The sequence below is a fragment of the Papaver somniferum genome, chromosome 6 (assembly GCF_003573695.1).
Source record: "Papaver somniferum cultivar HN1 chromosome 6, ASM357369v1, whole genome shotgun sequence".
In the NCBI taxonomy this organism is placed as follows: domain Eukaryota; kingdom Viridiplantae; phylum Streptophyta; class Magnoliopsida; order Ranunculales; family Papaveraceae; genus Papaver; species Papaver somniferum.
The window spans coordinates 177763316-177835404 of record NC_039363.1 but is presented as its reverse complement, the minus strand read 5'-3'; the positions used below and the strand labels follow the sequence as shown (position 1 = coordinate 177835404).

Sequence of the window (72089 nt, the reverse complement as noted above, 5' to 3'; positions counted from 1 at the left end):
AGCCATCTAGAAAACAGTAGTGACTGTGTCCAGACACACGTTCTAGCATTTGGTCAATGAAAGGGAGCGGGAAGTGATCCTTCCTTGTTACTGTGTTCAACTTCCTGTAGTCGATGCATACTCGCCATCCTGTGGTTGTACGAGTAGGGACTAATTCATTCTTGTCGTTCTGAACTACAGTAATGCCTGACTTCTTAGGCACAACTTGAATGGGACTAACCCATTTGCTATCAGGTATTGGGTATATGATACCCGCATCAAGTAGTTTCAGGATCTCTCCTTTGACTACATCTCTCATGTTAGGATTAAGTCTCCTTTGCATTTCCCTCGATGGTTTGGCATTCTCTTCAAGGTTAATGTGGTGCATGCAAATGGTGGGACTAATTCCTTTGAGATCTGAGATGGTCCATCCTAAGGCCTCTTTGTGTTCCTTAAGTACTTCTAAAAGCTTACTTTCCTGTTCCGTGTCTAAACATGATGAAATAATGACGGGTAAAGTATCAGAAGAACCTAGGAATGCGTACTTCAACGTACTAGGCAATGTTTTCAATTCAAGCTTGGGTGGCTCAACAATGGATGGAATAAGCTTGGAATCAGAGAGTAAGGGTGGTTCCACTTCATATTTCCTTTCAGTGATGTCCATTTGAGGTACAGATTCGAGCAGAGATAGGACGTCACTACAGTATGCATCATCATAGAATCTGGGTTAAAGTTCTCCATACATGCTTGAAAGGGGTCGACGGAAGAATAGAATGTTAGTCAACGAATCATTCATTAATCCTTCAATCATATTAACTTCATGCACATCATCATCATCAAGATTCACAGGTTGTTGACTAATATCGAACACATTCAATTCTACCGTCATGTTGCCAAAAGACAGTTTCAACACTCCATTACGACAATTAATGATCGCGTTGGACGTAGCCAAGAAAGGACGTCCTAAGATGACAGGAATGTGACAGTCTGGGTTTTGTACAGGTTGAGTGTCTAAGACAATGAAGTCTACGGGAAAATAGAATTTGTCAACCTTGATCAAAACGTCTTCGACCACTCCACGAGGAATCTTGACAGATCGGTCTGCCAGTTGTAGAGTGATAGATGTTGGTTTCAACTCCCCAAGACCTAACTATCATAAACAGAATATGGCAGTAGGTTAACACTTGCACCTAGGTCTAATAACGCTTTATTGACCGTGTGTTCTCCTATAGTGCAAGAAATTGTTGGACATCCTGGATCCCTAAACTTGGGTGGAGTTTTGTTCAGAATGATGGAACTCACCTGCTCAGCTAAGAAAGCACGTTTGCACATTGAGCTTGCGCTTTTGAGTACACAAGTCTTTGAGGAATTTGGCATAAGCAGGGATTTGCTTGATTGCTTCAAGAAAAGGAATGTTGATGTTGACTCTCTTGAACAGATCTAACATCTCATTATAATGGGTACTTTTCTGTTGATAGATCAATCTTTGAGGAAATGGGGCAACAGGAGAATGAGTTGGCAAAGGGACATTCACAGCAGTAGAATTGTCAGTTTTCCAACTTGCTCAGATTCTTTGGTTTTCTGGGGTTGTGGAGACAGCGTGGAATTTGTATCAGATTCATTAGGTTCGCCCACGTTGTTCTCGATGACTTTACCACTTCGGAGGGTGGTAATGGCATGGACTTGATCGGGTGAGGTTTCAGTGCAGGATGTTGTGCCTGTTTGAAATATCCTCTTTGGATTTTGTTGGGGTTGGCTCGGAAGTTTACCCTTTTCTCTCTCACACATTTGATCCATCTTTTGATCTAGATTTTTCTGACTTTGCATCAAACTCTGGAACATTTCCTCTAGGGTGGATAATCTCTTGTCGGTATTGTGTTGAGGATATGATTGTTGTTGAGAGTTTGATTGTTGTTGAGGGTTTCTCGGGTGTTGATAACCTTGATTGTTCTGATATCCCTGATTGTTTTGATAGCTCTGATTGGGTTGAGATGGTCCTCCCTGAGTGGGTCCTTTTGACCATGAAAAGTTAGGGTGGTTTCTCCATCCTGGATTGTAGGTCTGTGAATAGGGTTATGTCTTGGTTTTTGAAACATGGCATGTGCCTGTTCAAGCCTAGATTCCTGGACTGCAAGCAAATCGGGACAATTTTGGAATTGATGGTTGGGATCGTTACAAGCGGCACATACAGACGAAGCGACATGTTCTCGGAGAGTAGTGGTGGAAGGTTTTGAATTTTTATGTAGTTCTAACTCTTCTAATCTCCTAACTATTGATGCCATGTTTGCTCTTCCCTCGAAATCTGCTTCAATCCTAAAAGCCTTCGCTTCGGATGTAGTCTTTCTGGGTTCACGGATGGATTCCCACTGTTGCGTCTTTTCAGCTACTTCAATCAAGAAGTCCCAAGACGCATCAGCAGTTTTGTCTACGAATAGACCATTACACATCGACTCAACCGTTGTTCGGGTGGACACATCTAGACCTTCATACAAAATTTGCACAAGTCTCCATTTTTCAAAACCATGATGGGGACATTGGAGCAATAATTCATTGAATCTCTCCAGTATCTAGCTAAGGTCTCACCTTCTAATTGCACAAAGCTATTCAGACTTTGACGAATTGTCGCAGTCTTGTGGTTCGGGAAAAACTTTTTGAAAAACTCCTTTATGAGGTCATCCCATGTCATGATGGATTGAGGCTGTAAAGCATAAAGCCAGGCCTTTGCTTATCTTTCAGGGAGAAAGGAAAGCCTTAACTTTAGGGTTTCGTCGGACATTTGAGTGAAACGCAGAGTTCCACAAATTTCCTCGAATTCTCTCACGTGGTGGTACGGGTTTTCATTCTCAACACCTCTAAAAATAGGAAGCATCTGTATTGTGCTTGATTTCAGCTCATAATGGCCATTAGCCTCGGGTAGCACAATACAAGAAGGTTGACTGGCTCTAGTTGGGTACATATAATCCTTGAGGGTACGGGGTTCTCCCATTGTTTCTGGTTGATCTGGACTGTCTCCCTCAGAACTTAGAATTTCGATAGGTTCGTCTGGGTTAATTCTAACAAGTCTGTTTGTTTGGTCTCTGTAGGTCACAATAATGTCCTAGTAGGTACCTTAACTAACATGTTGGTCAGACAGAGCAATCGGAAACAATTTGGCCCACAAGGGTTATGAAGATTTGGTTTTGAATGGGTGTTGGACTAACAAGGGATTTTGTTTTTGGTTTAAAATTGGGCTTTTGGAAAAGTTTTTGAACTAAACCTAGCATAAATTAGCACAACTCATAAAAGAAAATAAAAACAATAATAATAATTACAAGCCCATAAAAGAAAAATAAAAGAAAATAAAAGAAAAAGAAAATAAAAATAAAAATAATTATTACAAGCCCAAATTAAAAATAAATTAATTATTACATACCCAAATTGAATATTTAATGGGGCCCAAGTGGGTTACTCATGGTTTAGGCTTACTTGGTTAAGGAGGGAAGCCCAGTTAGGCTTTTGTTCCCTTTAGTTGCACAGCCCAGTTGGGCTTTAGGATCGTCCTAAGCAGCTCATGCTCAAGCCCAGCAACAGCAGTTGGGTTTAGCAGCCCAGCAGAAGCAACAGCAACGAAGCCCACCTCAGTTGGACGAGCCCAGTAACACTTGGCAAGCCCAGTTCAGTTGAAGTTGGTGAAGCCCAGTTCAGAGAAGTACAAGCCCACCAGTAGAAGGCAGAGCCCAGCAGCAGCAGGTAGCAGCCCAGTTGCTTTGGCTTGGCAGCAGCAGGCTTTGGCTTGGCAGCAGCAACAGCAGCAGCAACAGCAGCAGCAGCAGCAGCAACTCAGGTTTCAGCAGCAGCAGCAGCTCAGGTGGCCTAGCAACACAACTCTGCAGCAACTCAGCAACACAACTCTGCAGCAACTTAGACAACTCTGCAATGATCTTGTCAGAGATGCAATGGTATATGAAAGACAGCAAGGAGAAGAAATTCAACACACATCACCACTCCCCGGCAACGGCGCCAAAAACTTGGTGGGCCCGGGAAAGCGTATAAAATTGAAGCGAAATGAAACGGGCCTACAGTAATACCGCAAGTGCACGGTCGTCGGTTGTAGCTCGTGCAAGTACGGGTCGATCCACAGAGACTGGGTGTGTTTGGAGTTTCTAGCTATTTTGGGCTCTAAAATTGCTATTGTTGGGCTTTGGGTAGCAATGGATTTTGGTACCCAATGGGTTATGATTGTGCTTTGGGCCTTTGAATACTCTTGGAATGAATTGGGGTGTTGTCTTAATGAAATGAACTGAGCTTGGGCTCAGTTGGTTTCACATTGCACTAGGCTTTGGTTTTGAATTTGGGCTTGGGCTTAGTGTAGTAAACTGAGCCTTTGGTGGACTGAATTGGACTGGGCTTGTGATGTGATTTGAGCCTTGGGTTGAGCTGGGATTTCACAGTGATCTTTCACAGTAAAAGTGAACTGGGCCTTAGCTTGAGCTAGGCTTCTGAGCTATGAACTAGGCTTTAGCCAAGCAAGAGAACAAATGGGCTTTTAAGTGACAGAACTTGAAACTGAAGTAACAAAAGTGAAACAAAGTGAACAAGTAAACTAAAACAGCAAAGAAACTGCCAGGTGATGACAGTGACTAGAAAAGTGACAGTGACACAAAGAATGACAAAGAAATAAACCAAGGCCTAAGCCAAGGGCAGTGATGTGAAGAAACAATAAAACAGTTAAGTTAAAGAAGAAGAGAAGTGACAAAGAAACACTAGAGCAGTAAAACAAGTGGACAGTGAAAGTTTAACAGTGATCAATTGAGAAAACATCATTGAAGGGAGGTAGTAAACAAGAGTGATGAAAGAACACTAGGATGTTGAATCCACCATTAACCTAAGGGATATTCTACTCACAGCTAAGATAATTACCAAAGTGCTAATTGTCTGATTAAAGCACAACTAGTCTAAGGGCTTAGCAACACTGAACATGAGCTGCACATGATGAAGACTATCTCAGCTGGTTCATAATTTCATCTAGTCCTAGCATTTGGGGTTCAGAACATGATAGACATGAAGATAAACATACATTAACAGTTGACAGTGAAACAAAACATGAATTTAAACACAATAACATAACATGGGAAGCACATAACAGTGGATAAACTTAGAACAATTGAGGAACTAAACATTAACATCACATAGTATTAAACATAAAACATCACAGTGAACATAAATGGAACAACACAAAAAAATTGGAGAGACTGGCTAATCCAGCTCTCCCAAAATCAGACCAAATGACACTGGTTATTCCAGCATAAGTTTTACAACATACACACAAGGCTATTTATACCCAAATCCCTAAATTATACAATTAGGGTTTCTACCCAAAAAATCCCCAAATTGAAAACAGTACAATTAGGGTTTGGTTTTACCTAATTCACCTAATTCAACCATACCCATATCCCTATTCTAGCTTCACTATGCTCTCCCTAACAGAAACTTAGGGTTCTTTAATAAATTCCCCCAAATCAGAAAATTTAGGGTTTGGTAATTCTTACCCATATTGATGTGATTTGACGAGTTTGTCTTCGACCCATTCTTCCCCTTGGTCCTCTGCTCCATTCCCATGCTTCTATTTATTCTCTAGCCCTAGCTATTGTACCAATTTCTTTCCTAGGGTTTCTGAGAAAGAAAAGAAAAGAAATTGGTAGGATAGATAGCTAGAAGATGGGGGTGATGATGTTTGAGCAGGTGGAGTTGGTGGCTTGGCTGTGGCAGAATAGGTGGTGGCGTACATGGTGTTGCAGTTACAGCTCTGCAACTGTCGGGTGGAGGAGAAGAAGAAAGAAAGAGGAGAAGAATGGGTCGACAGTTTAGGGTATAGGGTATCCGTTTTTAGGGTGTTGAGCGGGCGCATCAAAGTTAGATGTTGGCGAAGCTGAGCCACTGGAATCGAAGCTGGTAGGTGAATCGGACGGCTCCGCCTGAAGAGGCTGGTAGCGACCGTCGGATGTCTTGATACAACGAAGTTAACGGCTCTAGATGGGGTTAGGTGTTGAAGTGTTAAGCGGAAGTATCGAGATTTGATGCGCAGGCAAAGAAGCGACCGTAGGATCTAAATGTGATCTAATCTGAAGGCTTGGAATTTAGGCACTATGGTGTTTTGCAGGGACTTCAGATTTTGATGCACGATGAAGAAGCGACCATTGGATGATGAGATGGATCCAATCTAACGGCTGAGAATGGAGGCGGGTATGGATATAGAAAATGGGTTTGGGTAAGGGTTTTGGGCCTTGGGGATGCCAAGCCCATATCTTCTTTAAGAACAATTCTTCCTTCTTGAGCCCATTCCTAGCTTTTTGGTCTTGTGTGCACCATTCTTTGCGGCTTCCTTGCGTAATTTCTTCCGGATTTTCACTACTCTTCAGCTCTTTTCTGCTCCGCAAGTCATCCAGACTTTATTTATTACCTAAAAATGCAAAATTAAGTAAGAAAAATATTTATTCTTGAAAACAATGAAAATACAGAATATGGGATAAAATGTAGAATTACTGCACAAAAGATGAGTTAAATGCCAACAAAAAGGGATAAATATATACAATATTAGGCACTCATCACCTACATAGCTAAGTCTCGGACTAGGATAGGAAAAGTGTAGTTAAGCTCAAGGACTTCATGGCGATTCATCATACAACGACGAAGATCTATCCAAGGAAACGTGGAACTTCATCAACAAAAAGGTATGTGGAGACTTGAACTTATCTATCACTCAAAAGTCTATCTATTCTATATCCTATTTCTTATGAGACAAAAGTCGTATGCTATATATAGTAGATCATACACACTTGACATTTTGAGCTGAGCATTCATTGCTTATCTTTTATCTCGAAATCGTGTGTTGGTAAAGCGTTTCGCTTTAATCAGGTTTATCTTCACCAAGTGACGAAAGTCATGAAAAGTTTCAATCACTTTGAGAATTGCTCTGACATGAATCGGTCTGTGAATAACGGCTACATAGTGTCCTCTGAGAATGTCTCAATGATTGAAATGAGAGATAAGATTACATAACCATGTATTCCTTGAACCGAAGTTTTCGAACTTTATTGATCAAGAGAAATCGGGAGGATTGTGGAATTGGCTTGCCAAGTCCGCGAACTATCGGAAGTTCTCAACCGAGAATTTCTGCTGGATTTTCCAAAACTCGTTTGTGTGCTTAGTCCACGAACTCAGTCCGTGAACTGGCGGAAGTTCTCGAACCGAGAATTTTTGCTGAGTTTGGAAAAATCAACCGATTAACTAAAGTCCGCGAACTTGTTTGTGAACTTAAGAGGTTATGATCTAAAGATGTGCTCTGAACAAGAAACATTAAATTAATAAGGAATGCTTTATGCAAACCGTGGCTATAATGTTCATGAGCCGATTCAATCGAATCAAATCATCTTTGTTTCAATTGTGTCTTGTGTAGTTACATAAGATCTCATAGAAATTGAACAACTCTCTAACTAGTTCATTTGAGTTAATTGAACTAATTATGGTGAAGAAGAACAAGGTTAATATGAAATGCTCATATGGTTGACCTTTTGGGTTACTATGTTGAACCAACAGAAGCGTACACGTTTGGGCATGATTTGCACGAACCCAGTAAACGTTTACCCAAGTGTGTGTGACAAGCTAAGTTTTCGATATAACGGTTGAGAAATATTAGCTTGAATCTAAATCAGGTTTTCATCTAACGGTGAATAAGGATTGCTTTGTACCCAAGGAAAAACCCTGATTTGAAGGCTATATAAAGGAGACATCTAGCATTGAGCAACCCTAATCCCCACACGTCTGTGTGCTACTAGTGCGCTCGCTAGAGTCGATCTCCATTAACCTTTGATTTTCTTCTCTAAAATCAGGTTAACGACTTAAAGACTTCATTGGGATTGTGGAGCCAGACCGATACTACTTTTATCGTAGTTGTGTGATCTAATCTTGCATCTTCTATCGTATGAGTACAATCAATTGATTGTCTTGAGATCGTGAGAGTTCTCCGATAGGAAAGATAAAGAAGTCGCAAACATCTTCGCCTCACTGTTTGTGATTCCTCGACAATTCGCTTGTGTAATCAGGAAGGATTGTACAGAGGTGATTGATTAATCTAGGCTGTTCTTCGGGAATATAAGACCGGATTATCAATTGGTTCCTGTTCACCTTGACTTTATATCTTAAGACGGAAAAAAACCTAGGGTTTATCTGTGGGAGACAGATTTATCCTTTGATAGACTTTTCTGTGTGAGACAGATCTGCTTATTATCAAGTCTGTGATTTTGGGTTACATCAACTCTTGGTTGCGTGGGTGAGATCAGCTAAGAGAATCAAGTGCGCAGTATCCTGCTGGGATCAGAGGCGTAGAAGTATAACTGTACCTTGTATCAGTGGGAGATTGATAGGGGTTCAACTATAGTCCAGTCTGAAGTTAGCTTGGAGTAGGCTAGTGTCTGTAGCGGCTTCATACAGTGTGTATTCAATATGGACTAGGTCCCGAGGTTTTTCTGCATTTGCGGTTTCCTCGTTAACAAAGTTTCTGGTGTCTGTGTTATTTCTTTTCCTCGTTATATTTTATATAATTGAAATAATACAGGTTGTGCGTTCGTGATCATCAATTGGAAATCCAACCTTTGGTTGTTGATTGATATTGATTGATCCTTGGACATTGGTATTTGGTACCGTCCAAGTTATCTCTCTTTGTTAAAGACTCGCAGGTGTCTATTTTCTCGAGTAAAGATCAAATCGAGAGATTGAGGTAATAACTCCTTGAGATACTTTTTATCTAGATTGAGTCTGACTGTCTAGTTGATTCTCTAGCAAAGTATTTCGGAGTTAGTCCATACAGATTGCTAAGCGAAATATTGGGTGGTGTTGTTAGACTCCCGCTTTTTCAACTGCACAACTCAACCATCAACTGCACATAATCCATCTATCGGTGCCAGCTGCATGCAAGTACATCCCCCATCAACAAATATTTCAGCCATTAAGAACCCATTCTAATCATCACCAACACTGCAGTTCACTTCTGGCAACTGTCATCAACAACCACCAACACCACCTAACTTCACTTTTATTGTTGCATAATGATTCAGAGGTAATGGAACAAAAAGAAACAAAACCCTCTTTAATAAGAATTCGAGCTGCTGCTGCTCAACAAGGGATGGGACTCGACATAGAACTGAATATGCTTGATATTTCTTTTACATTCCACCGACAAAATGTGGTGATTAAGTAGACACGTCCCACTATTTCCTCCAGTGGATCACACGTACTCTTCTTCTTTTAGCCTTACGTGAGATTCACCTGCTAGCTTGTAAGCCTTGAACTACGGCATGGGTGCTTTTAGTCGCAAACGCCCATTTCGCTTCATATTTCGCCATTTATTTTCGGACGATTGGTTTTGCTTGTACTTTCTATAAAAGCACTAAAATTGTGTCATTAGCCAAAATATCGAGTCCTAACTAATATAAATATGGGTATAAAATGTAGCACTTGCGTGCTTATCAACACCCCCACACTTATATTTTGCTAGTCCTCGAACAAAACAGAAGAAGACCCGCTACACAGCTGGTCATGACAAATACCATAACAAGAACCGCTACACAGCTGGTCATAACCCTAAATATCATAACAATCATATATTATTATTTTTTAGACCCGCTACACAGCTGGTCATAATATGCAATTTTTTTTATTTTAAAAAAAAAAAAGCCTAACGAAAATGCCACTCCCCCGCACTTAAACATTACATTGTCCTCACTGTAATTGAGTCATCCAACGTAAAAATTAAGATGGGAAATTCAAGCAAACAAATAAAAGATAGAGGAAAGAAAACAAATCTGATGGTTGACTCCCATGAAGCATAATCTTTGTATCCATGTTTGCGCACATAAAGAACCTCAAACAAGGTGAGGTTTCTCCAAAGTAAGCAGAAAAGCATATATATAAAGTCTGAAAAGTTGGGTATCAATCCAACAAATCAAGTCAGCTGCAAATATGAACCTGCAAACACTATAAACCTCAAAACAAACGTGTAAATCCATTCTCAATAGAAAGCAATCCTTAGGCAAGATAAGCATATCAAGGAAAACAAACATATTAGTTCCTATTTCGGAAACACGCTCTAAATCAACTGAAATACGTTAGGTCGACACATTATCTTCACTAGAAATCATAGGAATCAATGCATTGGCAACGTAAAAAGGCACAAAATCATCCAACTCGGCACAATGGTTTAAACATGCATCTAGTGATTTATCAGTAACTCTTAAGTCTGGTTCTAAGTCTGTGGAAATAACTTTTGTTGGTGAGTTACCTTGATTAACTATTGGAAGCCGCAATGCATTGACAATATCAATAAGCATCGGGTCATCCGAATAAGCAAAGTGTGCTAAACAAACAGATAAAGGATCAAAATCATCGGTACAAGTTATCTGACCAATATCAATATGTTCAACATTCACATCTGCATTCATAAAATCCACAAGATGGATTAGCGAAGGAGGAGCTTAATGGTATAACAATATCATGAATCGACTCATCATTATTTGCAACTAAAAATCTCACTATTCGAATGACTAAAAGGTATCTCATGATGAACGTCTGCTGTCTCAAAGTCGTAAGACTCAACAATAGTATCTTCTGTATAAAGAGATTCCTCTAAATCATCATCTGCATATAACTCTTGGCATGGTAGAACTCTTAACCTTTGGTCCAAACTAAGCGGTGTATGTTTGTAATACTTCTCATATATCGTTCTAGGTGATTTTTCGCTTACCATATGTGGAGCAAGAACTTCCTTATGCCGTGACCTATTCATATACTCACCAAGCGTCATCTCAGATGACGTCTCCTGATATTGTGAACTTTGACGCATATATTCTCCAAGCGTCATCTTAGATGACGTCTCCTGAGAAGGAGTCATCATCCTCAAAAAGTACCTGAAATAAAATTCTAAAACAGAAAACAAGCCAAAAGGAAAAAGAAATACTAAAAAAAATGTTGTACAAAAAATAAAATAAAACCTAACTATATACAAAATCAGAAATACTAATTACAATATTCCACATCCGCTCCCCGGCAGCGACGCCAAAAATTGATAGGCTATCCGGATTTCCTATATACGGTAACCGCAATCGCACGTTGTCTAACTAGTAGACAGAGGCAAGTACGGGTTGAACCCACAGGGAGCGGTGGAAAATACGTAACCAATATCTCTAATCGACTAACCAAAAATAATGTTTTTTGGATTTTTGAATTATAAAAACAAAGAAATAAAACTTAACTAATAGAATGAATTCAAAGGGAAAGACGGTAATTAGGGTTTGTAGTATCCACCACTATTTATATTCAATTACTGAAATGAAACATGAATCATGAATATTTAATTATCCTTCGTTCTATCGACATCACCTATTATAAGTATTAGAATCGCAAATATCACTGGGGCACCCTAAGCATGGCACATCAAAAGACTAAACCAAAGCATGGACCATCAAATTGCGTTAGCGAGAAAATTATACGAAACTAAATTTAGGTTCACAAATAATACCTGGCTATTCTAAGTATACCCCATCAAAGGATTTAACCCAAGCATGAAATATCAAATAAGTAGACACATATATTTGTTGTCCTGACAATTATGCACAAAGGTTATACAAAACCGGTGAAGCAAAAACTGATTTCATCAATAAATTGACAAATATAAAATCATGGAATTAATTTATTCAAATCAAAATAGCCTCAAAACCATATATATTTCTAATCAAAATGGTCTATTGCTCAAGAGTGGTTTCAACACAAACCCTAGTTATAAAGTTCTAGCAAGACATGATTATAGGTTTCTCAAAACCCATCGAAAATAATAACAAAAGAGAAAAGATTAAACCAATGTTGTCCTCGTCTTCTATTGTTCTTATGCTCTCAAAACGCCTTTGCGGCGCACCAATGCTTCTGTAGAAAACTGCCTCTTCTCTGGTTTCGGCTCTCAGCCGCCTGTTGTCGGAACTCCAAACCGGCCTCCCTTCTTTATCTCTCCGTCTCCTCTCATATAGTGCTGTCACAAGTCAGAATAGGACCTAGCAGAGTAATTTCTTAAGGCCCAGTCCATCGAGACCCATATTCTGTATCCAGATCATTACTAAAAAGTCCGGCCAACTGCATGTTTTTGTATGTCCAGCTCCTAACTGATAAGCGTGTAAGTACTCCATTTTGTACTGTTCGAGTTTTTTGTATAATGCCTTACCCTCTTTTGAGAGATAATGGCCATATATATTATTATTATTTTGGTCAATTAAGGAGAATATCCTGTGACCGAAAATAAGGTAGAGTATCTTCTATTACACCCCCTTAGTCTGAGCGGGAGAGGAACAAACGCTAAGACTAGAACGAAAATTAATAAACAATTGTCTTGGAAGACCCTTGGTGAAGATATCAGCGTATTGATGTTCGGAAGGGATGTGCAAGACACGAATATCACCAATACGAACCCGTTCACGAACAAAATGAATGTCAATCTCCACATGTTTTGTGTGTTGATGTTGGACCGGATCACCAGACATGTAGACAACACTCACATTGTCACAATATACCAGAGTGGCCCGTTGTAATGGCATATGTAACTCAAGAAATAAATTCCGGAGCCAGGTCGTTTCAGCCACATCATTAGCGACACCCCTGTATTCTGCTTCAGCGCTGGAGCGAGACACCGTTGCTTGACGTTTGGAAGACCAAGAGACAAGATTGTCTCCAAGAAAAATGCAGTAACCATATGTTGATCGGCGTGAGTCAGGACAGCCCGCCCAATCAACATCAGAATAGGCGGTGAGGCCAGAGATATTCGAAACCGAGAGAGACAAACCATGATCAATAGTGCCCTGTAGGTATCGAATAATGCGCTTAATGGCTTGCATGTATGGCTCCCGAGGGTCATGCATAAATAAACATACCTGCTGAACCGCATAAGATATATCCGGTCGAGTGAAAGTGAGGTATTATAACGCTCCGGCCAGACTACGGTATAAAGTAGGATCCGAAAGTGCTGGTCCAGAAGTAGCAATGAGCTTAGAGTGCGTGTCAACCGGAGTTGCTACTGGTTTGCAGTTCGTCATGGATGCACGAGCAATGATGTCCTTTGTGTAGAGTGACTGAGATAAAAACAACCCTGAGGAAGAACGAGAAGCAGTAATACCCAAAAAATGATGTAACGGGCCAAGATCAGTCATAGAAAATTCCAGTTTCATCAGGTCGATACAGCGGGCTAGGAGAGCATCAGTAGAGGCAGTGAGTATGATATCATCAACATATAGTAATAAGTACGCAGTTTCCCGGCCGGACCGGTAAATAAAGAGAGATGGATCACAAACACTACCCCGAAAACCACAACCTGTGATGAAAGTCGCAAACCTCTGGAACCATGCCCGAGGCACCTGTTTGAGACCATAAAGAGAACGACGAAGACGACAAACATAATCAGGTCGAGCAGGGTCAACAAATCCCGGAGGTTGATGCATATAAACTGTCTCAGACAAGTCCCCATGTAGGAAAGCATTCTTAACGTCCAATTGGTGAATCGACCAAGATTTTGATGTGGCAATGCTGACAACGGTACGAATGGTGGCAGGCTTAACAACCGGAATGAAAGTCTCAAAACAATCAACCCCAACCTGTTGAGATTTACCATTGGCAACAAGACTGGCTTTGTATCGCTGCAATGTACCATCTGCATTAAACTTGTGACGAAATAACCACATGGAACGAATAACATGAGATCCAATAGGTCGTGGTACTAGATCCCAAGTGTTAGTTTTTAACATAGCAATAAACTCATCTAGCATGGCCTTGGTCCAGTTGGGATCCCTAAGAGCATAAAGGTGAGATTTTGGCAAATTGGAGATGTGCTGTTGTGTCTGAACATTGAGATTCAATCTGTGAATGGGACGGAAGATTCCACGATATGCACGAGTGACATGACGAGAGGAGTTGGCTGAAGTGCCAGGCTGAGCAGAAGAGGAAGGCGTGACCGCCTGGATAGTGCAGTCAGGCGCTGAAGTGGTGCAGTCAGGCGCTGTTGCAGGTGTTGAAGAGGTGCAGTCAGGCGCTGATGCAGGTGCTGAAGTGTTGCTGTCAGGAGCTGTGGGAGCTGACTGCTGCTGTGGGGGAATGTGGAGGTGAGGTGCTGTAGTGGAACGACGATGAGGAGGTGTGTAGGGATGTATTGCAGGAGACGGAGTATGTGCAGTGGCGGAAGATGGTGGAGCAACGTATGGGCGCTGCTGTGCAGTAGAGGAAGGAACTGACGTAGCAGAGGAAGGAACTGACGTAGCAGCGGAAGGAGGCTGGACAGTAGGTTTAGGAGATGTTGGGTAACAGAAACGAAAGGGAAGGAGAGTGGAAGATGGTGTAGAGGGAGAGTCTTGACAGTTTGATGAAGTAGAGACAGTGTTCTTGAATGGAAACACGTTTTCATCAAAGGTCACATGACGAGACAAGATGATTTTGTTAGTGGCTAAGTCGAGACATCGATAACCACGGTGATGAGTTGGAAAACCAAGAAAAACACACTTAGTGGAACGAGGAGAAAGCTTATGAGTAGTGGTAGCGGAAAGATTGGGGTAGCAAAGACAACCAAAAGTACGAATATGAGAGTAGGTTGGTTGACGTTGATAGAGAATGGACACCGGAGAAGAGAAATTTAGGATTTTGGAAGGAAGAATGTTGTGGAGGTAGACGACCATGTGTAAGGAGTCGTCCCAATATTTGGGAGGGATAGATGCATGAGACATAAGCGTGCGAGTGATGTCATTGACACGACGAATCATTCGCTCAGCTTTGCCGTTTTGAGAGGAGGTATGAGGGCATGAGAAACGGAAAACTAACCCATGTTTGTGAGCAAATTCATGAAACGATGAGTTGTCGAATTCACGACCCATGTCACATTGAAAAGATTTGATTTCACGTTCAAACTGAGTTTTAACGAAGGAACGAAATTCCAAGAACTTGGTATAAACTTGGGATTTTAATTTGAGAGGAAAGATCCATAGATAATTTGTGAAGTCATCTAACAATATAAGATAGTAATTAAAACCGGTCTCAACATGTAATGGTGAGGTCCATAAGTCGCTATGAATGATATCAAAAGGAGCAAAAGTAACAGAATTTGATTCAAAAAATGGCAGACGAACATGTTTACTAACTTGACAAGAATGACAAAGTTTGGTAGACTGAGTTTTATTACATTGAATTGAAGAGTTTGCACGTAAATTATCTAAGATAGCTTTCCCTGGGTGGCCAGACGGCTGTGCCAAATGTCATGAGAGCACACGGCAAGGGATATAGGATGAGACAGAGACGATGTTGAAGGTGATAGAGGAGGCAGTAATAGGATAAAGCTCCCCGGAACTGTTACATCGAAGGAGAATCTTCCTCGAATTCAAATCCTTCACAGAAAAACCAGACGGATCAAATTCAACAGACACATGATTATCAGTGGTGAATTTACGAACAGAAACCAAGTTTTTGATTATGTCGGGAGCAACAAGAGTATCTTTGAGTTTTAGGGTGCGGGACGGAATATCTATGAACTTGGTACCGGAGGCAGTGACTGGAATACTGTGACCATTGCCAACTAAGATGGAATGAATATTACTAGTATTAAAAACAGTATTCAAAGTACCTGAATCCGCAGTGAGATGCGATGTAGCACCGGTATCCATATAGAAAGCGTCGTCAGGTGAGTATAAACTCATGGAGCTGTATGCTTCGGCAATGTCACTTGGTTGAAGATATTCCGTGGATGGAGTAAGGTATGCCTGTGCACGTCCAATGCCAGATGTTCGACCGCGTGACTGACCAGTACGGCCACGGCCTTGGAAGGAACCGCGGCTGGAAGGTTGCTGCCAATGTGTTGCCGGAGGTGCTGTAGGATACGGACAAGGTGGTACTGCCCATTGTGGTGGACATGGATGTTGTACGTAGGATGAGGTGCACCGTAGAGCTGATAAGGGGACGGAGGTGTTGGCAGCAGGGGTGGTTCGGTGGCTGGAGCAGATGAGCGATGACCACCACGTCTGGCATGACCACCACGCTGTGAGCGCTGGTTGTTGCGTCTGGGTGGAGCTGCAGCGGCAAGAGCAGTAGGTGCAGACTGTGATTGCTGTTGGGAGCGTCGAATCTCTTCGGTACGCAGCTGGGATCGAGCGGCATCAAACGTCGGCATTGATTGTTGGATAAAAGAGGCTACCGTGTTGTATTCCTCCGGAAGGCCGTTGACAAGTTGGATCACAAGGCGTTTGTCATCCATGGGAAAGTCAAGATCAAGTAATCGATCGGACAGGGATTTTAGCTTATCGCAGTAATCATCAATACTAGTGCAATCAATAAACTTAAGATTGACAAACTTACGTTCAAGAGTCGCAGCGCGGTTACCTTTGTTGTCTTGAAAGAGTTTCTTAAGATGATCCCAAAGCTCTTTAGCAGTTTTGCCAGATTTGAGGACGGTGAGCATTAAATCCTTGGCCATGGTGGAGAACATCCACTGTCGACAGAGAGCGTCGAGTTGGAGCACGGTGTCGGCGTCAACATCTGCAGGGGGTTTGGCTCCATTGATGAGAAAAAGAAGGCGATGAGCCTGAAGATGGAGTTCAAACAGAAAAACCCAAGATGAGTATTCATCCTTTTTGATGTCTAGGATAATAGGGATTAGGGTTTTGATGTTGTTGATAGCAAACGCCGGATGGATTGTCTTTTTATCTCCTGCCATTGTTGATTTTGGTGAAGAAGGTGAAGAAGAAGAAGAGGATCGGCTATTAGGTCGATACCATGTTAGAGTTTTTGGTATAATGCCTTACCCTCTTTTGAGAGATAATGGCCATATATATTATTATTATTTTGGTCAATTAAGGAGAATATCCTGTGACCGAAAATAAGGTAGAGTATCTTCTATTATGTACTCATATTTATATTAGTCAGAATTCAATATTTTGGCGAATGACACTATTTTAATGCTTTTGTCGAAAGTATAAGTGAATATGATCATCCAAACAATAAACAGCAAAAATGTGAATCTAACTGAATCAGCGACAAAATCACCAAAGTTACTTGCCAGATCACTAGAGGAGTCCGACCTCAACTCATGGGCTGTTTTATAATTCGATTGTATTTGTCGTACCCACTAAACAATCTGAGCAACATAAAGGAACGTGTTTGTGACTGGTCCTGAAGATGGTGGGACGTGGCTTACTCCACTGCCACATGTTTGGCACTTATATATGGGGTACTGATTGTTGAGAGAAGTTGAATCAGCTGCTGGCAGTGGTAGTTAAATTGGTGAGAGGAATACAAAACGGAGATGGAGAGAAGAAGACGTTCTTTATCAACATCTACAAAGTGTTGCTTGCCGGCATCGTTTTCTCTCCACAGATGGAGTTCAAGATCTTCCCAAATTCAGAAGCTTCAGCCAGCCATTTACGATGGTGTTGGGGTTTTGACAGCAGCAGCAACGTAGCTCTTGGAGGTACCTGCGAAGTTCATGTTGGCAGTGACGAATGGCTGTGCATGGAGCTGAATTAACGGTGCAAGGGAGGAACTGATGGTTCTCTCTGTTGTTGCTACCATGGCATCGAGACTTAACCGAACAGAATGGAGAGTGGAGATGGACTCGAATTGGATGGTTCATACTGTGAGCTCTTGGTTCTCGAAATAATGGGCAGTATGTCAGGCGTGAATGGAGATGGGATGTAGCTTCATATCAGCTAAGAAATGATGGGTTGGAGCAGCTTTTTGTAATCAGGTGGAGAAGGTTCTGTAGCTGACAGGGAGTAGCAAAGGGTTTTCTGTAGCCGGAGATGGGGAAGGAGAATTGGCGGCAACCATAAGTGCAGTTGGTTGTGGCCTGAATTTGGCAAGGAGCTGAAGTTGAACGGTGAGAAGATGGAGCTGTGCTTGGTGATGGTTCGAAAACAACTATTGCAGTCAGTTCCGACAACTCATGGCTGTCAATAATGGATCGTCGACGGGAACGAAGAGATTGCTTGGTTGCGATGGAAAATTGGTGTTGAAGTGATGGCTGTGATAGAGATGGAGGATTGTCTCGCTGGTGTTTGCACTGCAAGACTCGTGAGAAGATGAGATAGAAGTTGGTACTCTGCCGAGATTTTGGATGAGTGGATTATCTTGCGAAGTTGTTGAACAGGAAAGCAAGACTATCACCGGTGCAGGGAATCGAAATGGAAGTGCAGGGAATAGAATGATATGGCCTGAGTTTGCACGGAAATGGGGATTTGGCTGAAGCGTTGGTTGCTGCGACTAGTTATGCTGGAGTCGATTGGCGTGAGCTGTTGTTGCTTCTACGGCCCTGAACAAGGAAGCAAAGAGAATGGTGACGATATTTAGAAGGTCGGGATTTGGGAGTTCGTGGTTAGCAGGACTCTGGTACTTGCCTGGTTTTGGAAGGTGGGCTGGGAATAGTAGTTGGACCGATAGAGAATGGAAACGGGTTCTGTTGCTGAGAACAGAAGTGGGATGGACTTTGGTGGACTGGGCTTAGCAGATATTATTAGGTTTGATTTCTCGCAGGAGTATATCTTGGGAGGAGAAACAGAAAGTGAAGGAGGCCGGCTGGAGACCCGAGAATAGGAGAAAGGAACAGAGGTTGGCCGCGACAGACGCCGTCTACAAGGGTTTGAAGTTTTGTGTTCTCCATTTTTCGTTTTGATTATTGATTGAATCTTTCTTATATGTTTATGGCTTTTGAGAAAGTCATGTTTTGCTAAGATTTTTGTAACTGGGGTTTCATGGAGAAAGCTACTTCAAGCATATATCATTATGAAAATAAATTGGAATTATTTGGTATTAGGCTATAAAATGAATCTTGAAGTCTATAATTATGTTTATCGATTTTATTAGAATATGAGTTGTTGTACACCGGCTTCGTATGATACATTAGCCTTTATTCATAAATGCATATAGTTTGCAATTGTATTTGTTAGTATTTGATAATTCATGCTTCGGTTAATTTCTTTGATGGATTATGCTTAGAAGAGCCAGATACAATTTGTGAATCAATAATTTAGTTTCGTATAACTTTCTCGCTAACACAATTTGATGGTGCTTGCTTGGATTTAGTCTTTTGATGTGCCATGCTTAGGGTGTCCCAGTGGTATTTTCGACTCTAATACATATAATAGGTGGTGTCTATAGAACGAAGAATAAACATATATTTGCAATCATGTTTCATTTCAGTAATTAAATAGAGATGGTAATAGATACCATGAAACCCTGGTTACCGATCCCCTCCCATTGAATTTCTTTTATTAGTTTAGTTTAATTTTATTATGTCATTTTACATTTTTCAATTATAAAAATCTCAAAAACATCATTTCTTATTATTAGAGATATTGATTGCAGTATTTCCACCGCTCCTCGTGGGAACGACCCGTACTTTCCTTTGTCTACTAGTTGTACACCGTGCGATTGCGGTTATAACATATAGGATTCCTCCAGAATCCTATCACTAACTCTGTGGCGCCCCAACCTAATCACCTGCTTAGCTAATAGGATTACATCCTAATCGAAGCATCAAATCTAGATTACCGAGTTTAAGAATCATAGTTACATAAAGTGCTAATAACAAAACCCAAACTCTCTGATATTATATAAATGATAAATCTCTCGAGTGATAAGAATATAATAATGTGTCGTTTTACAAAGAAAGAAAGAATACATACATAGAGATAAACAAACATCTAAGTTCGCTAAAATTTTAAGCTACAAACACGGATATCTTTATATGCACCATTTCTTCGTGTAACTGAAACTGAAGTGGGAACGAGTGAGCACATCATCCCAAAGGGGTTCCCAATGGAAACGAATAACTTTCAAGTAATCACTGACATGTTACTAAAAGATAAAAAATTTTTAAGAACAACAATATAAGAAAGCAATTAACACGTTTTACACCCAACACCGAACACAACATCGAATTATAGCTTTTAAGAAAGGAAAAACAGATTATATGATCAGACCAGTATGATATGCGAACGACTGTTTTCCCCAAATACCTCGTAGTGCTATTTACACTTCCGCGCTTACTAAAACATAAATTTACCATATAAAATAAAAAGTAATATCGTTACGTCTTCTGCGCTATAGCTATTATATGCACTTCCCGTGATATGTACTGCCTCATCTGGGTTATAAGACTTAGCAAAGAGCCATGGGGAAACCATAGACACTCCTTGCGGGGATACTAGGTGAAGCATATCACGACTCATACCCGTTCAATAACACACTAATATGCTCACAAGAAGTAAAGGCACATCATGCTCGCTGTTGAAAAGAAACTTAATGATTACAAGAAGGTTACAAGAGCTCCCACCTGTTTTGATGACAAGCCACGCCTACCTAGAGAACCTCAATTCACTTGTTCATCATTCGAATCGATCGTTGTTAATAAAGATTAACTGTTAACCACACAAGCACTCTAAAGATTAGCTAAAAGTCTCACACAAGGCTCATAACACAATCTCATACAATTCTCTAATTATAGGCTAAGTGAACTATCTAATGGTTCTAAGCCCATTTATGGTTTTATACCTTTTCGTAATCTATTTTTAGCACATCTAAAGGTTTACTAATTCAATTAAATTAATTTTATAGCCTAATGATAGGTCTTACGAATATCTACAATTTTGTAGAAGGAACCAAATGCTAATTCAGACCACAAGTGGTCCAAAACATCAAAGTAGGATAACCAACCCTAAACCCAAGTCCACCAACCCGGCTCATTAAGCTGAGGCCCGGTCCAACAAAGTCAATTGACGGTCTCTGACGGTCAATGGGGCCGTCTTACAGTAAACGTCAGTCAAAAGTCAAGTCAAGGTCCACTGGTCAAAGGAGTCAAAGTATGGTCAAGGTAGTCAAAGAAAACAACTCAGTCAAGGTTCAATGAGTCAGGTCTGGTCAAGTCTGGTTACTGAGTTAACTCAGTCAGACACTCTAAGTCAGCTGAGCTGACTAGGATGACTAACATGCCTAAAACACAAGGCATGAGCCAATAACTCATGCCACAAACTAAAGCATTAAAAATATGCATCACAACATGTTCATCCAGAGCAATAACATACCAAGACTACAAACTCAACCTAACTCTACTTCAAACAACAAAGTCTTCTTCTTAATCATTTCGATAATAATTCATTCAACAACTACAGTTCCCCTTACAACACTAACATTCCAGCTAACAGACAGACACTGTTAGAGCATTGCTCGGTCGACCTCGCATGCGTTGTTATATCAAGCATGTTTGTCAATGTTAGGTATCAAAACTATGAGTCTTGATTTCTAGTCTATTATAGCTAAGTCTCGGACTAGGATAGAAAAGTGTAGTTGAGCTCAAGGACTTCACAACGGTTCATCATACAACGATGAAGATCTACTCAAGGAACCGTGGAACTTCATCAACAAAAAGGTATGTTGAGACTTGAATTTATCTATCACTCAAAAGTCTATCTCTTATATCTCCTACTTCTTATGAGACAAAAAGTCGTATGCTATATAGACTGGATCATACACATTTGACATTTCGAGCTGAGTATTCACTACTTATATTTTTCTCAAAATCGTGTGTTGGTAAAGCGTTTCGCTTTGATCAAGTTTATCTTCACCTAGTGACGAAAGTCATGAAAAGTTTAATTACTTTGAGAATTGCTCTGACGTGAAACGGTCTGTGAATAACGGATATATAACGTCCTCTGAGAATGTCTCAATAATTAGAATGAGAGTTTAGATTACATAACCATGTATTCCTTAATCCGAAGTTTTCGAACTTTGTTGATTGAGAGAAACCGGAGGAATTGGCTTTGCCAAGTTCACAAACCCAGTCCGCAAACTGACAGAAGTTCTCTTACCGAGAATTTTTGATGGGATTTTCCAAAAACTCGTTTGTGTGTTTAGTCCGCGAACTCACTAAGCGAACCTAGTACGCGAACTGGCGGAAGTCTCATTGCCGAGATTTTTTGATGAGTTTGGAAAACTCTGCCGGTTTCCTTAAGTCCGCGAACTTGTTTTTGAACTTAAGTGGTTATGATCTAAAGATGTGCTCTGAACATGAAACTTAAATTACTAAGGAATGCTTTATGCAAACCGTGGATATAAAGTTCATGATCCGATTCATCGAATCGAATCGTCTTTGTTTCAATTGTGTCTTGTGTAGTTACATAAGATCTCATAGCAATTGAACAACTCTCTAACTAGTTCATTTGAGTCAATTGAACTAGTGATGGTGAAGAAGAACTAGGTTAATATGAATTGCTCATATGGTTAACCTTTTGGGTTACTATGTTGAACCAACATACACGTACACGTTTGGGCATGGTTTTCACAAACCCAGTAAACGTCTACCCAAGTGTGTGTGACAAGCTAAGTTTTCGATCTAACGGTTGAGAAATATTAGCTTGAATCTAAATCAGGTTTTCATCTAACGGTGAATATGGATTTCTTTGTACCTAAGGCAAAACCCTGATTTGAAGGCTATATAAAGGAGACATCTAGCATTGTGCAAAACCAATCCCCACACGTCTGTGTGATACTAGTGCGCTCGCTAGAATCGATTCTCCTTTAACCTTTGGTTTTTTTCTCAAAAACCAGGTTAACGACTTAAAGACTTCATTGGGATTGTGAAGCCATACCGATACTATTTTTATCGTAGTTGTGTGATCTGATCTTGCATCTTCTATCGTAGGATGAGTACAATCTTTGATTGGGCTAAGATCGTGAGAGTTCTCCGATTGGCAAGATAAAGAAGTCACAAACATATTCGTCTCAATGTTTGTGATTCCTCGACAAACCGCTTGTGTAGTCAAGAAGGATTGTTGAGAGGTGATTGATTAATCTAGGATGTTCTTCGGGAATATAAGACCGGATTATCAATTGGTTCCTGTTCACCTTGATTTCATATCTTAAGACGGAACAAAAACCTAGGGTTTTTATGTGGGAAACAGATTTATCCTTTGATAGACTTTTCTGTATGAGACAGATTTGTTTATTATCAAGTCTGCGATTTTGGGTTGCAGCAACTCTTAGTTGTGGGTGAGATCAGCTAAGGGAATCAAGTGCGCAGTGTCCTGCTGGGATCAGAGGCGTAGGAGTACAACTATATCTTGGATCAGTAGGAGACTGATTGGGGTTCAACTATAGTCAAGTCCGAAGTTAGCTTGTAGTAGTCTAGTGTCTGTAGCGGCTTAATACAGTGTGTATTCAATCTGGACTAGGTCCCGAGGTTTTTCTGCATTTGCGGTTTCCTCATTAACAAAACTTCTGGTGTCTGTGTTATTTTTTTTTCCGCATTATATTTTATATAAGTGAAATAATACAGGTTGTGCGTTAAGATCTTCAATTGGAAATCCAACCTTTGGTTGTTGATTGATATTGATTGATCGTTGGATATTGGTCTTTGGTACCGTCCAAGTTATTCCTTGTGTTTGATTAAAGACTCGCTATTGTTTTAGCTTGAGTAAATCAAAACAAGTGAGAGATATTGACTCCTTGAGATACTTTAATCTAAATTGAGTCTGACTGTCTAGTTGATTCTCTAGCAAAGTATTTCGGAGTTTGTCCATACAAATTGCTAATCGAATTATTGGGTGGTGTTGTTAGACCCCGCTTTTTCAGACACTAAGATCCCAGTGTTATGTCTATACTTCTCAGATCATTAACCAAAGGAAATTCAATCCAGCAACCCCATTTCATTTTCATCCTGCATAATTCATTCTCTCAAATCATACACATAACCAACACCACTAACTCCAGACTGCAGTTGCAACTTCAGTTCAAACTCAAATGAATTTGAGCCTAATCACTTCAAGCTCCATCACCAGACTTCACTTGAACTGTCATTCAAACACTATCAAACAACCTCAACTACACAGACCACAACATACATCACCATACTATAATTACAACTTCATCTCAGCTACAATGAACATCAACAACCCATATTTTTTTCTCACCTGCAACAATCCACAAATCAAACAGCCACCATTAATATTCACAGCAAGCCCTTTAACATATATACCATCACCATTTTCAGTTCCCTTCCCTGCATTAATAACACAATTACAATCTCTCCCCTGTCTTGCATACATTCTGCCATAATTGTACATCTAAACTGCAACACTCTCTTCAATACATGTAATCCATTAAAATCCTTGTACCCTTCCTTCATTTATCTCATTCTTGGCTTCTTAATCAATTTTAACTCTATCCCTGGCATCCATCTTCCATTATTTCAGCAGCACCATCACCACTCCCATGAACTGCAACTCACATTCCTTACCACTTCCATTTCAGCAGAGCAAAACTTAACTGCAACTCATTCTAAGCTCCCAAGAGCAATCTCAACTCCATACAACAGTTAAATTACAACATCATTACTACCACAACTTGTATCTCAGTACAATCATCTACATCTGCAAATCCATTTCAACTGTCTACGGAAGTTACTCAATCTTCTTGCTCCAACACCCTGCAATCACCATTACAGTTCTCCACTAACTCCATGAAATACAACCTAACAAAGAACACCACAACAACTACCATTCACACAATCCAGTACAATCCCATACCACTATAAGTTCAACCCATAAATCAGCTGCAGCTAACAAACTGTATGCAACTCCACCAGTTCAGCTAGATCATAACCTAATTCATTCAAAACTTCCACACATCTTCATTTATGTATCCTCAATCAAACCATAGTAACCCATTCATGTCACTAGCTCCATCTTTTCTCAGAAATCACCACCAATTCAAATTTCACAACATCTTCATCGAACCAAACCCTGTTCTCAAACCACCTCATAATTATTCTTCATCATCAGTAATTTCTAAACCAGGAACCCTAATTCCAAATTGGGGAAGAACAGGGGTAAACCTTAATTTCTCTATGAATTCAAAATTAGACTCCATACAACATCTAAACTTCAATTAACAATAAACCCACTCTATAATCGATCATATCAAACAATTTCATAAAGAAATTTCAATTAATTACAAATCCTAATTTAACTTACCAAATCTCTGTTGCTTCCGGAACTCAATCGGCTTCAGTAACAACACCTCCTTCCTCAAATCATTAATCGAACCAGATTCAAGAGAATTTCTCTAACAAAAGAAACTCAAAACTACGAGATGAGATTAAACAGAGAGGGAGAAACGAAGAACGAAGAAAAAGGAGAAAGAAGAAGGAAAGAGAAAAGAAAAAAGAACTGATTTCTCATCGACACGTTTGGGTGATGATAAGGCCAAAAGAAAATGATACATGCACCCAGATAAATGATAAGGGAAGCCAGGCGATTTAGATGTAAAAAGATTATTTGCCCTTCATACTAATCCAGCGATATCTTCTTCGTCCGGTGTCTGAATGACACGTTCGAGTAGGCTGTTCCGAGATCTATCTAGTGATACTAATTTCGTATCTAGATCGTTGTTAGATTAATTTATATTAATTACATTCGTCTCTAATTAATCGAATCATTATCTGTTAATTCGTCTCTTGACTGGTCTAATAGTGTTGACGAGCTTGAGGGTCCTTATAAACTCCATCATCTGTCCGTCCAACTTCAGACCATGCCAAGGACCTCTAACTCAACTGCTCGTACCACTGCACTTCTTTGCGCCAATTTACATCCAACCACATTAGTCATTCAATCACTGAGACTAATCATCTCTTCCATTATTTCTATCTCCCCAGCGTCATCAGACTCACGCTCAAAACTCTCATTTCTCCATCATCATGACAGCAGCCAATACTCGCAGCTGAATTCGAGATCCACTTCATCCTTGTTCCATCACCGTTCTCAATCAACCACCATGTCGAACCAAAAAGCAGACTATGAGTCGTCTTTATCATCACAGCTTCAATCACAGCAACTCCATCGATTTCAGTTCGACTAGAAGATCGATGCCATCTCCATTCTCGTACACAGCCGCCACTTTCCTTTCTACCTGGTAGTAACAACTCTAACCATCTACCCAATCCAGCCAACATACAATGAGCTCCATCGGCTCGCAGTAAAATCAATTCGGCCAACACATGCGTTTTCCTTCTTGTTGTGATATCACCACTGCCACCAGCTGCATCCCAGTTACAACATCAATTCCAGCGACCGCAACTGGCTTAACCAATCACCAGCATCTCAAGCAGTGCTGCCAAGTCTATCTTCATCGAGTCCATACCTGCAACTGACCCATTTCAGTTCTCGTCATCAAGGCCACTACCGAACCATCTCACCACGACTGCACAACTCAACCATCAACTGCACATAATCCACCTATCGGTGTCAACTGCATGCAAGTACATCCCCCGTCAACAAATATTTCATCCATCAAGAACCCATTCTAATCATCACCAGCACTGCAGTTCACTTCCGGTAACTGTCATCAACAACCACCAACACCACCTAACTTCACTTTTGTTGTTGCATTATGATTCAGAGGTAATGGAACAAAAAGAAACAAAACCCTCTTTAATAAGAATTTGAGTTGCTGCTGCTCAATAAGGGATGAGACTCGACATAGAACTGAATATGCTTGATATTTCTTTTACATTCCACGGACAGAATGTGGTGATTAAGTATCCACGACCCACTATTTCCTCCAGTGGATCACACATACTCTTCTTCTTTTAGCCTTACGTGAGATTCACCTGCTAGCTTGTAAGCCTTGAACTTCGGTATGGGTGCCTTTAGTCGCAAACGATCATTTAGCTTCATATTTCGCCATTTATTTTCGGACGACTGAATTTGCTTGTACTTTCTATAAAAGCACTAAAATTGTGTCATTAGCCAAAATATCGAGTCCTAACTAATATAAATATGGATATAAAATGTAGCACTTGCGTGCTTATATATCAGTACACAAACAAGAGTTTCGGACCTGAATCATCACAAGACAGTTCGCATACTAGGTATGCATACCGTGTTGTATCCAGACATGGGAAATCGTTCTAAGCTATCATTTCAATCATTCAAACATCCTTACAAGACGACAATGGTAATCTCACATATACCATTAGTTTCAAGTAATTTTCAGTGATCGGATGATCAATACGAAACTTCCCGAGCTAACATCAAATGACTGTCTCACACAAATCATATAAGATGTTCAAGGTAATTTTCACATGATCATCTTTTGACTTAATATTTATTTTCCAAAAAATAAATTGTTTCCAACTAAACTTGTCAAGAATATGATGAACATAGCTAAAACAAAAAGCTTCCAACACATATTTCGTGAAATAGATAAGCGAGATAAAGTTGGCTCGAAATATCAAATATGTATAATGTAAAAGTCTATATAGCTATACGACTCAGTCTCATTAGAAGATAGAATAAAATAGACTTCTGAGTAATAGATAAGTTTTAGTCTCCACATAACTTTTGTTGATGAAGTTCCTCCAAGCTCCCCAGTAGACCTTCTTCTTCAATTGGTGAACGCCGTGAAGTCTAAATCTCAACTACACATTCTATCCTAATCTGAGACACAACTATAAGTAGACTATAAATCAGGTATATAGTTTTGATCAACTAAACTTGACAAACAAGTTTGAGATAGCAACGCTTGCGAGTTCGACCGAGTAGTGCTCTAACAAGGACAATGCAAAATCCTCCAATAAGATTGTGCCACGCGTCAAATAATATAAACCACATGCAACCAAAATTTTCTTTGTTTGGGTAATATATTATTCTTTATTAATTCAAACCATAAAAAAATATTTTTCCATAATTTTCTTTTTCCCTTCTTTATTTTGTTTATTTTCTTCATTAAGTCAAATATCTTCAAATATCCTTTCATTATTAATCTCTTGCAAATGGTCTCCACATTTCTACACACGTTGTGACACAATTCTACACACTCTGTGACACACAATTCTACACATTAGTTTCTTTTGTCGAAGCGAGCGACCACTTCACTGCGAGGCCTCTTCCCAGAGCTTTCACTTCGTCCTTCACGAGTCTTTCTAGAATGATTCCCATAATAATCCCCAACTGATGTCTTAAGTTACGCCTTGAGTGGACAGCTTCTAGCGAAGTGTAAACCTTTGCCAATGAAACATCCCCTATACTTCCGGGCTGAAGGGAACAGTTCATCTTCCTTTGACTCATGCTTACGCTTACTGCCTACAGATTTTTCCTTCCTTTTGGCTTCTCCTTCACAACTTTGCACCTCCTCAGTTGTTGTGCAACTAGTAAGCGCTCTTACACTTGAATAACCATCTGGATACTCTAGATTTTGCGCTTCTTGAGTTCAGCAATCACACTCGACCTCGCGCCAGACAGAAATTGGAACATTTGATCTTCTTCACTCATGCCACGTACTTCTTGCACTAATGCAAGAAAGTTTTCAGCATAGGCCTATGGTGTACCCGTCATTTTTAGCCTACACAAACTTTCTCTTGCGCACCAAGCACCATTGCTTGGCCAGAACTGACATCTCAGTCCATATTTCATGTCATTCCATGACATAGGATTGGTATAACCAGAAACTTCTTCTTCTTGCAGCATAGTTCTCCACCAAACCTTTGCATCACCACCAAGGTAATTTCCTGCGAGAGTTACTTTTTGTTCTTCCCCAGTTCCATTCGCCTCAAAGTATGGCTCAACGTCATATAATAAATTCTCAATTTCTCTAGCATTTCTGGAACCTGCGTAAATTCTTGGCTCAGAGACTCGATTAGAGCTTTATCCATGCACGTTTGTCCCTACAAACATGTCGTTACTGATTAACCCGCGAATGCCTGCCACTTCCTCTGACACTTGCTTCACATGGATTGTCAGTATGGTGTTTATGTCACTGAATTGCACCTTCAATTCAGTCACTTCAGCATTGGTTTCACAATTCCAAAGGGTTGCATCAGACACCTTGTCTTCTACAACACTTACCCTTCCATCGAATTCTTTAAACCAATCTGATGTTCTTCCTTCAAGTAGGTCTAGCCTGCCCTTATCTTCAGAAACTAGAGGATTTTCAATACCATCAGCACCAAAGTCAATGGTTAAATCGCCAAGATCACCATATTCCTCAAGCTGATCAAACGTACCCGATAGTTCTTCGTCGATCATCATGCCATTAGAACTCATTTCTAATGCAGTACTTTGAAAATAATGCGTCACTTACTTGCTCACTGGAAAATAGCTTTAGAGGGAAAGAAGCACCAACATATTATAAAAAAAATACATTCAAAATGTGTACCAAACACAGCTCTGATACCCGAATTGTCACACCTTCAAACACCCCAGATATTTTTCATGAAGGTATAACCCGGCAGTACAGTGGTTCTGTGAACAAATCTTCACCCACATGCACGTACTTCAGCCTTATAATTTTTCACCTATGCAAACAACCAACTCTTTAGGTAAACAGAGGAAGTCTTTACAGCCTTCTTTCACTTCTCTAAACTCATCAAATGCACCCCATAATGCATTCAATCTTTGCCATACTTTGCTAACAACAATCAGCCAACCAAGAATACTTAAAACATGACACAATCACTTCATTTTATCGCATCAAAGGGAAGAAATACAAAACTTGCCCACTTAGGGACTTACACAGACTTGTTCACCTTTGAACCAAGCCTTAGTCTTACAAAAACTCTCTTATTTTGAGTATTTCACTCTCATGTGCAAGCTACACTCTCACATATGTTAACCTTGCAAGCCTGCTGAATTTTCCCCTCCTTAGGACTATTTATACAACAGCTTTATTTGGCCAAACCGTGCACAACCGTTGTACACGCTGGAGACAACCATCTGTCCCATGGAGCAGTTCCATAACCGCCACTAACTGTGCTAACTGGCCACTTCTTTTCTATCTCGTGCCAATCATACAACACTTGTTCTCTAACAATTAGAACTCTTCTCCCATGCTTATAATCTCCTTTATAACCGCTCCTATTCATCACGCATCATTGGCATGCTTGTGAAGCTCGTAACTAACTTGCAACCGTCACTTGAGCCGTATTGCACCACTTGTTGTGCCATACTGGATTCTGTCTTGCTCCAACGCTCAGCCCTCTTGGCCCTGCATGCTTAACACTTTAAGCTAATGCACAAACATTCCTTAAGCTTCTATCATCAAGGCCAGCTCCTTAAGCTCACTCTAGTTACTCATGCGTCATATCTGCTTCACTACGCCAATTAACTTGACAACAACGATGCAACTCTTGCATTACCAACTTGTTTACACAGTTCAAGCTTTAGCCAACCTTGAACTAATGCCATTGACTAACTCTTAGTCTATTCTACCACTTTGCACCATCCTTGAGTTTGGGCCAACTCAATTCCATGGATATGCCAACAATGCCACTTGTCAACGTGCCACACCGCATGTTGCATCTTGCGATTTTGGCTTCGTCTTGCCATTCCCTTAATGAAGCTTCATTGTGTCGGCCAATAAGCTCCATTACTTAGCCAAATGTCATTATAATGTAGTGTTACTCTTACACTTCATTGGCCCTGCAGGGTATCACTATCTTAGTGCTTGACGGTCTAATCGCTATTATGGCTTCGTTGCACTATTATAGCTTTGCATTGCGCCATTACGACTGGATACTGATTTGGCCTGCAACTCTGTGATGCACAATCATTATGCTCACTTGCAGGACAGGTCATAGACCTCCCCCACCTAAACTGTTCAACATCCTCGTTGAACACGACCCAGTATGAACATCATACTTGTCTTAACTTTGCTTCACTTGCTTTTCAGAAACTTCTCTGAAAATCGGCAACTACTTTTGACTAAACCCTTTTCAATGGTCCCCTTCGATTGCATCCGCATCACTTAGCTTTACTGCTTTGCCATTGATCTCATATATTTGAGCCACTTCTCGGCGTCGTGCACTACGCTTACGCTGATACCCAAATTATACATCAACACCCAAATGCCAACCTGAAATTCTTCTTGGCCAATTCCCTTTAGCCTGAATTTCACTTTAAATCATTTATACCTAAGTATATGCACTGAATGATTTTTCTCCTATTGATCACGACGATCATTGCCATAGTCTTTCACCTCCCGACTTTGCCTTTTCTATCATACTCAACATGATAAGGACTTATAAACGACTTGGCCTTGTTTTCAATCAATTTTGCTGGAAACCCTCCTTTGAACTGTTGTTCTCCGTGATCCTCATTAAGCACGTCACAAAGCAAATATGGGTTCTCTTTGCATAAAACACCCGCATTCAATACTTCATGCCCCGCCAAACTCTGATTATGCAAACCTCATTCAAGAACTTATTTCTCTGAATATGGCCACCAAGTATAAAGTCTATACTTATGCCATTTTGCATACCCGTACTAAATTGGTGAGTTTTCTTTGCTCAACTTCCATACAACAAAACTATTGAGTTGCACAACCCATTTACAAAACTGTGACTGACTATCTTTTGGACACATTATTAGCTAACTCTTTAGCTGTCCATACGCCATGTCTTCAAATCCAATATGTCTCCAAATACTTCTTTGAACTGCATTGCTTGTTGCCTGAAAAGTGTGTCTTTCGCCAAGGCCATGAGTTCTACCCAACTCATGCTTGTTGATGAAGTGATTTCTAACTTGCTGTATTGCTTGCACTGTCGCCGCCCATCTGCCGTTGTGCCATTTTGCAATCCCCAAATAGCAACATCACTTCTATATCAACTAGGACCCTTGTCCTATGCTTTGCTTATTAGCTTTCAACTTGTCTTGCTATTGCATACATTAGGCTAAGTATGCTGATTATAATATTGAAAGTGGTAGTAAAAGTTTGTTGCTCGGACTTGTAAAGATTTAAAAATAAAAATATATACACAATATTTTTCACAATGGGCGAGAGGTACTGGGACTAGGATTCCGCCAATTTCATTTCTTAAGGTTCAAATAATAATTCTTTTATCAATAATAGCTCGAAAAATATATTAAATATATCGACTCTAATTTATTGCCAAGATTGATTCTCAAAATATTAGGTGTAAATGTTAAGCATGGGACATCAAATCATCTAAGCTAAGCATGACCCATCAAATCAAATCACAACTAATTAATTTAAATCATAATTTCAATTAAAATTAATGCAAAAGTCATGAAAAGAATTAAATATAATTACCCAAGTGTGAAATAAGGCTTCCTCCTTCATCCCAGTATTGGGGTTTAGCTATTCATATCAAACACACACTCAAAATAATAATTCAAGCTCACAAGGTGTTAAAAAGATTGAAAAAGGATAAAACAGTGGATCCACGACCCACGATGAGCGTCCAGAAAACAACGACAATACTTTGATGCTGTAAACAACGACACAAGCCTACTGCTGAAAATAAGACTGTCCTGGATAGTCTGTTCTTCGTGTTCTTCAAGCTCTTTAATGGCAGCAGCAGCAGCAGAACCCGTTCCTGGATATCGATTGTTTCTGCTCCTCAGAGGCTCTGCTCGACCCCCAAATCTCGATAACCTTTCTATGTGATATCAGAAACCTATTTATACTCCTCAGCCTCATTTAATCACGCCCAATTACTCTCAAATATTCTCATTTACTCGGGCAGTAAAGAGAGAATATTTTTGAGATATTTCTTTCCTTTCTTGCCTTCTCACGCTGTCGATTAGTGTTTTCACGCTCCAAAATGCTGCAAACTCGTACCAAATTGATTCACACTCATGCAACAAAGTGTCTCCCACGAATTAAACTCGACAGTGTTGAGTTTTTCTCACCAAATAATACACGACTCTGTTTTCTCCAACTCGATTATCTATCCAATTGTGACCCAAAATAACACATGGAAAAGCTTCCTTAATCCTCCAGGAACAATCTCAATCAATTACAGTTCTTGAATCTCTCTAAAACACGTCCGAAAAATCGATCGAAAATCTGCATGTGCGCTGCCAGTTTTCCCGCCAAAAAGCTTCCTTTGAATTTGAGAAGAAGATGTCCTCCCCTTAATCCTGCACGGGTGTCCCTTTAGCACTTTCCCTGGGGTGCAAATAGTAATTCTTGGGTTGAAATAGTAATTTTTCTGGGTTCCTCCGGTACATTTCTGGGACGTTTCCGGTACATTTCTGGGGCGCCTCCAGGACATTTCTCCGGGGTGTAAATCATCACTTTTTGAGCAACTCTTTCCATACAAGGGTATTTTCTCCAAAAACACCTAAACAAACATAAAAACACCATAATGAGAACAAATGGGTACTAATAAAATACATAAAAGAGATCAAAATAGACACATAAATGCGTCTATCAAATATCCCCAAACTTATTATTTGCTAGTCCTCGAGCAAATTTTATTCTTGAAAAGTGACCGAGTTAATCTCGGGTGGGTTTATCAGAGGTGTACCCACAAAAACCAATACTCCAGACCCTAGCTATCTACGCAGAACCTTGGTAAGCACTAAAGAACCTCCTTGGTTGGCATACAATTATTGACTCTAAGAGGAAGAACCCTGATGCGAAATTCCAATTGCTGTATACGAGTTTGCACTCAAGCATACTAAAATTCATATAAGTGACACAGCTCTACTAAGATAGTTTCACGATGGACATCATAATCGGAGTCAGACTAATCACATGAAAAGATTAAGAAGATGGAAAAAGAAAAATGTAGATGGTTGAAAAGCGAACGGTGTTTCCCATATCTGTCTGAAGGCCTCTGCCAAGATAAACCTAACCTAAATGACTGAGATACCAGTCTGACTAATATTAACACACTGGCATATACAAGGGAACCAGCGGTCAATAACTTAAATCTAGATCAACAAACTGGCAAATACAAGGGAACCAGCAGTTGACTACACAGAACAATAACCTTTTTTTTTTAACTTAACGGCATGAATAGATCTTTTTGATCCAAGCGCATGCTTCTTGTCAGCAGATTACACGATAGTTCCCACGGGTCCTGCATTCCACGCTTGCTTAGGCGACGGAAACAGGGAGAACACACGCATATTGCTATCCAAGTGTTAATACTTATTCCGATTGGTCTAACTGGTCCGGTCTTTCTTTTTTTTTGGAAAAGGTAACTCAGTCACTCTATTTCACCCTAGCAAAGGTAACAACTTGAATCGTGTGCCCCACCAAATCACTTGAAACAAAAGAAAACTAAAAATAGAAAGTGAAAAGGACTCGACAAGATATGGCGAAACTATCATGTTATTTCTAACACCTGAGCTCTGTGCTTTTATGAATAGACTCTATAGATGTTTCCATCTAGTCAGATTGGTTCCTCAACTCCTAAAACAAAAATGTTTCCATCCACTTAGATTGGTTAGTGCTATCCTTAATAGGCGTAAATTTCTAGGCTCTGGAGTTTATTTATTGCAACTAAAAAGTTTCTCCCATACCCCCAAACTTAAAATTAACATTGTCCTCAATGTTCTAAAGATTAAAAGCATGAACAAGGAGAGACAGTTACTATTTGAAGCAAAAGAGTGAAGGAAGGATATTACCGGGTTGCATGAGATTGGGTTACCTCCCAAGAAGTGCTAAGTTTAAAGTCTTCAGCCAGACATCGGAAGGAATTAGTCACCTCATAGAATCATATAGAAGTAGTTGGAATAACTGTGGGTCGTCTGGATCAAAAAGTATTACCCACAAGAAGAGGAAACTGCAACAGACCAAAAAGATGCCGAACATACCCTTGTTTAAGACAACTACATCTAGTTGTGGCTCAGGTTCAGGTTTTATAACTGGGTCTAGATAACAGGTTTTCATCGGTTGGATTTCCTCAAAACTAAGATCCGGTTCAGGTATTAGAGTCTGGAAAAACTCAAATTAGAAATTATAAGCACATAACAACAACCTGAATAACTGGGGATCCTCTAAGTCAATCAGATTTGACTCACACAGCTGACCACAATGAAAGAGGTGGTCTTCCTTAAGAAAATGTGTCGACCCTAATATCCTAAAGTGATTAGGTTTAGTCTCAAAACTTAATAACCGACACATCTTAAAATCAAAAGTTCCCACAATTGGTTGAAAAGTTTTTGGTGGGAAAACAAAGTCAATCTTGGTATCATAGCCTGGGTTAACCACATCAACCAGAGGATGGGTTTCTAAAAACTGAGCTTCTTTCTGGACATCATTAGGTTCGGGAAAACGTGTATGAAGATAATCTTGTAAGATGGTTGAGGCACAAATGTCAAGTCCTACAGGAGGGTACTTTCTAAGATTTAAAGCACACGGAGAATGATAATCACCCCCAAACTTAGAGTTTTCTGTGTCTCTAGAAAGACTAGTCACAACTTCCCTAATTTCTAGGTCATCAGATTCCTGGAAATGGTCAATAGATTCTTCTAAGTTGGGTTCATCCTCACTCATTTCTACGAGTTTATCATCTTCTAAGACTAGTGTTTCTAAATCGCTAGATTCTAAAACAGTATTCTCAGGGTAAACTCTTTCCTCTAAACCATCATCACAATCATATAAAGGATTATCAGAGAACGGCTCATAAACTAAGGTTTTAATCATAGTTACCTCCTCCGATTCACTAATAGGCACATCAAATAATGGATTATCCAACATACTGCAAGCTAAAGGATCATGAACTACATCGTCTAAAATGGTGGTATCTCTAGTCAAATCCACATCCTTTTGAATAGGTAAATAATTATTAAAATTATTTGGATTTGTATTAGAAACAACACTATCATTATAAAGCTCAATCGGAGTAACAAATTCCTGATCACTATGCCTACATATTTCATGTTCTTCATCAATACTATCCTCATCATAATCATCACTATAATAACATGAAAAAGATTGAACCTTATCAAAACAAGTAGTGTTACCAATTCTAACCTCGTCCTCTAAATTAGGCAAATAACTATCCTCATTTTCAAGGGTACTATTGGAAACACTATATTGGAAATTAAGACTATCTTGAGCAGTTCTGTTCTGGGCCTCTAATAAAAGCTTTTGAATCGACTCACAAGACTTCCTTATGGTATTGTGTATAAAAGGTTCACTCATGGGTGCATTTTGTTTATTCATTTCTAACACAAACCTATTTGTATTCTCAGTTAATTGTTTGAGAGACTCTTCTAGAGGAAGAACAGGTTCAGAAGGATCATAATAGGGACTAGTTTTCAATAGTTTGATTGTCTCCTCTAGAGACGAAGAACTAGTACTATAATCTTCTTGCTCGTAAGACTGATGCATGTGTGGATAATAATTGGGCTCACCAGGGTATGACCTATATCCTTCCAAAGGATGGCGTTCCCAACCACTATTCCCAACATGGTCATAAAAAGGATGATGTCCATATTCAAATTCAGGTCGATAATCATTGTATTGGCTTCTATCATACCAGCTCGACATTCTTAATTGCAAGGGAATTCTACACAACGACAAACAAGGCCGACTCGACTTCACCAAAACAAACCTAAAGATTTCTAGCAAACAAAAAGCATGATGGCTCCACTTAGATTGTTTCTAGACCAGCTTCTATCTTTCGAAAGGGATTTCGTTGCAATTTGAGCAAACCCCTCTGGAATCAATCCGAGTCAAAGTAAGTTGAATTGAGGCGAGGGAAGCTCAGTGGAGCTTTGATACCCAAGGCCTCACCGCTATCACAAGGCGGCGCAGTCACGCATTCAACTCACAGAAACCATCATGAACTTTGGAGTGTGCTTAAAGAGCAACCAATATTTTTCGAACGAGTTTCCTATTAAGCTCGTTACCCTATCGGTCTCGTTCTATTCCAAATTTTAAGCTTGGGTTCGCGTTAGGTTTCGTTTTCCTAAGGCGGGCAAGAAGGGAACGGTGATGAAATCCGAACCCTTATCTTGTTTAGGCCAGGCCTTTCCCTTTACTAGGAAAATAAAGACAGTCCGGTTCGTCCTCAAACAATTATCACCTTAAGGCAGACAGTAACTCTCTTACAGGAGATTCGCGAGTGTTTCGATGGACTTACCTCCCGTACCAGACGGGGGATGAACCGTTGAAGTCGACTCGGGCCACGACTCCTATGTCATGTACGAACTCGAGGGGCCGAGACGATATTGTAATCGTCGTCCTTCCCTGCAAACAGTTTATATTTAATTTTTTTTTTTTATTAATAATACCCTTCCGTAGGGTTAAAAAAAAGAATAAAGTCCAATTGTTTAAAGTCCAAAGTCCAAAATAAATAAAAAAAAATTACATTTTTCCTCACACACTCTAAAAAAAATTACAAACTAAAAATTAAATCCTAAAATTGTCCTTTTTTTCTTCTCTTTTCGCTTTAAGATTTTTCCTTTCCAAGTCCTTAGTTTTCACTTTGAACCTGCAAAATAAAGACAAAAAGAAACGTAAAAAGGAACAAACAATTCTAAAAAAAATAATAAACCTAAAAAAAATAAATCAATCTATATACAAGTCCGCGTCGGCGGCGCCATTTTTGATTATAATATTGAAAGTGGTAGTAAAAGTTCATTGCTCGGATTTGTAAAGATTTAAAAATAAAAATATATACACAATATTTGTCACAATGGGCGAGAGGTACTGGGACTAGGATTCCGCCAATTTCATTTCTTAAGGTTCAAATAATAATTCTTTTATCAATAATAGCTCGAAAAATATATTAAATATATCGACTCTAATTTATTGCCAAGATTGATTCTCAAAATATTAGGTGTAAATGTTAAGCATGGGACATCAAATCATCTAAGCTAAGCATGCCCCATCAAATCAAATCACAACTAATTAATTTAAATCATAATTTCAATTAAAATTAATGCAAAAGTCATGAAAAGAATTAAATATAATTACCCAAGTGTGAAATAAAGCTTCCTCCTTCATCCCAGTATTGGGGTTTAGCTATTCATATCAAACACACACTCAAAATAATAATTCAAGCTCACAAGGTGTTCAAAAGATTGAAAAAGGATAAAACAGTGGATCTACGACCCACGATGAGCGTCCAGAAAACAACGACAATACTTTGATGCTGTAAACAACGACACAAGCCTACTGCTGAAAATAAGACTGTCCTGGATAGTCTGTTCTTCGTGTTCTTCAAGCTCTTTAATGGCAGCAGCAGCAGCAGAACCCGTTCCTGGATATCGATTGTTTCTGCTCCTCAGAGGCTCTGCTCGACCCCCAAATCTCGACAACCTTTCTATGTGATATCAGAAACCTATTTATACTCCTCAGCCTCATTTAATCACGCCCAATTACTCTCAAATATTCTCATTTACTCGGGCAGTAAAGAGAGAATATTTTTGAGATATTTCTTTCCTTTCTTGCCTTCTCACGCTGTCGATTAGTGTTTTCACGCTCCAAAATGCTGCAAACTCGTACCAAATTGATTCACACTCATGCAACAAAGTGTCTCCCACGAATTAAACTCGACAGTGTTGAGTTTTTCTCACCAAATAATACACGACTCTGTTTTCTCCAACTCGATTATCTATCCAATTGTGACCCAAAATAACACCTAGAAAAGCTTCCTTAATCCTCCAGGAACAATCTCAACCAATTACAGTTCTTGAGTCTCTCTAAAACACGTCCGAATAATCGATCAAAAATCTGCATGTGCGCTGCCAGTTTTCCCGCCAAAAAGCTTCCTTTGAATTTGAGAAGAAGATGTCCTCCCCCTAATCCTGCACGGGTGTCCCTTTAGCACTTTCCCTGGGGTGCAAATAGTAATTCTTGGGTTGAAATAGTAATTTTTCTGGGTTCCTCCGATACATTTCTGGGACGTTTCCGGTACATTTCTGGGGCGCCTCCAGGACATTTCTCCGGGGTGTAAATCATCACTTTTTGAGCAACTCTTTCCATACAAGGGTATTTTCTCCAAAAACACCTAAACAAACATAAAAACACCATAATGAGAACAAATGGGTACTAATAAAATACATAAAAGAGATCAAAATAGACACATAAATGCGTCTATCATATGCTACTTGCAGCATCTCCCCATGAACTAGCTTTACATCGTAAATAAAGAGGCAAGACTTTATAAACGAAAACACCTTCATTCATTACTGCTCTTACATAACAAGACCATGTACCATTATATGATTGATCCACTGATCACTTTTGGAAAGCTAAAACTACATTAACAAAGCGACTTGCTTACACCAAAGCAAAGGATATACAAACTTGAAGACTCAAATAAAAGTCTGTACAACCAAACTCTACACACAAAGTTTGCAATAACCAACAACTTAAGCTACATAAAACAAGGCCAGAAAGACTCTTGTTTTTGCATCAAAGTGTTGCCAATGGAGACAGCAACACTTTCTCTTATTTTTAGCTTAGTTTCTTTTGTCGAAGTGAGCGACCACTTCACTGCGAGGCCTCTTCCTCGAGCTTTCACTTCGTCCTTCACGATTCTTGCTAGAATGATTCCTATAATCATCCCCAACTGATGTCTTAAGTTGCGCCTTGAGTGGACAGCTTCTAGTGAAGTGTAAACCTTTGCAAATGAAACATCCCCTATACTTCCTGTCTAAAGGGAATAGTTCATCTTCCTTTGGCTCATGCTTACGCTTACTGCCTACAGATTTTTCCTTCCTTTTGGCTTCTCCTTCACATCTTTGCACCTCCTCAGTTGTTGTGCAACTAGTAAGCCCTCTTACCACTTGAATAGCCATTTGGATACTCTGGATTTTGCGCTTCTTGAGTTCAGCAATCACACTCGAACTCGCGCCAGCCAAAAATTGGAACATCTGATATTCTTCACTCATGCCACGTACTTCTTGCACCAATACAAGAAAGTTTTCAGCATAGGCCTGTGGTGTACCTGTCATTTTTAGCCTACGCAAACTTTATCTTGCGTACCAAGCACCATTGCTTGGCCAGAACTGACATCTCAGTCCATCTTTCATTTCATTCCATGACATATGATTGGCATAACCAGCAGCTTCATCTTCTTGCAGCATAGTTCTCCACCAAACCTTTGCATCACCACCAAGGTAATTGCCTGCGAGAGTTACTTTTTGTTCTTCCCCAGTTTCATTCGCCTCAAAGTATGCCTCAACGTCATATAAGAAATTCTCAATTTCTCTAAAATTTCTGGAACCTGCGTAAATTTTTGGCTCAGAAACTCGATTAGAGCTTTCTCCATGCACGTTTGCCCTACAAACATGTCGTTACTGATTAGCCCGCGAATGCCTGCCACTTCCTCTGACACTTTCTTCGCATGGCTTGTTAGTATGGTCTTTATGTCACTGAATTGCACCTTCAATTCAATCACTTCAGCATTGGTTTCACAATTCAAAAGGGTTGCATCAGACACCTTGTCTTCTACAACACTTACCCTGCCATCGAATTCTTTAAACCAATCTGATGTTCTTCCTTCAAGTAGGTCTAGCCTGACCTTATCTTTAGAAACTAGAGGATTTTCAATGCCATCAGCACTAAAGTCAATGGTTAAATCGCCAAGATCACCATATTCCTCAAGTTGATCAAACGTACCCGGTAGTTCTTCGTCGATCATCATTCCATTAGAACTCATTTCTAATGCAGTACTCTGAAAATAATGCGTCACTTACTTGCTCACTGGAAAATAGCTTTAGAGGGAAAGAAGCACCAGCGTATTATCCAACAAATACACTCGAACGGTGTACCAAACACAACTCTGATACCCGAATTGTCACACCTTCAAACACCCAAAATATTTTTCGCGAAGGTATATAACCCGGCAGTACAGTGGTTCTGTGAACAAATCTTCACCCACTTGCACTTCAGCCTTATAAGTTTGCACCTATGCAAACAACGAACTCTTTAGGTAAACAACGAAAGTCTTTACAGCCTTCTTTCACTTCTCTAAACTCATCAAATGCACCCCATAATGCATTCAATCTTTGCCATACTTTGCTAACAACAATCTGCCAACCAAGAACACTTAAAACATGACACAATCACTTCATTTTATTGCATCAAAAACTTGCCCACTGAGGGACTTACACAGACTTGTTCACCTTTAAACCAAGCCTTAGTCTTACAAATACTCTCATATTTTGAGTATTTCACTCTCATATGCAATCTACACTCTCACATATGCTAACCTTGCAAGCCTACCGAATTATCCCCTCATTACGACTATTTATACAACAAATTTACTTGGCCAAACCGTGCACAACCGTTGTACACGCTGGAGACAGCCATCTGTCCCATGGAGCAGTTCCATAACCGCCATTAACTGTGCTAACTGGACACTTCCTTTCTATCTCGTGCCAATCATCCAACACCTATTCTCTAGCAGTTAGCACTCTTCTCCCACGCTTATAAGCTCCTTTATAACCGCTCCTCTTCATCACGCATCATTGGCATGCTTGTGAATCTCGTAACTAACTTGTAACCGTCAACTGAGCCGTATTGCACCACTTGTTGTGCCATACTGGATTCTGTCTTGCTCCAATGCTCAGCCCTCTTGGCCATGCATGCTTAACACTTTAAGCTAATGCACAGATATTCCTTAAGCTTCAATCATCAAGGCCAGCTCCTTAAGCTCACTCTAGTTACTCATGTGTCATATCTGCTTCACTACGCCAATTAGCTTGACAACAACAATGCAACTCTTGCATTACCAACTTGTTTACACTTTTCAAGATTTGGCCATCTTTGAATTAATGCCATAGACCAACTCTTAGTCCATTCTACCACTTTGCACCATCCTTGAGTTTGGGTCAAATAAATTCCATGGATATGCCAACATGCCACTTGCCAACATGGCACACCGCATGTTTCATCTTGCGACTTTGGCTTCGTCTTGCCTTTCCCTTAATGAAGCTTCATTGTGTCGGCCAATAAGCTCCATTACTTAGCCAAATGTCATTACAATGTAGTGCTACTCTTGCACTTCATTGAACCTGCAGAGTATCACTATCTTAGTGGTTGACGGTCTATACAGTATACCGCTATTATGGCTTCGTTGAGCTATTATAGCTTTGCATTGCGCCATTACGGCTGGATACTGATTTGGCCTGCAACTCTGTGATGCACAATCATTATGCTCACTTGCAGGACCATTCATAGTATGTCACTCACATATGTTGATTAATTATCCCATTAATCCCCTGTAATCCATTTTGGTCAATCTATTTACACCAATTGGACAATCACACATACACCACCACCAATGGCCGGTCCTTATACCCATTGGTCAGTAGGTCCTCTACCCATTGGTCAGTCTTCCATCAATTGCTCCTTGGTCCATCACTTTCCAAAATATGGTTTCATATTTGATATTATGCATACCATAAATCTAATTACGTCTGGGAATCAATAATTTAAATATTGATCCAACTCTCAATATTTTAATTAAATAATTTAGTATTCGGTCTTGCTACCAATATTTTAATTAATCGGTGAAGCAATATTTTATTGTTTCAACTATTAATGTTCAATTGCTCTAAGAAGCAATATTTCATATTGATCCGGCTAATCAGTATTTCAGTTGCCGATCATCCAATATTTCATTGGTCTATCATCCAATATTCCATTGGTCTATTTACCAATATTTCATTGGTTTGTCTACCAATATTTTGATATCATAATCTTTGTTTTTTCATCCGGACTACTCACGACATGATGGATCGAGGATGAGCATTTTATAGTTACCAATTGCTTGACACATAAAAATACATATTGATCCATGATCAATCCATCAATCTCATCAAAACTATGCTCATCAATCCGAATTATTCAAATATTATTGATGCCTCAGCTAGCACAAAGATATATCACAACCGTCAATAATCCATCAGACTCAACATTTTCGGTCCGCAAAGCATCATTGCTGTCTCGACAGACATGCTTTATCCAATATAATGATGAATGTTATGAAAGAATATTCTGCAAACATCTACCATGGACATTGTTGTCACCTTCACCATGTTTCTGATGCTAACTACTAACATACTTCAATTACTAGCATATGTAGGTGTACAATCAATAACCAACAAACAAATAACTTCTTGATAAAATCATTATGTATGTTTACACTTTTGTGTTATATATTTATCTGCGAGAATTGAACTTGTGTTTTTGCAACTGCAGTTGAAACAACGACTAAATTATATGTGTAGTTGAGAAGAAAAAAAAAGGATATGTAACGTCTATAATGGATATAGTGAGTGAATTGACAATTACAAGTTCTATTATAGTCTATGGTGGACCAAGATGCAACAGTTGTGCTGAAAGACATTTGAAATGCGGGTGCTCAAACATTGGTGTACTAGGTGGTTACGAATTTACTTATGGTGAACGGAGTGAATTGTGAGGGTGCTTCTCAATTTATCCTTCGCGTTGATTCCTATGTCTAGCTGTGAGGCATACATATGGAAAGAGTATGCTTATGCAGTGTTAAGTACGTGGTTTCTAATGCAACTCTACCAAAAACATGATTTCATACTTATGTGTTTCCCTTTATATCAATAAATTAGACCATGTGTGCAAAAGCATGGTGATGATGCTAGTTATGTGCTTTTTATAAATTTACTGTATCTCTTGTAAATTCTCATTGGATATATATAATAGGTGAAAGTGAAAGGGAAAAGTGTTTACTTTATCTGTTTTTTCGAGAGTTGTTTGTGACGTGAGTCTTCACCTTTGATGTGTTCCCCTCATATAAATCAAGAAAACATTAAAGACGATGTGAAATATCTGGTAGTAACTGGTTACTTTCATCATGCCAAATTGTTGCTGCAAATGCAAAACACATCCACTACTTTAATAATCGCTAGTTGGTCTCCCTTGGGTGATGATACATTGATTATAGTTTGAAATTTTTCAGCACCAAATTGTTTATCAACCATTTTTTTTTGTTGCCAGTTGGTGTGGATGCCTTGTTGTTGATCAGATAAACTTGTTCATATCCTCTCAGATGAATCTAGAAGTACAAAAGAAGTCAGAACAATTACAAGAGTAACTATAAACCAAAGAACCCCATAAAAATTCATAATGTATTTTTACATTTTACCCTTTATAAAGTTAACCCCTCAAATGCTAAAGTTACTGTTTAGTTCACTCTAATTCTGGTTTCTAACTATATTTGGTTATTTACTATTTCCTTATACGAACAAACATATCCCCGTTGCCTAGGTTTACTCTTTCCTCAGTACTCAAAAATTCCCTAATTTAATATGACAATCTTTGTTTTTCCTTATAAACCCTACATTCTCTAATATTCCTATGTGAATCCTTCCTTTTTTCTCAACTACAGGGCTATCTCGATGGAGTATTTCAAGTTTTTCACTTATCTTTTCAACAACAAAGGGGTTTCCAAGGATTATTTTAAGTTTTCAACACATACATGCATCAATTCAAACAGTCTAATACTGAATCACCATATGGTATATAACTGAAATAATTGTCGAAATTAAGTAGACGCTTCAAATTCAACAATATATTATTAGTCGCAACTATAGGGAACAAAATCAAGCAGCTGTGCTGAATAATGAGGCAAATGACAATCAAACATGAAATCTATCTACAATAGTTTGGGACCATAAGGTCCTACCTCTTTTAAACAAAATTAACAAATGACTCCATGTGTATGACATACCCTCATGCAATCGCTTGATAATCTAGTAAATATAATTCATGCCTAAAAAAAGGATCCCCTAAACCTGACAAAAGGTCTGGATCCAATTTATTTAGTCCAAAAGTATCTACTCCCTGAACTCTCCGTTTGCGAGGTCCACAGGGAAAAAAATGTAGGACTAATACCAAGAGTTAAGAGTTTATCATAGAAAAAAGAGGACTCAGGAACCAAGTATCAATAGCTATTATTAAGGGTTAAAGTTTAGGACCCGAACTACATCCACATCGATTGGCTCTATTCATGGCCTATTTGGTTGGAGGGAATGAAATCAGTTTCTTGAAAACACTATCCTATTTTCATTTCCATGATAGTTAGAATACCATCCCTGAAAGATAAAATTGAAAAACCATGTAAAAGTGATGAGTTTAGTATTACACTTTTCAGAGAATAAGATTTCCCTCCCACCATCCAAACACATACGATACCCATAGCTCTTCTAGACACTTTTTTACTTTTTCACACGTAAGCTGATCAGTTAGACACTTATTTTCTACAATCAGCTACACATTTGGATATAGTTTTTATTCATAATTATTACTGATAGGTTTAATTTTACTGATGAGTCTAATTTTACTGATGAGTCTAATTTGGAGATTTCATGGTCTATTTGGTTAAAGAAAATAAAATCAGTTTCTCAAGAATACAATCATATTTCCATGATGGTTAAAATTACGAGTGCGAATTCGTGCACACTCCTTAACGAGTGTGTATTTCACATTTCAATTTCTATCCTTGACCAAATTTAGGAAGTTATGTAATGATGGTCGTGATAATGGGACCATCAGTTAAATAATCAACCAATCAAAAAAATATGTGAAATATTCTAAAAAAAAATTAGAGAATCCATATCATGTGGAACAATGAGTTCACTTTTACGCTTCTCTTTCCATCGTCGAAACAAGCGGTACCCACAGCCCAAAACCCAAGGCCTCGTTCTGGACACTCGATTTGTTTTTCACACATAAGCTGACCAGTTGGGCACCTGTCAGCTGCATATTTGGATAGAGGTGCTGCTGACTGATCCTAGAAAAATAAAATAAAAATAAGGATCTTCCCGAATTTTTCGTCCCCTAATATTTCTCAAGCGACTCATCTGAAACCCAAAAATTATCTTGATCGATCTCAAGCAGATCAGCTGAAGAACTCGGTTTTCGTCTCTCTCTCAATTGAAGAATTCTGGTTCTCAATTGAAGAAGTCGAATAACAAAGAGAAACGGAACTCTCCCCCTCTCTCTGATCTCTCGTCTGTATGAATTAATTTGTGTGATCTCATTTCTCCCGGTGCTAACCTAATTTCAGGTACGATTCAAAAACTTCTCAGAAACTGAAATTTCACTTCGTAATCGTTAATTTCTGGTGATTTGGTGTGGATTTGTAACTTTGATTTGCTGATTTTTGGTTTTGATAAAACTAGGGTTTATTAATGTCAATGTATGCATAGTGTTTAATAAATCTCGAGGTCTGATCAAGCCACATATTAGCAGGACATATTCCATAGCATCAAGACCAGAAATAGATTGTGAAAATCATATTAATTTCAGCTCCAAATCGTTAGTTCTTGGTGTTTTACAACTAGAGTTCCATGATTCCGTGTGGTTCTGTAACTTTAACTTTTGTTTGCCGATGTATTTTGTTTTTTTTTTTTAAACTCGTTTCACAAAATTTGCATAAACAGGTTATTAGGTGCAGGGTGTTGTCGAGTTTGACAGGTGTTGGAGCTCCACGGGGAATAGAGGGGATACAGGACAACTTGGTGCACTGGATGTGGATCTAGTAATGTGTATGCCAAGTGGTTTTGTGAGTCACAAGTATCAGAAGAGTTTTTGTGATATAGAAGTACCTAGCAGTTATGTGGGTCACAAGTCTCCTAAAAGCTGCTCTTCCTAGAGTTTTAGTCCAAGTAGAATTGGATTATGATTATGATTCCTTTCCGGTTAGGAAAACAAAAACTGGAAAAGGTATATAAGAAGAATCTTGTGATTGTAAAGTTCTAAACGTTCTTATATCATTCTCAGTCCACAAAAGAGGTGCTCATCATCTTTTTCTCATCTCGAGTTAGTTTTTGGGTGGTTGTCTATCAATGGATTTGACTAGCAGAACGGAGTTCTTGGAAGATGTTGATGATCCTCCTGACCCTGATGTCGTAGAAACAGATCCTACAAAAAGATATGTTAGGTATAAGGATGTTCTTGGCAGAGGCGCTTTCAAGACGGTATACAAGGCGTTTGATGAAGTTGATGGAATTGAAGTGGCTTGGTGTCAAGTTAACATTGATGCAGTGGTGCGAGGTTGTACGCCTGATTTAGAGAGTGCATTGTATGATGAAGTAAATATGTTGAAAGTTGTTCATCATAAGCACATAATCAAGATGTACAAGTCGTGGGTCGACGATGGGAAAAAGACATTAAACATCATTACTGAATTGTTCAACTCCGGTAGTGTGAGACAGTACAGAGAAAAGCACAAGAAGGTTGACATGAAGGCTTTGAAGGGATGGGCAAGACAGATATTGCTGGGTTTAGACTATCTTCATAGTCACAGTCCTCCAATTATACATAGGGATGTAAAGTGTGATAACATCTTTATCAATGGTAATCATGGCGAAGTTAAAATTGGGGACTTGGGTTTGGCCACTGTGATGGAACAAGCTAGTTTGCACAGCGTTCTTGGCACTCCAGAGTTCATGGCACCTGAGATTTATAATGAGGATTACAACGAACTGGTTGATATATACTCCTTTGGCATGTGCATGCTAGAGATGACAACTAACGAGTCCCCCTACATTGAGTGTACAAATTGTGCTCAGGTTTACAAAAAAGTTGTAAGCGGGGTCATGCCAGCCTCCCTTTCTAAGGTCAAAGATCTGGAGATGAAGAAGTTTATTGAGAGGTGTTTGGGTCCAGTAGCTCAAAGATTGCCAGCAAAGGAACTTTTGAAGGATCCTTTTCTCCAGCCGAAAGATAGTGCTGCTGCTGGGTATTGCTACCCCAAACAGGTCTCTGCAGGTAGTGTACTTACACTACACGAAAAGGAGTCTTCTACAGAACAACATATGCTTCCAGAAAATACAATAACTATTACAGCTGTTGAGTCTCATCCTGTGCCAATGGTTGAGGTCCAAAGGGTAAGAAGAGGGAAGGAATTCAAGTTACAAGGGGTGAAAGAAGATGAAAAATCTGTATCATTCAAGTTAAAGTTTTTAAATTCTGAAGTGAAGGATACGGTGGATTTTTCGTTTTACCTTGAAAGTGATACAGCAATCTCTGTTGCTAGTGAAATGTTTGATGAGGTAAAGCTGGCAGATCTGACGGTTCTTTTCGTCGCAGAGTTGATTGATGTATCAATAACAAGACTAATACCAGATTGGAAACCTTGTGTTCCTATTGACCAGCTGGTAGTAACTCATGAGTGTGCTGCCAGCTTATCAAACCCTGATGCTGGAACATTTTCAGAAGATCGATACTCTGATGCTGGAACATTTTCAGAAAAGAACCACATTAAGTCCAGCACCGATAGATGTATGCATGCAGATTCAGGATTCATGGTGTATAACGGGTCCATCCAAGATGTTTGTGCCAGAAACAGGGCAAGTAATGTTTCTTCTGTAGGTAAAGGTGAGGATAGTTTTGAGCTCAAGGATATGAGTCTGGAGTTGGAGATGATTGAACTAGAGTACCAGCAAGCATTGGAGGAAATCTCCAAGAAACGGCATGAAGCTATCATGGCACTTAAAAACAGGTTGTTCTCCCAAAAGAAGATGGTTCCAGCTTGCTAGTTTGGTCACACTTGTTTTTAGAATCAGTGCTGCTTTAATTTTCAGTTCTTTCACCTTTTGTGGGTGTGGGTTTGACCTTTACTGCAGTTGATAGAATAATTAGAGCATCATTATTTCCTTAAATATATTACTTATTTGAATTTGTTACTTCTCTAATGAAAACATCGTCAAATTGGGTTTCTATCTGTTTCGTACGTGCTTCTGATCTTACTTAACCCCTTGTATATACTGCGCGATTCTTTTCTCTAGGTTTCTTATAAGCTATTTGACCTGCAGATTTATCCTTTTTTTTATCATCAATAACATCCGGGATACCCCATAAATTTGGGGATACTTTGGGTCAAGCCCAGCTAGGTATTCTAATGAATCCTATTATTAGGGGCTGATGATTCCATCGGAGGGGACTTCACGCACGATAGTAATGTCCACCAAATTGGTTAGGGGTGTCCTAGTGTCATGTTAAAGGTCTAGATTACCCTTCCATCTTCAAAAAAACTAAATTACCGTCACGTTAAAGGTCTAGATTACCCTTCCATCTTCAAAAAGACTAAATTACCGTCACTTCATCCCTTGCAAAGACTAAATTACCATACAGTGAATTTAAACCTAATAATCAATAGAAAAAACTAAAACTGAAAATTAGTATTTTTTTATCTTTTCTCTTCACCTTCGGTCTTAACCTACCCTATAGCGAATCTAAACCTAATTAATAGAAAAAAATTAGAAATTAAAAGTAGTATTCTTTCATCTTTTCTCTTCTCTTTCGGTCTTAACCGTTCTTCTCCATTAATTTTCTTTTTCAAATCCTTAAACCACTGGGTAGATTAATCAGCACGACTTACGTGATAAGGTAGGATTTTTTTTTTGTGTTCGAATTAGGTTAGATGCATTTAAATTTCAGTTAAATTAGGGTTGCAGTTGGGGTTACGGTTGGTTATTCTTTAATTACCAACCGTAAATTCGATTTCTAAAAGTGTTATAGTTGGTGATTGAGGAACTACCAACCGTAAATCCTAAAACACTATTTGGAATATCCAGTTATATTTCATTTTATAACCGTAAAAAATGTTCACGGTTGGTGTCGATTTTAACAATACCAACCGTAAAAAGAGTGAAGATAATTTAAGTTTCTGAGTTTGATTACAGTTGGCTTTGACTTAAGAGTTATCAATCGTAAATAGTTACAGTTGAAATACTAGCCACCGAAAAACGAACCGTATTTTTTTACGGTTTGTCTCGTAAGATAACAATCCAACAGTAACTAAATTACAATTGGAACAAAGAAAACGAGACCATCAACCGTAATTAAATTACGGTTCATCTCGTAAGATAACAATCCAACCGTAACTAAATTACGGTTGGAACAAAGAAAACGAGACCATCAACCGTAACTAAATCACGGTTCATCTCGTGAAGACTAATACCAATCGTAACTGATTTTACGATTGAGTTTTGCCCAAATTTAACCAGTTACGGTTGGTAATTCATCAATTCCGAACTGTAACTCTCACTTACGGTTGGTTACGTGAAAAACTCCAACCGTAAGTGTCTCTGAAAATCTAAAAATTTTGATCTTTTTACGTACTTTAGATAATAAGCAACAAAAAACTAATTGGAGCTAAGTTAGAGGTATACATGGTCATATAGATATTCACCCTTCTCAAATTTGTCACTGGAATCACTCATTTTGGTTGAGTGAATCAAAACCTAGGGTTCCAAAAAAATAATCATAAAAGTTTTTCTTTTTTCTCCTCTCCACTTTTTTTCCCTCTAAAAAGAACTCAATTATTTGATTTAATATTTCATAAATATAGAATAGAAACTAATTAATCATCATTAGCTAATTTCAATTAGATTATCAACACTAACTAAATAAGTGCAGTTTAGCCATTATAAAAATATCTAGATATGGGGTTTCTAAAATTACTATCTAATAACTTGTTTGTTCTATTATAGCAGCCCCTCTAATAGATTTCACAATCCCTATAATAAGATTCGAAAAGGAGCGTCTTGAAGATCTAAGAAGACTATATGATCCTTCTAAAGTCGGCATGTACTTTCAAACATGACTACCTATTGATGGTGTATTTTTGATGAAGGCTAAAATCATAAAGTCATAATTTTGCATATTCTTGATCTAGCAATCCGACGAGTATTGAGATTCATGTCTTTCGTTACTTCAATTCATGGCTTTTCCTAGCAATCAGACGAGTTAGTAATAAATATTCAACGTACGGACATCTGGGCCACCACCGAGTAAGCCCCGAGAAAATGGTGCGACTGTACTTAACAATAATGCATGAACGAGCACCCAAATGCACGAACGAGGAAACCTATGCAAAATAGGGAAGAAAAATAATAATAAAATAATAGAGAGGCGCCTAGGAGACCGGGCCCACCGGCCGGCCGGTCCCACGCCTCTCCCTTTTATTTTATCTTATTTTATTAATTTTCCTAATCTCATGAAAACTCTCACTCGAGCAAACTTCCTCGTTCGAGCGAAACTCCTAGTTTCTCCATATTTCCTCACACGATGAAAAATAATATAAAATAGGGGAAAGTGTCACGGGACCTGGCTTATTAGACGGTCGTGGATGCCGTAGCCGTGGTCGGTCCCACACTTCTCTAATTCCTTATTTTATTATTATTTCTTCCTTAATTTCCTTCATTCGAGCAAACTTCCTCGTTCGAGTGAACCTAGTTTCTCCATATTTCCTCACACGATGAAAAATAATATAAAATAGAAAAAAGTGTCACGGAAACGGGCCTACTAGCCGGACGGCCATGCCCTAGTCGTGGCCGGTCCCACACTTCTCTAATTCCTTATTTTATTATTATTTCTTCCTTCATCTCATGAAACTCCTTCGTTTGAGAAAAAACTTATATTGCTCAAAATATCAAAAGCCAAAAGAGACAAATGGTCACACGACCGTCCGGGCTCTTTACGGAAAATATTAAAATATCATTATATTAATATTCTCAAAATATCTATCGTGCGAGCAAAGTTTTACTCGCTCATTCGAGCAAAACCAAGAGTTTCAGTCAAGATAAAACTCTTCTGAAAATCTGAAATATTGCTCGAACGCTCGTCAGAAAATATCAAAACTCTCAGGATTGAGCCACGAGCAACATGGTGACACGGGCATGCTACCTTGACCGAACAAGGTAGGTCATTTGGATTGCAAGGATCCGATCCCATATATCTTCAAAATTTTGACCTAATTTGCTCATATTAGGTTCAAACTCTTTCCAAACAACTTGGAATTTGATCAAATGACCGTCAGATGGTCCCACGACCACCAGGGCCGGTTTTCATACCCCTTGGTCGGTCTCTCATCTCTTCATAGTTTAGGTTTTATTACCTAACGCTCAGACGAGCACTATTTTTAATAAATGATTAAACCAGCATTTAATCATTCTTTCACCAACTGGTCTGCAAAGGACTTTGATGTTTGTTCATTCGAGCATCCAGGCGCTACATGGTCGGCCCATCATCCCATGTAGCCGTTCCCTCTCCCTCATTGATTTTCAGTAAATCATTAATTGATCAGCGATCGAGCAAAATTAGGGTTTCGAACCAAATGCTCTACAAAGCATAATTCTGAACAGGTTCAAAAACCAATATTTTTATGTTGATCCAACAATCAACATTTTAATTAATTATATTTGGGTCCAGCTGCCGGTACTTTAAATTAATATTTTGTTTGGTCGCGCTACCAATAATCATCAAACGAGCAATATTTGCTCAGATTAAGAATATTGATTCAACTATCAATATTCAATAATTCATCAGACGAGCAGTATTTGCTCAGATTAGGAATATTGATTCAACTATCAATATTCAACAATTCATCATCAAATGAGATTCAATTCTCCGAACGAGCAATATTTGCTCAGACGAGCAATATTGATTCAACTATCAATATTCATCAATTCATTGAATGAGCAATATTTGCTCAGACAAAGGAATATTGATTTAACTATGAATATTCAAAAATTCATTGAACGAGCAATATTTGCTCATTATAAATATTTGATTCAATTATCAACATTTTCTTTTTCTTTTTCTCTTATTTATAATCATCGACAACAAACTAAGACGGTAAGAAACTAGTTGGAATCCTAGCAACAAGCTGAGAATTATCAACATTCATTCGAGAACTATACATGTGTCTCAAGTGACATGCTCAATCCATGAATTATAGAGCATTTCGTCAATCATGCTCGACCCAGTAAAACTAAGACTCATCGTCTAGTCAAGTCAACAACTGACTAATTAAATACACGTCTGCCATGTAGACTCCATAATCAAGAGACATCAATCATGTCACATGGGGGATATTTTCTAGGGTTTTGGTCTGGTGGCCTACATCACGTGTGTACATCCACGATGAGAGATGTGAGTAAGTCGTGCAAGCGGTTGAGGAAGTTAACAAAGTAGTGGATGGACGATCAACCAAGTCTCCGCACGACATGGAACTGGTTAAACCACGATCTCCCACTTTTCCACTCTTTCACTCAAGCAACCGTCACACATACTGGAGATCAATGTGTCTACATTCTGGCAATATAAATAAGTTTTCTGGATTCATTCTTGAACAAGAACAGATATACAGGAACTACCGTAAGAAATTTCATCTGAACAATCACTCTCAATTCAGCAGAATTCAAACTTATTCGAACCCTGCAGTTCATTTGAAGAAACCTACAACACATTCATAATCCTTGATCACCATTAATCCCACACACTTCTCAGCTTCCCTCCTACAGATCGACCCTCTTCCCTCTTTGTGACCGAATTGACTCTGGAACGACCATTGTCTTGGTTTAGGCCTGAGTCCTACAGATTGATCTCTTGAACTCAAAGCACTCCCGTGCAGTGCATCTGTTTGAGGTTAAGAAATTTGCTCGGTCGAGGAGTCCCCGTACGCACGGTCGTCTATTCATTTCCTAAAAAACCAGCAAATCGTTTTGCCCCATCAATAGATTGTCGACCACAATGGGAGATCATTATCTCGGTTGCAACTCACAATTTCATCAAAGATGGTCGATTATAAGGAGGTTTCAGAAACATTCAATCTCAATTTATTATCTCCTACCGGCGAATTTCTTCCATTTACTACCAAACACAGTTGGCTTGGTCAAGTTCCCTAAGAGGTTATGAACGCTCAAAGCTCAACCACTATCGCTGATCGGATGAAAATCCTTAATGATGTAGTAACAAATCAAGCAAAATTTTCAAGATACAGAATGAGGTGTTCTCCCTTTTGAAAGTTCTTACAGATCAGTTATCAAGGGAACCAACACATGATCGCTCTAAAAAGAATGCTGCCAGCAATCCTTCTTATGTTACCACTGGTGTTGATTTCTCTTCTAAGATCCATACCTCCACCACTGACGACAAAGACAAAGTCTACACCCATGCTAAGCGTAAAAGGCTCCACCAATCTAGCTAGGACGCTCGGGAAATCTCAGAACAATTCCCACAAACTCATAAAGAAAACCCGTCCATTTTAGCACACTTCATTCAGGACTCTTACAATAAAAGGATAATGCCATTTTATAAATCCCTCTTAGAGGATGTGTATTCTCGAATTGTAGCAGAAGCAACTGATCGATCGACTGCTGCTCTACTCAGCCAATCCGAGTTATTCCATAATAAAGAAGTTTGCAAGGGTATAAGGAAAAATGGGTATTCTTCCAATATGAAACTCAACCTTCATCCTTCTATGAATGTTGTTTCTGAAGGGAGAAAAAGGAAAGATGAAACACAACACAAGAATGCTTCTCCGACATCTCTTGCTCCTCAAAAATTGTTAAGGAAGGATAACCAAACTCGAAATGCACAAACCTCGACCCAGCGTCAGCAGACAGGAAATGACCAAATGGCCTTGAACTTCCCCCTGCCTATTGAAAAAGTGATTGAGTTACTAGAAGTCTGGATCCAAGACTGTAGAGCACTGCTCGGTCGAACTCGCAAGAGTTGCTATCTCAAGCTTGTTTGTCAATGTTAGTGATAAAAACTATAAGTCTTGATTTCTAGTCGACTTATAGTGATGTCTCGGACTAGGATAGATTGTGAAGTTGAGCATTAGACTTCACGTCGTTCATCAATTGAAGACGAAAAACTACTAAGGAGATCTTGTGGAACTTCATCAACAAAAGGTATGTGGAGACTAAAACTCATCTATCACTTGGAAAGTTTATTTGTACTCTATCTCCTATATTGAGACAAAAGTCGTATTACTATATAGTTGTCGATTATACACATTTGAGATTTCGAGCTGAGTTTAAATCGCTTACATATTTCTCGAAATATGTGTTGGTAAGCTTTTGCTTCAACCAAGTTCATCTTATATTCTTGAAGAAAGTCAAAAGATGATCATGTGAAAATCGCCGAGTAACATCTTACATGGTTTGTGTAATACAATCATTTGGTGTAAACTTGGAATATTTCATTATGATTATTTGAATAACTTGAAAATTGCTTTGATGCTAATAGTGTGTGAAAACGGATATTGTCATCCTCTAAGAAAGTTTCAATGATTGAAATAAAGTTTAAAACTATTGGATTATAAACATAGTGTGCATTCTTGCATGTATGTGATCCATGATCGGAACTAGAGTATGCATACCCGTATGCGTACTTGTAGTTGTGAAATTCCGTGTACCAAGTACACATATCGGTACGCATACTTGTGTAAGGTATAGGTCCGGAAATTTCTGGGTTTTGGGAGTGTACTGAGGTATGCGTACCCGTTCGCATACTGGCAAACCCAAACTCAGACCGGATACTTAGGTATTCGTACCCGTATGCATACTTGAGTGGTTAAAGTTCTAAAATCGGTTGGCTCATGAACTAAATACATTTGTATATTAAGGAATGCATTCTTGGCAAACCGTGGCTATAATGTTCATGAATTGATTCGAGTGAATCAAACTGATTTTATTTCAATTGTGTTCTTGTATAATTCTATGAGAATATAGCAATTGAACAACTCTTTAACTAGTTTCATTTGAGTCATTTGAACTAGTTATAGTTAAGATGAATAAGGTTGATATGAGAGTGTTCATATAGCTAACCTTGGTTAACTACTGTTGAGCCAACATGGTGTACATGTTTAAGTACGGTTACTCAAACCTAAATGAAGGTACATTTCATTTGTATATAACAAGATAAGTTCGATCTAACGGTTGAAAGATATTATCTTAAATCTAATCAGGTGTTCATCTAACGGTGAATATTGAATGCTTTGTTACCAAGGTAACTTAGATTGCAAACCCTGATTTGAAAACTATATAAAAAAGAACTCTAGCAACTGGGAAACCTAATCCCCACACCTCCTTTGTGATACTAGTTGTATAAGCTAGAGTCGATTCTCCTTTAACGTTAGGTTTTTCACGAAACCCTGTAGGTTAACGACTTAAAGACTTCATTGGGATTGTGAAGCCAGACCCAACTATTTTCTCCGTAGTTGCGTGTTCTGATCTTACTTCTTCTATCGTGATTGAGTATTATCTTTGTTAAGATTTGCTTGAGATTTATCTCTGATAGTTAAGATTAAAAGTAGTTACAAACATCTTCGTCTCATCGTTTGTGATTCCACAATATCTTGTTTCGCTACCATCCGATTAAGATTATTGTGAGGTGATTGATAATACTAGGCTGTTCTTCGGGAATATAAGTCCCGTTTATCAATTGGTTCCTGTGCACATGATTTATCAATAGACGAAACAAAACTCGTAGGTATTTCTGTGGGAGACAGATTTATCTATTCCAATAGATTTTTATGTGTGAGACAGATTTGTTTATCAAGTCTTCAACTTTGGGTCGTAGCAACTCTTGGTTGTGGGTGAGATCAGCTAAGGGAATCAAGTGCGTAGTATCATGCTGGGATCAGAGACGTAAGGAACACAACTGTACCTTGAATCAGTGTGAGATTGATTAGAGTTCAACTACATTCCAGTCTGAAGTTCATTGGTAGTATGCTAGTGTCTGTAGCGGCTTAATCCAATGTGGTGTCAAAAGATGGACTAGGTCCCGAGGTTTTGCTACATTTGCGGTTTTCCCCATTAACAAAATTCTGGTGTCTGTGTTATTTTTTTGCCGTATTATATTTTGTTATATAATTGAAATATCACATGTTATGCGTTGAATCGATCAATTGGTAAATCCAACCTTTGGTTGTTGATTGAAATCGAGTGAATCAAATCGTTTTTTTTTCTTTCCAATTGTGTCTATTATAAAGATCTAAGCAATTGAAAAACTCTCTAACTAGTTCATCTGAGTCATTTGAACTAGTTATGGTAAAGAAGAATATGGTTGATATGAAAGTGCTCATATGGCTAACCATTTGGTTAACTACTGTTGAACCAACTAGATGTACATGTTTGGGTACGGTTGCACGAACCTAGATAAACGTGCATTTCATTTGTGTGTAACAAGCTAAGTTTCGATCTAACGGTTGAAAGATATTATTAGCTTGAACCTAATCAGGTTTTCATCTAACGGTGAATATTGAATGTTTTTTTTTACTAAGCTAACATTGATTGCAAACCCTGATTTGAAAGACTGTATAAGGGAGAACTCTAGCAACTGGGAAACCTAATCCCCACAACTCCTGTGTGATACTAGTTGTATTAGCTAGAGTTGATTCTCCTTTAACCTTAGGTTTTTACCGAGACCCTGTAGGTTAACGACTTGAAGACTTCATTGGGATTGTGAAGCCAGACCGATACTACTTTTCTTGTAGTTGTTTGATCTGATCTTGCTGTTTCTATTGTACAAAGTACAATCGTAAGATTGGCTTGAGATCGATTTCTCCGATGGGCAAGATATAAAAGTAATCACAAACAAACTTCGTCTCATCGTTTGTGATTCCACAATAACTTGTTTCACTATTCGATTAATTTTATTGTGAGGTGATTAATAATACTAGGATGTTCTTCGGGAATATAAGTCCGGGTTATCAATTGGTTCATGTTCACCTTGATTTATCAAAAGACGGAACAAAAACTCGTAGGTATTTATGTGGTGTGGGAGACACATTTATCTATTACTGTATACTTTTCTGTGTGATACAGATTTGTTTATTAAAGTCTTCGACTTTGGGTCGTAGCAACTATTAGTTGTGGGTGAGATCATCTAAGGGAATCAAATGCGTAGTATCCTGCTGGTATCAGATACGTAAGGAGCGCAACTGTACCTTGAATCAGTGTGAAATTGATTAGGGTTCAACTACAGTCCAGACCGAAGTTAGTATGTAGTAGGCTAGTGTCTGTAGCGGCTTAATAAAGTGTGGTGTTCAATCTGGACTAGGTCCCGAGGTTTTTCTTCATTTGCGGTTTCCTCGTTAACAAAACTTCTGGTGTCTGTGTTAATTCTTTTCCACATTATATTTTGTTATATAACTGAAATATCACAGGTTGTGCGTTTGAATCAATCAATTGGGAAATCCAACCTTTGTCTGTTGATTGAAATTGATTGATACTTGAGCATTGGTCTTTGGTGTCATTCAAGGGATTTCTCTCATATTCAATTAGACTCGCAGGTTTCTATTTGCTTGAGTAAGTATTGAATCGAGAAAGAGATATATAACTCTTTGATATACTTCCATTAAGATTGAGTCTGACTGTCTAGTTGATTCTCTTAAAAGTATATTGGAGTTAGTCCATACATATTGCTAATCGAAATATTTGTATCAGAGCAGGCAAACACGTTTAAAGACCTTACAAGTCTGTGTTTGTAGCGATCTGACTCTACGGACAGAGGTGCTATCTCAATTAACATACCACCAGTCTTCGATGGCTCAAATTACTTATGGTGGAAAATTACTATGCGAGCTTTTCTTCAATCGCGTGATTTTCAATCATGGGTATATGTAGTTAATGGCTATGATGCTCCCGCTGTAGCAATATGTAACACTACTGCTCCAACGAACATTGGCGAATACGATGCTGCCACGAAAAAACTCCGACGGTTTGAATGCCTTCATACATGCCATTACCCCTAATCTTCAGCACCATGTGTCTAATTGCACTCGGTCTAAAGATGCTTAGGATATCTTAGAAACTGTATTTGAAGGGAATACCAGTGAAAAGGAATCCAGTCTTCAAAACCTAAATTCCGATTGGGAAAAACTTTGTGCGGCAGATGAAGATTCATTTGATGAGTTTGATCACAAAGTGTCTGAAATTGTTAATGCATCTTTTGCATTGGGTAAGACTATTCCTGAAAAGGACATTGTGATGAAAATTCTCAGATCGCTTCCAACTAGATACGAATCTAAGAATCATGCCATCGTTGAGGGAAATAACCTTGATATGTTATCCAGAAATACTCTGGTTGGGAAGTTAAAGATCTTTTATCATGAGCATAGGTCCAAGTCAAGTAAGGGTGTTGCTTTCAAAGCACTAAAGAACACTAAATTACTTGATAAAAGTAAAAATGTTTGAATCTCTGAAGATGATCTTTCTGAGGCTGATTCATCAGATGAAGATCTTGACAAGTCAGTCTCGTTGATCACAAGACAATTTAGGTATCTTCTTTTGAAGAGAAGTAAACGGTTCTCGAGATATAAATCCAAGTCATCAGATAAACAACATAATCGTATTCCTCCTAAAAATAGGGATAATGATGAAACTTATGACGAGGATATGCCTCAGTGATTTAAGTGTAAAGGTTTTGGTCATTTTGCAAATGAGTGTCCAAATCGAAAGAAATACACTAGGAACAAAGGTCTTGCTGCAACTCTTGATGAAATGTCTAACAACTATGATTCTAATGAAAACGAAAAATCAAGTGTTGCACTTCTTTGTGAAAAAATTGATTTTGATAATTGTAGCAATTTATTGATGGAAGATAGGTTAAACTCTTTTGTTTACAAAGATTATGTCTATTATATGTCGTTATGCAAATAGTGATGAAAATAGAATGAATCTTTGTATATGCCGCAATATTGATCTTTCCCTGATCCATATCTTATGTGTATACTGCAATGCTCCATAAAGTTTTCTTGTGTTGAGCATAAAACGATTGAGTTGATCATTCTTTTATGGTTAACATAGTCGTAGCTCCGTAAGTTCTCTTATGTCGAGCATGTTCAATTAAATTGATCACTTTTGTGTTTAATTTGATTGTGTATTCCGATTAAATTAATCATGGGTTTACTTGTGGTTAGTTTAATTGAGAATTTTGGATATATAAAATCATTTCATCATGGTCTTTGGTGTCCAATAAAATCCTTCTTTTCTTGTAAAAGTAAGGTCGCTCTTGTTGTTCTTTCGGGAATGACATCAAGTGAGAGAGAGTTCTTTTGAACTTGCGCTTAATTTCCATATCTTTTTGGGGAGTGCGGCTGTGGAATTATTTATAGGTTATATTGCATCTTTATAAACTCCTTGATGAATGCATTTATCTTCATTGGTATTGAATGCAAAACTCCGACGGTTTGAATGCCATCATACATGCCATTACCCCAGATCTTCAGCACCATGTGACTACGTGCACTAGTTCTAAAGATGCTTAGGATATCTTAGAAACCATATTCGAAGGAAATACCAGTGAAAAGGTGTCTAGGCTTCAAAACCTTAATTCCGATTGGGAAAACCTTCGTATGGAAGATGGATATTCATTTGATGAGTTTAATCACAAAGTGTCTGAAATTGTTAATGCACCTTTTGCATTGGATATTACTGAAATGGACATTGTGATGAAAATTCTCATATCACTGCCATCTAGATACGATTCTAAGAAGCATGACATCGTTGAAGGAAATAACCTTGATGCTCTTTCCAGAAACACGTTGGTTGGAAAGCTAAAGATCTTTGATCACGAGCATACATCCAAAATCGGAAAGGATGTTGCCTTCAAATCACAAAAGAACACTAAATTACTTGATAAAAGTAAAAGTGTTTATGTCTCTGAGGATGATCTTTCTAAGACTGATTCATCGGATGAAGATCTTGAAAAATCAGTCTCTATGATCACAAGACAGTTTAGGGATCTTCTATTGAAGAAAAGTAAACGGTTTTCAAGAGACAAACCTAGGTCGTAAATTAAACCTCACAATCACATTCCTCTTAAAAACAGGGATGCTGACGAGGATATGCCACAGTGCTTTAAGTGTAAAGGTTTTGTTCATTTTGCAAATGAGTGTCCAAATCGAAAGAAATACACTGGAAACAAAGGTCTTGCTGCAACTCTTGACGAAATGTCTGATAATTATGACTCTGAACTCAACCAATCTGGAAGATAAAATTGACCTTTCTATTGGAAACTCTGTGTATGACGTTTCAGGTACCACAATGTATCTAGCATCCTGCACATCTCAGATGCCTGGACCATATCCAAGATTGACGTGCTCATATTTTTCACACAAAGGTCATGAACTATCAGTGTTACAAGTACAAACACAAATTGAGACATGTCAACAAACTTCAACGAAGAGCAAATCGATTAGCAAACAAGCTCAAACTTGTTCAAAAGACCGCTGAGGTATGTAAGATTTTATCTTCGTCTAAGAAGTTAGTTTCCAAGGATAAAACAAGACCATTAGAGAAGAAAGCATGATCCAATCGTTTTGATAGACAAAGGTCTATGAATTTCTCTCAAGAGGAACATGGTGGACAAATTGTTGTTCACCGCAACACGACTTGATTGTGTTGATTTGGTGATCTTGTCTCATGTGCTTGATCAAAAGAGACAAGTTTGTGCACCTTTCAGGCTTTAAGAAAAGTTAACTTTCATCTTTTCTTAGTTTTGTTTTCTTTTGATACAAAATGGGAATTCTGTGTCTATCAATAAAGGAGGGTTATTCTCGACAATTCTACTCTTTTTAAGGTTCAGAGTTGTGCGTGCACAAACCTGTTAAAGGTTACGTAACCCTACATTCCTTTTTCCTTCCCTGAAAATATTTCCAAGACTACTTGTTGAGTTTAAATTGTGATTTTCTCTCAGAAACCCATATTCTTATGGATACTCCAAGTATCATGTCTTCTGATGGAAAAGATGTTAATATGATTGTTAATCCATCAATCATGAAGGAAAAAGAGAGATCTCCTAGGCCTCCAACTTTGAAAAGAAAAAGAAGGAATGTGAGGAAGCCAAGAGATGTTCCTTCAAATTCTCAGAAGTTTTCCATGTTCTTGAAGAGTTAAAGGAGACAAGGAAGGAGATTCAACAAATAAAGTCTTTTGTTTTGAGATCTCTTGAAATTCATAAGCCCCTGGTTCGACATCTTCAGCCTAAAAGACTTGTTGGAATTGACTCCTTTCTTCATGAACCATATGTTCCTATGGCTGTTGACGACAAGGAGTTTGAGGACGATAAAGAATTGTTCAGAGGCCTCAACATCTAGTAAATCTTCTTATGAGAATTTTATTCTTGTGTTTTTAGGAAGAATAACTAGTTTTTGGAATAGCCATTATTGTGATTACACACAGCTATGTCAAATGTTTTCATCTTTATTTTTTAGGTTTATTTGATTAAATTCTAAAAAGTTGTTCGGAAGATGATTTTTGCAGTATTAATCCTTATGGTTTTATATATTGCAATATGTTATGGGATATGTGTGTTTGCGTCTGTGAACTATAATTGTCCCATACCTTGTCAAAAGTTAAGTCTTTCGTATGTCGATATGTGAGTACTGATAAAAAAATGAATGGACTTTTGACATTGCAAAAGTTTTAAGCCTATTATGTCATTATGCAATATTGATGGACGATATGATGAACTTTTGTTTACGAGGATTATGTCTATTGTATGTCATTGTGCAAATAGTGATGGAAAATAGAATGAATCCTTGTCTATTCTGCAGTATTGATCTTCCCTGATCCATATTCTTTATGTATATACTGTGCGGCTCCATAAGTTCTCTTATGTTGAGCATTTCCGATTAAATTAATCATGGGTTTTCTTGTGGTTAATTTAATTGAGTATTTTTGGATTCAAATTCATATTCATATGTGATTTGTTATGTCCAAAGAAATCCTTCTTTTCTTGTGAAAGTAAGGTCGCTCTTGTTGTTCTTTCGGGAATGACATTTTATGGGGGAGAGTTCTTAATTGAACTTGTGCTTAATTGCCAAATCTTTGTGGGGAGTGCGGCTGTGGAATATTGTAGGAGTTATCTTGTATCTTTATAAACTCCTTGATGATAGCATTTAGCTTCGGCTTTATGACTGCATCTAAAAATTTGATATGTGATTGCTTTTGGTCATGAAATGTCTCTACGGAAATTTCATTACGATCCCACTAGTTTTCGTACCTTTGTCAATTTTATTGACAAAAAGCGAGAGAATTAATGTGTTGTTCACACTAAAAATACATATGGTTTACATATCATTATGTAAGGGGGAGTGGTTTCCATGTGAGATGGAGTATTGACTAAGGGGGAGTGATACAAATCACCATAGTATTGTTGTCGAAGTTGTGATACAATTGAACTTTGATGCTGTGTAATAATACTATGACACTGGTAAAAATGATCGAGAATTCTTGTTTTCTCATTGTTATAGATACGGATTTTCAACAACGATGATACTAAACTTACAACCTTTGGAATCATTGGAGTACTTGAAAGTGACGAAGATTTTGAGTAATGTTGAAGAACCAAGAAGATCAGGCATGTGGAAGAGAAGCTACAAAGTTTATTTATTTATTTTGTATTCCATATGTATTGATAGTTTTGTCACTAAAATTGATAAATGGGGAGATTGTTAGAGCATTACTCGGTTGAACTCGCATGCGTTGCTATCTCAAGCATGTTTGTCAATGTTAGTGATCAAAACTATAAGTCTTGATTTCTAGTCTACTATTAGCTAAGTCTCGGACTAGGATAGAAAGTGTAGTTGAGCTCAAGACTCCATGGAGATCATCATACAAAGACGAAGAACTACTCAAGGAAATGGTGGAACTTCATCGACTAAAAGGTATGTGGAGACTTGAACTTATCTATCACTCAAAAGTCTATCTACTCTATCTCCTATCTTGAGATAAAAGTCGTTTTGCTATATAGACTTTGATTATACACACTTGCTATTTCGTGCCGAGTTTATATCGCTTATCTATTTCTCGAAATATGTGTTGGTAAGCTTTCGCTTTTGCCAAGTTTATCTTTACTAGTGATGAAAGTCATGTTAAGTTTCAATCACTTGAAAATGGCTTTGATGAAAAATGGTTTGTGAATAACAATCATATAACGTCCTCTAAGAATGTTTCAATGATTGAAATGAGAGTTTAGATTATATAACCATTATTGGATATAAGCATTGTGTGATAAATCATACATGTATAAGTCCTTATTTCTTGAACCAAAGTATGCGTACTTTGTTGATCAGGAAAACCGGAATAGAGTCCGCGTACCCGGTCCGCGAACCCAGTCCGCCTACTGTCGGAGGTTCTCATCCCGAGAATTTCTGCTGGAGCTTGTGAATTAAAAAAAAACTTATTTCGGGTACTTAAGTCAGCGTACCAGTCCGCGCACTTAAGTTGGCTATTTTCTAAAACCTATTACTCGTGAACTTAAACTTATATAAACTAAGGAATGCAAGTTTGCAACCCGTCGCTAGAAAGTTCATGAATTGATTCGAGTGAATCAAATCGTTTTTGTTTCAACTGTGTCTATTATAAAAATCTAAGCAAGTGAACAACTTTATAACTAGTTCATTTGACTCATTTGAACTAGTTATGGTAAAGAAGAATATGGTTGATATGAAAGTGCTCATATGGATTACCATTTTGTTAACTAATGTTGAACCAACTAGATGTACATGTTTGGGTACAGTTACACGAACCTAGATAAAAGTGCCTTTCATTTGTGTGTAACAAGCTAAGTTTCGATCTAACGGTTGAAAGATATTAGCTTGAATCTAATAAGGTTTTCATCTAACGGTGAATATTGAATGATTTGTTGCTAAGCTAACATTGATTGCAAACCCTGATTTGAAATACTATATAACGGAGAACTCTAGCAACTGGGAAACCTAATACCCACACCTCATGTGTGATACTAGTTGTATTAGCTAGAGTCGATTCTCCTTTAACCTTAGGTTTCTACCGAGACCCTGTAGGTCAACGACTTGAAGACTTCATTGGGATTGTGAATCCAGACCGATACTACTTTTCTTGTAGTTGTGTGATCTGATCTTGCTGTTTCTATCGTACTAATTACAAACGTAAGATTGGCTTGAGATTGATATAAAAGTAATCACAAACAAACTTCGTCTCATCGTTTGTGATTCCATAATATCTTGTTTCGCTAGTCGATTAAGTTTATTGTGAGGTGGTTGATAATACTAGGCTGTTCTTCAGGAATATAAGTCCGGGTTATCATTTAGTTCATGTTCACCTTGATTTATCAAAAGAAGGAACAAAAACTCGTAGGTATTTCCGTGGGAGACAGATTTATCTATTACCATAGACTTTTCTGTGTGATACAAATTTGTTTATTAAAGTCTTCGACTTTGGGTCGTAGGAACTCTTAGTTGTGGGTGAGATCAACTAAGGGAATCAAGTGCGTAGTATCATGCTGGGATCAAAGACGTAAGGAGCGAAACTGTACCTTGAATCAGTGTGAGATTGATTAGGATTCAACTACAGTCCAGACCGAAGTTAGTTTGTAGTAGGCTAGTGTCTGTAGCGGCTTAATACAATATGGAGTTCAATCGGGACTAGGTCCCTGGGTTTTTCTGCATTTGCGGTTTCCTCGTTAACAAAACTTCTGGTGTTTGTGTTATTTCTTTTCCGCATTATATTTTGTTATATAATTGAAATATCACAGGTTGTGCGTTTGAATCTATCAATTGGGAAATCCAACCTTTGGTTGTTGATTGAAATTGATTGATACTTGAACAGTGGTCTTTGGTACCGTTCAAGTGACTTTTCTCATATTCAATCAGACTCGCAGATTTCTATTTGCTTGAGTAAGTATTGAATCGAGAAAGAGAGATATAACTCTTTGATATACTTTCGTTAAGATTGAGTCTGAATGTCTAGTTGATTCTCTTAAAAGTATATTGGAGTTAGTCCATATAGATTTCTAATCGAAATATTAGGTGTGGTTGTTAGACCCCCGCTTTTTCAGATGGTATGATCGAGTTTGTGATTTGTGTATGACCGAATATGGGTAAAAGGGAACCGATCCTAGTAAGAGGTGCAACACATCACAAAGGGGAATCGATCCTTGTATGAGGTGCATCAAGTTTTTAGCAGAAAGGGGAACCGATCCTATGAACTTGTGCAACATGTTTTTAGGCATAGGGGAACCGATCCTATGGACATGTGCAACACATATAAGTTGATACCATATATATGTGGGGAACCGATCCTAGTACCTAGTCAACCGAATTTCGGAAAGTTAGTGTGATTATGCACAATACTCACATGGAGGTAGAACCGAAACTTGTTTTGGTAGAACCGATAAACCCATGATTTGTGATTGAGTGTTCTTGATCAATCACATAGTTCTTGAAAGTCAGATGAACCAATTCTAAACTTGTTTGGAAGTATGGAAAATCGGTTTCAAGGTTGTAAGTATGAAAGAGGACTTACAAAGTAAAGATGTTGACATACTTTGAACACGTACAGTAATGTTTATCTTTTATTATTCAAATTTATTCCTTAATAGCTAAAGCAAGAAAATCTCAGGATCGAAATTTAAATAAGTTAAGAATCTTTTATTTAAGGTTTTTAATTTTATTTTAGGAAAACAAGAATTAATAATGTGCATTTACTAGTTAAAGATTTTCCAAAGAGATTTTCGGTCATTATTTTGGACAGAGCATTTTCAGGAATTATGGAAACCGAATTTGGAATATATTGCATATCTTGAGAATATTTTCGGTTTTGGAAATTCTTTGGTGTCCAAACTTCCTTGTCTATAAATACTTGAAGTTAGCATTTCTAACAAACTAATCCTTCGTGACAACAAACTTCCTCGGTTGTGTTGTTACTGGTGAAGCCGCCTATTCGGAGAGGAGAGTAACCTAATTAGGCGAAATCTCTTACGACCGCTCAGTTTAAAGTCTTCTTTGGGATTGAGAAGCTCTATTAGTACCGTTGGTGGGAAACTAGATAATTGCGGTTTATCTTGTACTTTCAATTGATTTGATTAACTAACGTTGGTTGAACTTTGATTGAACCTAGTTTATTTATGCTTGAGAATCTTCTCTTATGATATAAGATTCACTCAAACTAGATCGAAGTTTCGACAGGGATCTTTAGACTGTTGTTAGTTCTAAAGACGATCTTGGGATAATCCATTGTTAACAGACTCCATTATGTGCGTGATTGATCACAAGATATTCAAGTTGTTGTGTGCAGGTGTTTATTGAAGATCTAAGAAGATTTGAAGACAAAGAAGATATTGAAGATTTCTGATTTGGGGTTCATAATCTTTGGTGTGCATAATACTTGTTTCAGTATAAGAGGATCCAACTATAATCAGTTTATCCTTGTGGTAGATTTGATTGATTAGTTGTGTAGATCGTCATCAATACAATTCTTTGTGATTAAAAGTATTGATTGCAAAATATTACCAATTACCTTTGGTAGTTGAACATGAGATAGATCTAAGAACCTGGCGAAGGAGTTTATTGAGATAAACAGAAGAGCCTTTGTCGAACTCACATCACTTGGTTGAAGAGAGTTGATACCAAACATATTTGTTGTTCCTTAACTGTTTTGAATATGAACTAAAGGAATTGTTACAAGTACGTGACTTATTCATAAGTTGGAGGCGTGAGAATACAGACGGAACTAGGTGAATTATAGGTTTAGTTGCTTGGTCTCAACTATACGAAGTTTGTTTAATTTTGTGTAGCGGCTTAATCCTGAGAGTATTCAATTCTGGACAATGTCCCGGGGTTTTTCTGCATTTGCGATTTCCTCGTTAACAAAATCTTGTTGTGTCATTTACTTTTATTTTCCGCATTATAATTGTTTTATTATAATTAAAGTAAATTACACAAACGTTAATAACTACTTACTTGATAAGCAATCCTATTGTGTTTGGTTAAGTCCGAACCTTTTTATCAAGTAAACATACTTCGTTGTTGTATTGTCTCGATCTTGTATCCATAGAAGATCACACGAAGTGTGAACCGGTTAGTTTCATTGTCTCGACTCAGTCCATAGACAATCACTTTCGGAGAAAGGACTTATAGGTAGCAAAGTTTTAGCTTGAGGTATATTTGGGTACCCTCGCCTTTTCAGTTATCTATCGCAAGTAGAACCTAGAAATATTGATTAAGTTCTTAGCGATCCCTTTTGGGTAAATGCAGTGCATGAAGATTTAAATCAGTTCCAAATACAAGATGTATGGAAGCTCGTACATTGTCCCCCCAATATCAATATTGTTGGTACTAAATGGATATTCAAGAACAAGTCTGATGAATTTGGCACCATTTTAAGAAACAAAGCTAGACCTGTCGCTAAGGGATATTTACAGATTGAAGGAATCGACTTTGACGAAACATTTGCTCATACGACATGCTTGAGTCCATTCAATTATTATTAGATCATGCTTGTTTTCTTAAGGTTAAGCTATTTCAAATGGACGTTAAATACGCTTTCCTAAATTGAAATTTAAAGGAAGAGGTCTATGTCGCTCAACCTAAGGGATTCGTAAACCCTGATTTCCCAGATTATATCCTTAAACTTAATAAGACATTATATGGGTTAAAACAAACACCTAGTGCATGGTTCGAAAAACTGACTACTTCCCTCCTTAGGAAAGGTTTTTCGAGAGGTGGAGCTGATAAAACGTTGTTTACCAAATGGAGTGGGAAAGATGTTGTTGTCGCTCAAGTCTATGTAGATGATATCATCTATGGATCAACATCTGAGAAACTTGCAAAATATTTTCAAATCTCTCTTTGCAAGGAGTTTGAAATGAGCAATGTTGGTGAATTAAAATTCTTTTTGGGTTTACAAATACAACAACACAAGGATGGAATTTACTTATCTCAAGAAAAATATGCAAGAGATCTTGTCACAAGATTTAGGTCTTGATAAGTCAACTCCAAAATTGACTTCTATGCCCACCACGGGTAAACTACATCGAGATAAAAAGGTGTAAATGTGGATCAAAAACTGTATCGATCTAGCTATCATTGGAAGCCTTTTATATCTTACAACCACTGGACCTGATATTGCTTTTAGTATTGGTTGTTGTGCTAGGTTTCAGGCAAATCCAAAGGAATCTCATCTTGCAGCTGCGAAAAGGATCATACGATATGTCAATCACACGGTCGGGTATGGTATATCTTACACATTTGATACTAACACTGATCTTTCTGCCTATTCAGATGCTGATTGGGCAGGATGTGTGGTAGACAAAAAAAGTACATCAGGGGATTTCGACCATGTAAGATTTAATCTTGTGGCTTGGCATAACAAGAAACAAAATTCACAATCCCTGTCTACATGTGAGGCAGAATATATTGCTGCAATCTCATGTTGTACTCAACTTCTCTGGATGAAACAAATGCTTGATGATTATGGAATAATGAAGATCTTTTGTGACAACTCAAGCACGATTAAAATCACTGAGAATATCGTTGAGCACTCAAGAACTAAGCACATTGATATAAGTTATCATTTTATTCGAGATCTATATGAAAATGATATCATAAATATGGAATTTGTGCCTTCCGAACAACAATTGGCTGATATTCTCACCAAACCATTAGATACTGCTACATTTCAACACTTACGGCAGTCTATTGGTGTTGTTTTGGTTCATTAGTCTTTCCTAAACTCTTGCCCCTGCACTTATCTCGATCTGTTGTGCAGTTGAGTTTGGAATCCAGTTTAAGTGTTACTTCATTTATGCATTTGTTTCAGTAGTTGAATTTCTGTTGAGTATCTTAGTGTTTGTCCAAAGAAATCCTTTTATTCTTGTAAAAATAAGGCCGTTGTTGTTCTTTCGGGAATGACATTTTATGGGGGAGAGTTCTTAATTGAACTTTTGCTTAATTGCCAAATCTTTCTAGGGAGTGCGGCTGTGGAATATTGTAGGAGTTATCTTGTATATTTATAAACTCCTCGATAAATATACTAAGTTTCGACTTTGTGAAATCATCGAAACGAGTTGGTATGTTGTTCTCTTTTGGTCATGAAGTATCTCTATAAAAATTTCATGAGGATCCCGCTAGTTTTCCTACCTTTGCCAATTTATATTGACAAAAAGGGGGATAATTAATGTGTAGTTCACACTACATATACATATGGTTTACAAATCATTATGTAAGGGGGAGTGGGTTTCATTGTGAGATGAAGTATTGACTAAGGGGGAGTGATACATATCACCATAGTATTGTTGTCAAAGTTGTGATACAATTGAACTTTGATGATGTGTAATGATACTATGACACTGTATAATAATGATTGAGAGCAACCGTTTTCTCATTATTATAGCTACGGATCTTCAACAACTATGATGCTGAGTTGAACACATTTGGAATCATTAGATTACTTGGAAGTGATGAAGATTTCGAGTAATGTTGAAGAACTAAGGAAATCACGCATTTGGATGAGAATCTACAAAGTTTATTTTGTAATCCATATGTATTGATAGTTTGTCGCTAAAATTGACAAAGGGGGAGATTGTTAGAGCACTGCTCGGTTGAACTCTCAAGCGTTGCTATCTCAAGCTTGTTTGTCAATGTTAGTGATCAAAACTACAAGTCTTGATTTCTAGTCTACTTATAGTGATGTCTCGGACTAGGATAGATTGTGAAGTTTAGCATTAGACTTCACGGCGTTCATCAATTAAAGACGAAGAACAACTAAAGAGAGCTTGTGGAACTTTATCAATAAAAGGTATGTGGAGACTAAAACTCATCTATCAACTTGAAAGTCTATTTCTACTCTATCTCCTATATTGAGATAAAAGTCGTATTACTATATAGTTGTCGATTATACACATTTGAGATTTTGAGCTGAGATTAACTCGCTTACATATTTCTCGAAATATGTGTTGGTAAGATTTTGCTTCAACCAAGTTCATCTTATATTCTTGACGAAAGTCAAAACATGATCATCTGAAAATTGCCGAATAACATCTTACTTGGTTTGTGTGATACAATCATTTGGTGTAGACTTCGAATGTTTCGTTATGATTATTTCAATAACTTGAAAATTGCTTTGATGCTAATAGTGTGTGTAAACGGCTATTGTCATCCTCTAAGAAAGTTTCAATGATTGAAATAGAGTTTATAACTATTGGATTATAAACATAGTGTGCATTCTTGCATGTATGTGATCCAAGATCGAAACTAGAGTATGCGTACCCGTATGCGTACTTGTAGTTGTGAAATTCCGTGTACCAAGTATACATATCGGTACGCATACTTGGGTAAGGTATAGGTCCGAGAATTTCTGATGGGTTTTGGAAGTGTACTAAGGTATGCGTACCCGTTCGCATACTGGCGAACCCAAAATCAGGCCGGATACTTAGGTATTCGTACCCGTATGCATACTTGAGTGGTTAAAGTTCTAAAATCGGTTGGATCATGAACTAATACATTTATATATTAAGGAATGCATTCTTGGCAAACCGTGGATATAATGTTCATGAATTGATTCGAGTGAATCAAACCGATTTTGTTTCAATTGTGTTCTTGTATAATTCTATGAGAATATAGCAATTGAACAACTCTTTAACTAGTTTCATTTGAGTCATTTGAACTAGTTATAGTTAAGATGAATAAGGTTGATATGAGAGTGTTCATATAGCTAACCTTGGTTATCTACTGTTGAGCCAACATGGTGTACACGTTTAAGTACGGTTACTCAAACCTAAATGAAGGTACATTTCATTTATATATAACAAGCTAAGTTCGATCTAACGGCTGAAAGATATTAGATTGAATCTAATCAAGTGTTCATCTAACAGTGAATATTGAATTCTTTGTTACCAAGGTAACTTAGATTGCAAACCCTGATTTGAAAACTATATAAAAGAAAACTCTTTAAACTGGGAAACCTAATCCCCGCACCTCCTGTGTGATACTAGTTGTATAAGCTAGAGTCAGTTCTTCTTTAACCTTAGGTTTTTCACGAAACCTTGTAGGTTAACGACTTAAGGACTTCATTGGGATTGTGAAGCCATACCCAACTATTTTCTCTGTAGTTGCGTGTTCTGATCTTACTTCTTCTATCGTGATTGAGTATTATCTTTGATAAGATTTGCTTATGATTTATCTCCGATAGGTAAGATTAAAAGTAGTCACAAACATCTTCGTCTCTTCGTTTGTGATTCCACAATATCTTGTTTCGCTACCATATGATTAAGATTATTGTGAGGTGATTGATAATACTAGGCTGTTCTTCGGGAATATAAGTCCGTTTTATCTATTGGTTCTTGTGCACCTTGATTTATCAAAATACGTGAAAAAGTGGGGGTCTAACAACCACACCTAATATTTCAATTAGCAATCTGTATGGACAAACTCAAATATAATTTTAAGAGAATCAACTAGACAGTCAGACTCAATCTTAATAAAAGTATATCAAAGAGTTATATATCTATTTCTCGATTCAATACTTACTCAAGCAAATAGGAATCTATGAGTCTAATTGAATACAAGAGAAATCACTTGAACTATACCAAAGACCAATGTTCAAGGATCAATCAATTTCCAATCAACAACCAAAGGTTGGATTTCACAATTGATCGATTCAACGCACAACCTGTGATATTTCAATTATATAAAAAGAATATAATGCGGAAAAGAAATAACACAAACACCAGAAGTTTTGTTAACGAGGAAACCGCAA

The 72089-nt window shown here is 38.2% G+C and overlaps 2 protein-coding genes across 2 annotated transcripts; one reads left to right on the top strand and one right to left on the bottom strand.

Annotated features, from left to right (window-relative positions):
• Positions 1–15381: 15381 nt before the first annotated feature.
• LOC113291904 lies at positions 15382–16738 on the bottom strand. Its single transcript, XM_026541386.1, has 3 exons — positions 15830–16738; positions 15653–15788; positions 15382–15416 (listed from the first exon to the last, which is right to left on the bottom strand). The coding sequence occupies exons 1-3, from the start codon at positions 16736–16738 to the stop codon at positions 15382–15384; spliced, it is 1080 nt and encodes a 359-aa protein (XP_026397171.1).
• A 28821-nt stretch (positions 16739–45559) lies between these two features.
• On the top strand, positions 45560–48489 carry LOC113290236 (probable serine/threonine-protein kinase WNK6). Its single transcript, XM_026539837.1, has 2 exons — positions 45560–45832; positions 46209–48489. Exon 2 carries the CDS (start codon positions 46614–46616, stop codon positions 48306–48308), a length of 1695 nt encoding a protein of 564 aa, XP_026395622.1. The 5' UTR covers positions 45560–45832; positions 46209–46613; the 3' UTR covers positions 48309–48489.
• The last annotated feature ends 23600 nt before the right edge of the window (positions 48490–72089 follow it).

Bases quoted from the DNA above. Each gene is read 5' to 3' on its own strand.
- LOC113290236 (XM_026539837.1), top strand. From the start codon at position 46,614: ATGGATTTGACTAGCAGAACGGAGTTCTTGGAAGATGTTGATGATCCT.
- LOC113291904 (XM_026541386.1), bottom strand. From the start codon at position 16,738: ATGGCAGGAGATAAAAAGACAATCCATCCGGCGTTTGCTATCAACAAC. The intron at 15,789-15,829 runs GTCAGTCACGCG...GGACGTGCACAG, and splicing joins CCAAGGCCGTGGCCGTACTG to GCATACCTTACTCCATCCAC. The intron at 15,417-15,652 runs GTACTTTGAATA...TTTTCTGTGAAG, and splicing joins GCATCTCACTGCGGATTCAG to GATTTGAATTCGAGGAAGAT.